The sequence below is a fragment of the Notothenia rossii genome, assembly GCF_949606895.1.
Source record: "Notothenia rossii genome assembly, chromosome: 4".
In the NCBI taxonomy this organism is placed as follows: Eukaryota; Metazoa; Chordata; class Actinopteri; order Perciformes; family Nototheniidae; genus Notothenia; species Notothenia rossii.
Window position 1 is genome coordinate 41,138,429 of NC_136902.1, and position 72,089 is coordinate 41,210,517.

Sequence of the window (72,089 nt, forward strand, 5' to 3'; positions counted from 1 at the left end):
CTGTCAGGCGGTGTAGAACTTTACTGCGTCGGTCCGGCTCTGCACGTCTACTCTTGTGCCGACTTTTAAGGGCGCTGATGCAGGTTGTAGGCCTACCTTGCGTTAAGCAACCATCTTTACCCATTTAAGGTTTTGATTGTTAAAGATACAATATTGTCTGTGGGACCGCAGTGTTTTCCCTAAAAAACTGTTTTTATGTCTCTGCTTTGATCCGCTCTGTGTTCATGTAAATACCGTAAATACACACAGATCAAAACAGAGACACAATATTGTGTGTGGGGGTGTGTCCCGGAAAGCGACACTTGATACTGGAAAGTGGAGGATATTAATGATTGTGTTACATTTTAGCAGCGGTGCACATGTATGAATATGGGGGCATGCCGGACAGATCTTAAAGTAAGGGTTACGATCCACCCGCTATGAAATGAACTTATCTTCCATATTTGCCGTACACTTGTGTTTACGGAAGTTGAGATGTTTCTCGGTTGTGATTGGTTGTTCCTCGTCACATGACAAGCGGTGCGCGCTGCTGCAGTGCACGTCTCCATTGAAACCAATGGAAATGAGCTCGCGAAGATGATGTGTATGGCTCCGTACAAAGTTGTACTCATTGCATTAGTATAGGCTACTGTAGCTTTTTACACTGGAGGCGCCCATCTCGGCCAAAGTCGGTTCATATTAACCTAAAGGTACATCATTAAATGGTAAATGTCGCCTTTAAGGAGCAGAACATTTTTGTTTTATTTGTGTGTGAATAACGAAATAATTTAAAATATGTTTTTCTGTGATAGGTAATTGGTGTGGAGAAGATTGACCTCAGCCTTGCTTTGAACATTGTTCCAAAGGCTCTGTAGTAAATGGTGAGTATTAAAATGTTTTGTGTGATTTACTTGACTAACTTAAACTTTATCTTTAACTAATTGAAAACTGTTATTAGTCTGACAATTTCTCAATATTTATTCATAACATTTACATACTGCAAAAATTGCAGGGATATACACATTTTCTGATTTATTAGGCAAAAGTGATTCAGAAAGTGAGAGGCAAAAGCCAAACATTCTGCGATAAAGCCTCCTTCACAAAAGTGATAATGTTTTGTTTGTTGAAATGTTTATAAGGGTGTTTCTTATATGTAGTCTTATATTACAGTAATACTTATTTTAAGTCGCTTTGGAAAAAAACGTAAATTAAATGTAATGTAGTCTAACCTGGTTGTTCGTACTTGATATAAAAAGTTATTCTCACTATGGAGCCAAAACAGGAGTAGTGTGGTCCCTTTTCCGTGCTCTGGTGAATACATTTTGAATCAGCTGAAGCAACTTAACTGAGTTTTTGGTACACCCTGATAATAAAGAGTTACAATAAGCTAGCCTTGAAGTAACAAATGCATGGAATAGTTTCTCTGCATCGTTTTGAAGCAAGCACACAACTACAATCATAACATCATTAGAAAATGAAATGATTTCATGATATTTATGACTGTGATATTTTGTTTTTGATATTTTTCTTAAGGAAATTATACATCGAGTCAATAGTGTACACATTTCATTGAGCAAAATAGATTCTTTATTTTCTTATTCCCCTTCACTTCGGTTGATGATGTCGATTTAGGCCGGGATTGTCTTCTCAAGGGGCTGTGTGTGTACCTCAATGAGAGAGTTTGTGGTCAGTAGAAGTAATATTTGACCTTTTGATTTTTTTTGTTGGGCTTTAAAATATGTATTTATTGAAACACCACATAATATATACCCTAAACCCTAAAGTATGTGAACATCCCTGTTTTTTGTTTAATAGCCAGACTACACTGAAAAGCTAGAGGGCTTTTAATTTAAATGGATACAGGAAATTAATTTTTTTTTATCAGGTCAGACAGGAGTATATTAGATAACAAGGAGGCTTAAAAGTACTGAAATCTGACCAAATGTACTTTTTAAAAACAGGGATTTAGTAATGGGTATATATATGTATTGATTCGTTAGATCTCACTCTGTTCCTTTTGAGACTGTGCACCCTGCAGGCAGAAGATGAAGACGTCATTTTGCGGTCCATTGAGGGGATTACAGTGGGACTTTAAGTCATGTTGGTTAAACATAGGGTAAATGAATATACTTAATATTAAAGTAAATATTCAAATGAACATAACAATTTCATGTTTCTTTGACATAACATAGTTGTGTGTCTTTAACATAATGGAATAGTTTTGAGTACACATGTTTTTAATATGTGCAACCGATGTCCATGTTAAAATCATGTGAATCCAACAGCCTTTTTTTTCAGTGTATGTGGGTGAAGGTATGATGTTAAGTACCATCTATCTAAAGCCAGTTGAGTAGCACTTGAAATGTTTGGCTCTATGAAACCTGATGTACGTATATGCAGTGATGCAAACACACGTATGGTAAAAAAAGAGAGAACTATTCGAAGCAGAAAAAAAACAGCGTAATATACCATCTGATAAAGGCCTGTGCTATAATCCTTCAATTAACTGAATGTTCTTTATAATATACTCAGATCAATAGGAGACAGAGATGTTAAGTTATAAATCAAGGGTTTTTATTATTATTTACAGCAGGGGTGGGGAACCTTTTTCCTTTCAATTTGTACAACATCCTCCGAGGGCCGTACAAATGATTGAACTCAACCTCTGCTTAAAAAAACTAAAATCACAGCCCATTAATTTGGCCTTTCTTTCATCCTGTGCAAAGAAAAAGCAACCTCTAAATCCAGATATCTTACCATGACTCATGTTTGACGCATGCATGCATTCACGTGCACGGTTGTGGCGTGACCACCAAAACAAAAAGATATGGACAAAAGATGTGTGCAAATGTATTTAGTATCCTATCCATGTGAACATGATTTAAAGACCCAGTGAAGTGTGCTCCTGTGCATGATCTGTTATGCTAATACGTATAGTAAAGACCAAAATTGTCCATTGGAACCCATATCAAAAGATGTGGGCATAGCAATGAATTTGACGAGTTTTGAATTTGCCGCCTGGAAATCCGCAGTTGACCTCCGCCTTCGTGGGCGTGGCTTGCGATCTACTGCGTGACGTCACGAGATGGTCGCCGCCGAAGTGTTTACATTCATCACAGTTTATTGTTTCTCTGTTTCAAAGTCGAATTTATCAAAGTTTTTGAGCGAGTATTTTACTGGAAAGTGGGTCGGAGTCGACTGGAAGTGATTGCCAATCGAGAAAACCTGACAATGGAGGCGACAGTGAAGAAAACGTAAGGAAAAACACACGGGAAGCGATGCATTGCCGCTGGCTGTAGTAATGTCAAGTCTGCCGAAGTGGCGATGTTTCTGTTCCCAAAAGATGAAGGTGAGCCTGGCTGGTGTCATTGTTTCGTAGATTCGTTGATTGTTCATGACAAATAAAGGCCACTGGTCGATTCGATTCGATTCGAGAGAGAGAGAGAGAGAGAAAGAGAGACTGAGAGAGTTACAGGGTTGTTGTTGTTGTTGTTGTTAGCATCTGGTGCTAGCTGGGAGCTAACGGAGATTAGCTGTTTCAACAATAAGGACAGGGAGAGTCCTCTCCTGTGGGACTGAGAGAGATAACATCAGCTCAGGGAGGTAAAGGACTCTGAGTGATTAGAATTGTAAACTGTAGCCTAAATTATCTCAGTGGGTTTGGTCATCTATGTAAACAAATATTTCCATCTATGTAATATTAGTTGTATAAAATAGGTTAAGAAATCCTTCCAATGTTTTTTGATTATTGAAATATATGTTTCATATGAGTGTTGAGAGCTGTATCCATAAATCTCTTAATGTTGCCCTCAAAGTGCATCAGATTGATGCATTCAACTTCAATTTAAAGACAAATATCTTCCCGGGGTGCATGCCCCCGGACCCCCCTAGAGGGTGTGAGGTCATCACAGATAAAACAGGTTCACATAGATAGGATACTAGATAAGTGTGCACACTCATTATGTACACTACACATTTTTCTTGGATTTGTTAACACTATAGTCCCCAATATATTTGTAGAAAGGCAGGAGATGGAATTAAATCGAGAACATTTTTCATTGCGGGGGACCCCCTGTTTTGTGTCCCCCCCACTTCTCAAACCAAAGTTACACCCTTGTCTAGATCTATGACAAAATATTGTCCTCAACTAAATTGACTTCCATGGCCATGTTAATGATGTCATAATAAGATTACCTATAGAATAGAGAGCTTATCTTTTCACTATTAATGGTTGGATTTATTTTATTTCTACAGATCTGTCAAAGGCATGGGCAAAGCAAGTACAGAGAACCAGGAAGGACTGGGAGCCTACCAAATACAGTGTTCCTGGCAGTGAACACTTCACAAGGGACTCCTTTGATGAAAGTGCTCTACTACGAGCGCAAATGGGCATTGCGACAAAGAGGACCTTGATCCTGAAGAAGGGAGCAATTCCAACTGTTTTCCCCAGAGTTGGGACTTCAGCTGTGGGACAACTTTCAACGTCAACATCAAGACCGGCTCGATCTGCATTTGCAATGAGAGAGAGAAAGTGGGTAAAGTTGTTAGGCCTAATTTGTTGATGTTAAATCAGGATTTAATTCCAGTGGCTAGTAGTCTCCTGAATTATTATTGTTGAAATGGTATGAGCAAGGTCTAGGCCTATACTGTTTTGAATACTTTTGTAATCCATTTCATATTGTGTACATTTGCAGAAAGTAGAAGAACTCCTGGCAGAATCAGAAGTGGAGAGTAGCAGTTTTGCTTCCACAGAGGAATGAATGGAGATGGCCACTGACACAGACATGGCACCGGAACAGGTTTTTGATTGCCCCCAGGTTTTGTTTTAGATGAGCACATTGGCTGGTTTTACCTTGCACGTTATCATGACTGGCACACACAGTGGACACATGAAAAAAAACCTTCTTGGTAATATGCACACCTTAGATCTTACACTTGTTATGTAAAACAAAAAGCTTAGCATTAGTCTTGTTCCAAACATCAAACATGCAACCGGCAAACCAGTCTGCTAAATATAATTATTGTAGAAAGTTGCTAGTCAGGCATGATATTGACTTACATATGCATTGGCTCTAGCTAAGCATTACTGTAGGGTACATGTTTATCATGATAATATTGTCTAGAACTTCTAACCCCTCGAAAATATTTTCAACATCACACTATGAAATTTATGTTTTCACCTGGCAGGAACGACAGAGTCAAGATCAGGCCTGCCAGACAGACTGGACTCCAATAGCTACTCTCAGCATCAAGACACAGACTGGGAAACAACTCACAACAACAAAGACACGGTCAAAGGGTAATGCCACTATTGATTGGTTAATAGTACTGCACTATTAAATCGAAGTTTAATCAGCTCCTAAAAATAAAAAAACACAACAGTTTGACAGGATGAGCGAGTGTGTCATATAATACTGTATTACAGTACAGGATATTCCTTCTAATGTTGAGTTTGTTAACTCTAAATAGTAAGCAACAGATCAACATAGATTTGTGGTTTTATATAAACACAATATAGTATTCCATTGATCATTTCATTTCCAGCATGCCAGGTGACGCCCGAGATGCTGACTGCAAGTCTACCAGTACCAGGGAAGCAGAGAAATCTGAAAGTCCATGGCACCAGAGACCCAGCTACACCTGACCAGCCACCACAGGCTGCCTCTAGCAGCAGAAGCAGCCAGGCGTCAAAGCTGGAGCAACACCAACTGGAAGACGCGTCGTCCAGCAGTCCAGCTGCACCACCATCAGTATCAGGCTCCTCAGACTGGGAACCCAGTAGCCCCATCTCAGCGACTGATTCTTCTGACAAGTCAGATCTGTCAGAAAGTCGGGAAGCATTTGGGGATGAGATCTGCCACAAGGAACCCAAATACATCGTCTTTGGCTCCAGCCTCGGGAAACTGCTACAGTGGTGCCACTGTCCATCTTGCGGCAGCGTCGACATCCGTCAAGTGTGGACAACCACTGGAACACTACTTAAGATCCACCAAACATGTGACTCCTGTCTGCAGGCAACTGAGTGGCAGAGTCAACCGAGCATTGGAAACTTCCCTGCAGGCAACATGCTGTTGTCTGCAGGCATACTGTTTGCCGGTGCGTCGCCAACAAATGTGCTGCGAGTCCTAAACCACATGGGTGTGATGACCTACGTGAAACGAACATTCTTCTCACACCAGCGAGACATCCTGCAGCCTGCAATACAGGGTGTATGGACGCAACAACAGGCAGCCCACATTGCAATGCTGCAGACTGAAGGGCGACCTCTGGTTCTGGGGGGTGACGGCAGGGCCGACAGCCCTGGACACTGCGCAAAATGTGGAACATACACTACAATGGAGCTGGAATCTAATGTGGTGCTAGACCTACAGCTGGTGCAGGTACAGTTTATATTGTTCAAGTTCAGGGTTTTGTGTGAGAAATTGAAAACTTCCTCTGTAAATATTGTAATAGTAACAGTGTTTCAAATCATATTCAGCTCATTGCAGAGCTCCTGTCTAGTTATCTGCCTAACTGGAATGTTCCCTGCTGTATTTTCAGAGCAACGAGTGTGGTGGGAGCTACCATATGGAACTGGAAGGCCTGAAGAGGATGGTGGCCTTCTTTGAGGACATCCTGGAGATTGGCACTCTCGTCACAGACCGACATCGCCAGATTGCCAAATGGGTTAGAGAGAATATGCCGTTCACAAAACATCTGTATGACATCTGGCATGTAGTCAAGTGTATGTGTCAATGTTGTTTCTTTTGAAGTTCAAGGAGTAGAGTCTTCTATTGAGTTATCGTAAAGTTGTTATCACCAGACAGACATTGCAGCATGCAGTGTAACAAATCTTATTTGCACACCTCACTCAAATAGATAGATCTCTTTATGATGTCAGTTTTATTTATTGTCTTTGCAGCTGTTGGGAAGAAGCTGAAAGCCATCTGCAAGCTCAAGGGCTTTGAGGACCTGAAAGCATGGCAACAGAGCATCATCAACCACTTGTACTGGGCAGTGGTTTCCTCCACGCAAGACGACACAGAACTGATTGTGGATAAATGGAAGTCGGTGGAGTGGCATGTCCTAAACCTCCACAGGGGCCATGGTGGAAAGTTCCCCACATATGCGCACAAGAGACTACAAGGCAGGGCTCACAAGAAGAAGTGGATCAAACCAATTGAGTTTAGAGTCAATACTCCTTTTTCTGATATGGCGGCAGACGTGACATTTAAAATTACGTCTGTTGCGTCAGCAACGGGTGACTTTAATTTTAACCGTCATCCAATGCCAAAAGGAGTATGGAATGTATACAATGTATGCATACTGAGTGATTAAAAACCCAGGACATACCCAGCAACAACAATGTACTGACTGTCTTATGGTTGGGTACATAATCCAAAAAGTTACGTCTGAGCAACAAACATTAGAATTGATAATCCATAATGTCAAGCACTGCCATTGAAATTTGTTGATGATTGATCTGTTGATTGCAGGTTCACTATCAGCTGTCAAACTGGAGAAACTGGTGACAGACAAGATGCTGTGCAAGGACATCGGCAAGCTCTCTGCCGTACACCAGAAGTCCAAGGTGGAGGGCTTTCACAGCCTCATCATTCAGTTTGCACCAAAGTCTTACGTGTACTCCTACACTGGCATGTTGTGCAGGTTGGTCTTTTCAGCATATCATTCGAAGGCTTGTACTGTACCAGCTAAAGACTTGTTTCAGTTACTTGGGAATGGGCGTCTTTGTACCGTGCTGAACCAGGTCCCCGTGCTGTATAAAAGCTTGCGACTTTACGTCACATCTCCCATAGTGTGTGAAAATGGAGGAAGGAACTGTGATGAAGTTGTCAACTCCAAGACATACATTGCCAGGACTAAAATAAAACACTAAATCACTTTCTGAATCAATATCAAGTTTAATAGAGCTGTTCATGTATAGACATGGAATAATTACAAAAGAGAGATATGTCTTTTCACATTTTTAAAACTGTTTCTTTGTTTATGTTAACAGAACCCTTCTTGCCGGACTGCATTACAACGAGAATGCCAGCAGACATACTGCAACTACGAAGGCGGGAGAACAGAGGTTCAAAATCCGCTACCCCAAGTACAAGGCTGGAGGTCATGTTGTGAAGAAGATCCTAGTAGAGGCAACATTCAGTGAGTTTGAAATGAACTTACTCAAAATAATATTGTCCAGATTGGTAATGTACCGGTACTAATGATTTAGTAACTAATTCAGTTCAAAACCCCAATTGAAAGAATGATCTCGGCTTGATGACAGACACCATTTATTATTAGAAAACATTATAAAGTGCAAGTTTTGTATTCTGTCTTTGAACACTGTTGCGGGCTATGTGGATGATCTCATGAGAGAGGTGGTCGACCTCTGCAAGAAACCCAGCGCAGACAGGTCTGTACAGCTGGAGGAGCCTCCCACTCTGTCCTCGGCAATGGAGAAGCCTGACAAAGCAGAGGCCATCAAGGCACATGCCAATCGTTTCAAGACCAAATAGTCTGTCACTGTGCATCTTCAACTGTGGAACTGTATTAAACATTCACTTCAGAACTGTATTGTCACTGTCCTTCTTCGTAACCGTGATAGTCCATGGATGGAAACTGTCGACGAATTTGGTTCACTGCACAAGAGGGCAGTGGCATTCTTATGTCGCATCCTAGGTAACCCCAGCAAAGTCTCACCAGCTGGCGGTAGGCTGTGTATCGGTGGCGTCTGCAAGATAAAACATTATAGCATTGATATGACGACAGCTACTGTCAAGAGACTACTACAAATGAAGGACAATTGATAATAATAGGTCAACTTCAAAGTTACATTTTCTTATACTCAGATCATAAAAGACTAATATTCAAACGTATAAAGTTGCAAAAGTTGTCATGACATCATATTAACTGATACATTTATATACTAGTAATAGACTTTATTGTAAATAGTGTTTGTAAGGCTTACTCATTGCCCTCTTGCTGGAGATCGCCATAATGTTGCCTGTATCCATAGTATGCTATACGCAGCACCCAGATGTCTAGACAGCCAGATCGGAAGCCGGGGTGGACGATTATGCAGCTGTGGACACCATCCTCCTCCATGGTCCTGGTGACAGCGGGGATTTGCCGACAGCACACACTCTCGGCTACAGTGTCCATGTTGTTACAGTTGTCGCACTGACACCTAAAACATATACAACAGATGTAACATTATGATTAGCAGGAATGCGAGGATGTTTCAGTGTTGTCAGGTTGCGACATTTTGCAAGGTAACTGGATTTTATAATTTTAACTGGGAACTGTATATTGTTGAATTTTATGTAGAAGATCCAATAAAGTTAGACAATGTGCGCATGAAAATAATTTCTTGTTCTCGCCCCCTGATTATCTGATAGGTGGAATTATTCTCATAAGCTGCAGATAAGAAGCAAAACAGGGCTGGTCACCCTGGCGTATGTTTTAATTCAATGACCAGAAAATTCTAGTTTAATAATACTCTAGCACATGACATGTACATAAGCTAATTATTTCCCAGAGGCTGAGCCCAAGCAGAGATTTTAAACAAGGCAAAGGGCCCTTCAGTCTTCACACCCCCCCCCCCCCCCCCCCCCCCCAAATCATCATCAATTGACAGTGACAGCACAGTCACTGCTAACCTGCTAACCATTCAGTGTTCTGTAGCCAGTCAATGTCTTCCCCATCGTCCATGTCGTCGCCATCATCCTCCCCACTTGACGTCCCTGACGGCTCAAATCTGTAGGGTTCAATGATGTCCTGCGCTTCCTCATCGTCACTTCCATCTTCTGTGCCACTTTCCTCATCTATCGTGTCCGAAAAGCTGTCAAAATCAATCATTTCTCTCGCACTTGTATCACTTTCCAAAGTCTCCGCCATGGTTTACAATCACAACTGGGCCCATCTTGTGACATCACAGCCGCTATCGTCTGCAACTTCCGGTAGGCTCAGACGGCCGTTATTATTAAAATTAATAATTGATAAATAAATAAATAAATTAATAATTAAACATTATTTTAGCAATGAACAGGCACAATGATATGTAAGGAATGAAACTGCCATTTCACTTTGGCGCAAAAACATGCACTTCACGGGCACTTTAAGTGGGTGGGACCTAACCTCCTCTAGGGGAAGATTTTTTTTAAATATTGAAGTTAAAAGCATCAATCTGGTGCACTTTGAGAGCAACATGAGGAGATCTATGGATACATCTCTCAACACCCATATGAAACAGAACTGTAAGCAGATTTTTCTTTTGGGATATTTTACAAATCACTCCCCTTTCAAACTCTATTCTTGTTATTTTTAACAACTTTTTTGTTACTGTCCTATAGTATTTTATACCTGTTAATAATGTAGTCTCTAATGTCTCATTAATAACTATAATGATCATATCAAGGTGTGCCTTAACCTCACTGAGCTGAGGTTATTTGAGCCTCTCAGGAGAGAGCTCTCTTCCACCTGGTTGTATAAAAGCTCTTTAAATTCGTTAGCATAGCTAGCTAACCAGATGCTAATAACAACAGATCGCCACTGTGCTTACAACTAAAGACATAGCCTCGCAAACACTGCGGCATGTGTACGGCTCCTTATGGGTACTGCAATATTTGAAGAGCTGGAGCGGCGTTCTGATGCTCTCCGTTACGGCCCGTCTACATTACAGGCATCGAAAAATGCTTTCAACGCTTCGCCCATTCACTTGAATGGGGTGATGTAGAAGATTTGTAATCTTCGCCGAACTGCATTGTGGGGAGCATGGCATGGCATGGCTTTGCAAGCATCACGAGCATCGATGCTTGGCATCAGCCAATCAAATCCCGTTTATGCAAATCCCGCCAGTGCAAGCGCTAGCCAATCAAACCGCATGCAAGCTGGGAGAGCCAGACCGCAGTTCATTTCCTCATATTCCAAACGAGATATTACGGTAGCAAATCACCCGGTTCTTTACGACCAGAACTATTTACCGGGATACAAACCGGAGGAACCAGGCATGGAGGGAGGTGGCAGAGACAGTGGGTGAAACTGGTAGGTTTTTCGCCTGTTTGGAGAGTTTATATCCAGTTTACTTCGTTTTAAAATTGCTATTGCTTTGTATGTTGGGGTTGTTGGTTGCGTTGCTCGCAAAAAATCACCAAGCTTCAGACACGCCCAGCTTCAAGATTTTTTGATGCCTGTTGTGTAGACGGGCCGTTACTCCTTTCAGACGAGACATAACCACGTGAAGACACGTTACGCTCGTGTTGTGTTCAATGAACCTCTCCTTGGCCAGGAAAAACAGGCACTCGCTTGTTTAATTATTTTGCGATCTAGATTTCTTCTTGTTTTTTGAAGTGAGAAGTTGTCCGTCAGTCGGACGGACGGACGGACCCCCCCCCCCACCAAACGAGAACTCTTCGTTTCTCCACGAATTACACTAGTCACCCAAATCAGCGTTAAAAAAGCGGGAGGCGCCGAAAAGCGACTAATTTGCATCACTGTATGATTCTGTTTTCTTCAAGGTTGTATCTTCCTGGTCGAGTGCACTTATTGTAAGTTGCTTTGGATAAAAGCGTCAGCTAAATGCAATGTAATGTAATGTAAAAGTACCACTGGTGTAAAAGATCATTTGTATCACACATTAATCATAGCTATAAGTCCCTGCTGCACATGTGCTGAATGAATTACACATGAAACTGAGTTTTTATTGTTTGACTTTTTTTTTTATTACATTATTTAGCTGACACTTTTATCCAAAGCGACTTACAATAAGTACATTCGACCAGGAAGATACAAACTTGAAGAAAACAGAATCATATAAGTACATCAGGTTTCATAGAGCCAAACATTTCAAGTGCTACTCCACTGGCTTTAGATAAGCCAGTCCATTTTATTTGTCCACTTGATCCAATTGGTGTTTAAATATTACAATTTTGGTTTCATTATCTCTTACCTCATATAAGCCCTCCCAAGACCCTCTACCTCTGTGTGTGTGTGTGTGTGTGTGTGTGTGTGTGTGTGTGTGTGTGTGTGTGTGTGTGTGTGTGTGTGTGTGTGTGTGTGTGTGTGTGTGTGTGTGTGTGTGTGTGTGTGTGTGTGTGTGTGTGTGTGTGTTACGGCTGCTGTTTCTGTCTGCTCGTTAATCTGTCTGGGATTGTTTGCAGCTGTGTGCATGTGGGTAATATGTAAATGAGCTGTGTGGTTGCCCCGACGTCATTGGCTGTCATCTCCTGGTCCCGCCCTCGCTGCATCCGAAGAGGTGATTGGATGAGACGTCATCCAATCGAAGTGCACAGCCAGCGCACACCTGCTGGGGAGGAGTACAAAGGCTGGGGACAACTGACACTCTGGAGGCTCTGTTGAGAGGACAGACGCCTCTCGCATTTTACTCTTCATGCTGTGGTTAAGCTTGTGTGTCTATCGCCGTGTGATATTGTGTATTAGTAGGGTTGAGAGTATAGTTAGGATTTGTGACTGTTGCCTTTAGTTTAGCTGTGTTTTGTGTAGACTCCCTCGGTTAGTTGTACCACTCTTGAAGTGAGGTTTTCGTTCTTTATTTAGTGTGATAGTGTTATTTCCCGTATGCGTTTAGACTCCTTTTTTAGAGTCCTCCTTTAGTTGGTTATTTGTCAACCTGTGCCCTTTTGGCTCTTTTGTTTGTTTCAGGCTGCTTGCCTGCCATGTTGTTCACCTGTTGTGCATTAAAACAGCTTATAACTTTGACCAATTACATACTGATGTGTGTTGCATTCCTCTTCCCCTAGTTGGGACATAACATACCTGGGGGCTCGTCCGGGATATTAACTACTTTCCTGGGGTTATAAGTGGTTTGTATAGCTGAAAACAAATTGGTAAGGTTGTGTGCAGTTTTAGCTGGGTATGGCAACTTTTGATTTGGAGTCGTTTTTGGTCTGTCCTTCTCATGAGCAGTTAGTTCAGTGTCGTAGAGACGACGTATATGAGATAGCGCAACATTTCGGTCTCCCAGTGGCAAAACAATTATTAAAAAAAAGAGTTAAAGGCTCTGGTGGTGGATGAGTTGGTGGAAAGGGGTTTTCTGGTGCTGCCTGCACAAGCTGAGCTCACTGTGCCAAATGGCCGTGCTAAAGGAGAGGGTAGTGACAGCGAGGGGAGCGAGCAGTGTAAAGCACCGTCTGCGCCGCCTCGCTATAGTCCACCGTCTCCTGGTAGTCCTGATTCCCGGGAAGGGAAGAAACTTAAAGTCCGCCTCGCCCGACTTCAGCTGGAAGCAAAAGACAGGCAACTTGAGTTAGAGGCAAAAGACAGGGAGCAAGACAGGCAGTTTCAGTTGGAAAAAAAAAAAAATCGAAGCAGATAAGAAAGTCCGGATGCGGCAGATGGAGCTAGACTCCGAACTGCGCGCATCCGGTGCTTTTGACTCTGCCGGAAGAAACTTGCCATCTCCACCTCCTCCACCTGCCTTTGACGTGAGTAACAACATTTCGCTAGTGCCAACATTCTGTGAGACTGAGGTGGATGCCTATTTTAGCGCATTTGAGAGCATTGCTACAGCATTGCGCTGGCCGGTTGAAGTTGGGCTCTGATGGTAACGTGCAAATTACATGGAAAAGCTCGGGAAGCAGTTGTGGCTCTCGTTAGAGGACAGCCTGCAGTATGACTCAGTAAAAGGTGCCATCCTCAGAGTGTACGAATTAGTTCCTGAAGCTTACCGGCAAAAGTTTAGACACTATAGGAAGAGTCCTGATCAAACGCACGTAGAGTTCGCTAGGAAAAAGGGAATGTGTTTTGCTAAGTGGATTGCTTCATGTAATGCTACCGATTATTCTTCTCTGAGAGAATTGATCATGTTGGAGGAGTTTAAGAAGTGTTTGCCTGATCGCATTGCGGAGTACGTGAACAAACAAAGGGTAAACTCTCTCTCTGCTGCCGCTGTGTTAGCTGATGAGTATGTGCTGATGCATAAAACTGTGTTTTCCCCTGTCTCTACGGATAGATCCCGCCGTGTGTCAGCCGCACACTCGAGACTTCTCGACACTCCCGGTAACCCGAGAGCGTCAGCTCGTGTATCGGATATTAGTGTTAGTGTTGGCTCTACAACATGTTAAGATTGATATTGGACCCAGCCTTTGGCCAATTGTGATGTGTACATGTTACGATCCATTCATATTCTGCCCCAGCGTGTCCAAGCACAACCAGCGTCTCCTGCAATGGGCTCTGATTGTGCGGGACTACAGCAGTAGACACCCGTCATTAAAGGGTTCAGAGAATTTGTTGGCCAATGCTTGTCCAGGTTGAGTTTGAGATGTTAGTGTGTCCAGGTTGAGTTTGAGATGTTAGTGTGTCCAGGTTGAGTTTGAGATGTTAGTGTGTCCAGGTTGGGTTTTGTGATAGGTAGCTTCGTTAGTGTGTTAGGTTGAATTGTGATGTTATTAGGAGTTCGTTAGTGTGTTTAGTTCACAAAACCTGTGGAGTTGTGTTTTAAGGGGGGGAGTGTTACGGCTGCTGTTTCTGTCTGCTCGTTAATCTGTCTGGGATTGTTTGCAGCTGTGTGCATGTGGGTAATATGTAAATGAGCTGTGTAGTTGCCCCGACGTCATTGGCTGTCATCTCCTGGTCCCGCCCTCGCTGCATCCGAAGAGGTGATTGGATGAGACGTCATCCAATCGAAGTGCACAGCCGGCGCACACCTGCTGGGGAGGAGTACAAAGGCTGGGGACAACTGACACTCTGGAGGCTCTGTTGAGAGGACAGATGCCTCTCGCATTTTACTCTTCATGCTGTGGTTAAGCTTGTGTGTCTATCGCCGTGTGATATTGTGTATTAGTAGGGTTTAGAGTATAGTTAGGATTTGTGACTGTTGCCTTTAGTTTAGCTGTGTTTTGTGTAGACTCCCTCGGTTAGTTGTACCACTCTTGAAGTGAGTTTTTCGTTCTTTATTTAGTGTGATAGTGTTATTTCCCGTATGCGTTTAAACTCCTTTTTTAGAGTCCTCCTTTAGTTGGTTATTTGTCAGCCTGTGCCCTTTTGGCTCTTTTGTTTGTTTCAGGCTGCTTGCCTGCCATTTTGTTCACCTGTTGTGCATTAAAACAGCTTATAACTTTTACCAATTACATACTGGTGTGTTGCATTCCTCTTCCCCTAGTTGGGACGTAACAGTGTGTGTGTGTGTGTTTACAGAAAACTCACACTGGCAAAAAGCCTTGTGTGTTTAAAATCATACCAGACATAATCATGAATGTACGTTTTCATTTTTCTATTGTGTGATGATGAAACCCCTTTATTATTTTTGTTATGTGTTTGGGAGTAAACAATAATTAATTCAAAGACAGTAGCCTATCACAGAGACAAAGGAGTAAAGATAATACAAATATTCTGCAGCATAGATCACCTTGACAACAGGACAATATAATTCATGTTCCAATCTGTTGTTTTTTTATACAAAATCGGCTCCTGATTTGTTTTAATGTAACTTTAGTCTCACAGTCTATCTGGTCTAACTATGTTGATATTGTAAGTAATAACATTTCAGAAAGATAAGGGGGACATGTTATAGTGGATTATAACCATATTAACATCATTAAACGTCATCAGGGTTATAGTGGATGGGAATGTGATGTCATCGCTTTTATAAATTCCTTCCAACATGGAAAGGTAGTGAAGAGGAAATTAGATTTAAAACATGAAATGTTGGCGTATACATGAATGTACTGGTAGTTTCATTGAGCATGTTAAGCCAACACTTTTGTAGCTTATTCAGATAGCATTATATTAGCTATCTTAACTCTCATCGGATGATTATATAGTTACCATTGGGCCAGTAGATCTGAAGATCCTGTAACTCCTGTAAAGTTGACATGGGCCTCCAAATATTTAATATTTGAAATTGCCGGATAGTGTAGGCACTCATTCCAAACAGAGAGAGGCATCGACATCAGTAGCAGTGATCGGTCTTTTCTTCTCTTAAAGGTGGGGTATGTAATTTATTTCAGAAACACTTTTTGTATATTCCATGGAATGCTCTTAACATCCTGGTAGCAATGAATATCTTAAGACAAAAAATTCATAAAAAAACTTTCATCTGTGGAAGCCGTAGTAATGTAAAAAGCACGACCAATCATTTTAGCCGGCCCGGCTAAAATAACTGGATGGCCTACCTGCCTGTCACCCTTCCATCTGTGCACAAACTTATCTCGTGCCCTCATTGGTCATTTGTGCGTTTGTGTGTGTTGGAGGAGGGGCTCTGTAAGGAAGTGGCAGATTTTTTCCAGCTGTGTATTTTCAAGTTTCTCCAATTACCTACCCCATCTTTAATTGATAATGTAACCGCGGCCGTGCACACGTCCTAAAGTTTAGCTGTTCTACTGATCAAAGTTGCCCTAACTCAACTTGATCAAACAGCAAAAACTCCACAGATTCAATTTAAAGAAACACGATACAGTTGGCAGTCAACAAAAAGGCTTAAGACAAGGATTTTTCTCCCAAGAGTATGACATCAATAGACACATTTACAAACAATACTTTAACCAGTAAAAACAACAACAATTTATTATGAATTCATCTACTGTGCTATTTAAAATGGTATTCAGCGTATAAAAAACGACTAAATGAGTGCAGACAGTTACTGTTGGGAGGGGGAAGCAAGCAGGTAAAATCTAAATATTACTCACCGCCACTTACACGTGCCCTGTACAGACACAGCAACTGAAAAGAAAGTGATAAATTAAGAAAGGTGCAAAATTAACTAAACACACACACACTTAAGGGGCAGTGAAATGCACGTGAGGGCCTAACACTGCTGAATCCCAACTCCCAAGGCTGCCGCTCACGTCAGGGGTGCTGGATCCAGTGTGCGAAATACCCGTCAATAATCGGGGGGTCCCCATCTCCCGTTTATTGCGAAATATACCGGTCGAATATTTCTCAATATGCAGTAGGCCTATACAATATTTCATAGATGCAATCCAAGACAATCAGTAGTAGCAGCGTTTCTCAACCGGGGCGCTGTCAAATAATTATATATTCTAACGTTCATATGAATTAATACTCGACCGTTAAACAACCATCTGTTTTCGATTCTATGCGAGGAAATGGGAGCAGAGCTGGTCTCAGACGTGCACACACACACACACACACACGCACACACACACACACACACACACACACACACACACACACACACACACACACACACACACACACACACACCAACTTGAACGCCAAGGCTAATTATGCTTTTCTTCTTAACCCCGGAATCCACACAGGACATACGCACACGCTCATCTTATGCACAGCAAAGATCGAAAAAATAGTCTTTTACCTTAAGTGAGAATAGACCAAAGATGCCTTGGCTCGACTTCTTCTCGTTGCCGTCCTGGTTTCCAAGAAGAAGAGAGACGATGTCCTGCTTTAATCCAGCTTTTCACGAATGGCACTGGGTCGAATTTGTCCAAAGGGGGTCCGTTTAGGTCCACAAACAGAAGCGAAGACAGGCTCTCCTCGCGCAACCTGTTGCGGCTCTGGTTGTCGGTGTTATTCACGGCGGAAAAGCCTCTCTCGCACTCAGCAAACGTGGGGAGGTAAGTGCAACTTGCTATGCATAGCCATTCCAGTGTTTTGCCCGGTGGAGTGCCCTGCAATTTCCAGTCTCTAAACTGCCCCACGGCGTCCCCGGCTGATTCTCCGAGCGATTTAGCCAGACGGTGTACTTCTTGTTCGCCATACAAAGTCAAGTCTTCCCGCTCTCCTGGCCAAAAGCGCTTATCAAGAGCTTTGTGCGTCTGGACCAAGCTTGACTCCGGTAAGCGCTTGGTTAGAGTAGCAACCACCGATTCATAAAAACGAGGCTTGTTTATTTTCCCCCTGCCTTCTGTCAGCTCTACGTCCTTAAAAAAGCCCGATGAGACGCCCTGTTCAGCCTTCTTCGTTGATTTCCCCCCGGTCGTCTTCATGGCGGTCAAAACATTGATGGTTTGTTTGATGTGGACACTTGAGTCCACAAGTGTCATTTCTCTTCTCTGCAGCTTGAGAGACAGGCCCCGGAGTTCACGCAGGATGTCTTTCATGACAGCCAAATCTTCCACGAATCCTGAGTTGGTTAGGTGCTTGAGAAGTCCCTTGTATTTTTGCCTCTCAAGATCATTACGTGATGCGTTCTCACTGGATGTTTTAAAATGGAGTGCTAGTGCGGGGAAATCTTTCCATACAGCTTTTACTGTTTTAAAGCTGCTGGCAACCCATCTGATGGTGAACATTTGACCTATTTTCAGTATTTCCATGTTGAGCTCAGCCGCTGCTTCTTTCAGCAATCTGGAATTCCTGGTTGACTGATTGTAGAGTGAGTATAAATGTGAAATAAATATCTCAAAGTGATTATTGCCACCCACATCTTTAAGAGCATCTTTGACTGACAGTTCTAGTCTGTGCGCCAGGCAGTGTACAGACTGCACGTTCGGAAAATTGTTTTTGAGTCTGACGACAAGCCCACTGGCTTTTCCCGTGAGCACTGCAGCCCCATCGGTGGCTATGCTTATTAGGTGCGTCTTCAAAAAGTCATCATCCATTCCAGCTTTATATAGACTCGCCATCATCGAGTTATAAATTGATTCAGCATCGACCCCATCTGTGAGTTCCACTATATCCAGGAAAACATTATCTACATCCCCCTTACCACTGACATCACATCTTACGTAAATGATTAGATAGGGACGACCGTGAACGGTACTTTCATCAATTGTGATTGATACCTTTGAATCCATTTCTTTCACATTAGAGACGAACTTGCGGCGCATTTCCTTTGCAATGTGACTTATTATTTCTGCGCATGCATGGTCAGATTTGTGGATATTCCCAACTTCGGCTCCATTCAGCTCCTGCATTGTCATGAGGGGGTTGAGCTTTTTATAAGATAGCCTTTCCTTTGCTACGGTGTAAGCTGTTCTAAACGAGACTGTTGTTTTCTTGAGTAAATCGGACTGTACATCAATGAAACAGTTTGGGAGGGTTTCTTTGTCTTTCATCTGTACTATTTCCACTGACCTTGCGTGGGCCTGGCTGTCCCTGTGTTTGTATATCTTCTTTCGTAGCTGTTTTGCATCAGGACTAGTAACATCACCATTGATCCATTCTTCCGAGAGGTGTAAACCCGGTCCCTTTTCTGAGAGTAGCAACGTTTTTGCTTTCCTACACGCTAAGCATCCTAACTTTCCAGCCTTACGGCCCGGCCCGTCTACACTACAAGCATGAAAAAATCTTGAAGCTGGGCGTGTCTGAAGCTTGGCGATTTTTTGCGAGCAACCAATCACATGAATCTCCCGCCCCCGACATACAAAGCAATAGCAATGTTAAAACGAAGTAAACTGGATATAAACTCTCCAAACAGGCGAAAAAACGATCAGTTTCACCCACTGTCTCTGCCACCTCCCTCCATGCCTGGTTCCTCCGGTTTGTATCCCGGTAAATAGTTCCGGTCGTAAAGAACCAGGTGATTTGCTACCGTAATATCTCGTTTGGAATATGAGGAAGTGAACTGTGGTCTGGCTCTCGCAGCTTGCACGCGGTTTGATTGGCTGAGCTTGCACTGGCGGGATTTGCATAAACGGAATTTGATTGGCTGATGCCAAGCATCGATGCCGATAGATGCTCGTGATGCTTGCAAAGCCATGCCATGCTCCCCACAATGCAGTTCGGCGAAGATTAAAAATCTTCTACGTCACCCCATTCAAGTGAATGGGCGAAGCGTTGAAAGCATTTTTTGATGCCGGTAGTGTAGACGTACCGTTAATGTCAAGCCAAGGGTTGCGGTCTTTCCATTCGCCCACCTGCTTCGTTGTCCAACCACCCGGCGGAAAGTCACTAGCAGCAGTAGCAGCTACCTCCGCAACTGCTGCGTCTTCTGAGCGCTCTGCCTCAACTTCACCTCCTTCTGGGGAGTGACTGGGCGGGACAGGAGCCCCCGACTCGCTAACGGTTCTGGTAGCGAGTGCTGTGCTAGCTGCTGCGTCATCAGCACATAGCCGTGGGAACATGTTTCAAATGGGGGGTGCTGTGGGGATGACACCAGGGCCGGTTTTGACCAATTTGCTGCCCTAGGCAAGATTTTAGGTGGCAATGAAAAACCTCTACAAAAGACTAATACACTACAAAAAGAGAAACGTATTGATATGGTGGACAGCTTATATAAAAAGGCTTCAAATGTATTTAGTATTGCATGAACATGTTGAATTGGGGGGTGGACTTCAGATCCTCTAAGGGGGTCCGGGGGTGTCCCCCCGGGAAGATGTTTTTAACATTTTAAAGTAAAATACTTCAATCTGGTGCACTTTGAGCGCCCAATTACTAGAGACTGATCTAGGGGATACAACTCTAAACACCCATGTGAAAAAGATCGGTTTGTATGTGAACTTAACCAATAACCTACCATAGCCAATAACAAATAAATGTAGGCTAACTTGTTTTATTTTTGTGGTTCATTTATATCTTATTTTACCAGTTAACATTTATTTATGCATATTTTTAAATCTCTCCAGTTTTAAACAATATTTTTGGTTTACTGTCCTATAGTATACATTGGAATGATTTCAAACCTGTTTTTATTTATCCTAATAATTATAAAGGTGTCCCTTTGAAGTTTTTGCTTACATAAATTGTGATCAAAACGTTTGAGACCCACTGAGATAACTTAGACTAAAGTGAACTATCTAAACCTTCAGAGTCCTTTACCTCACTGAGCCTCTCAGTCTGACAGGACAGAACTCTCTCTCCACATTATTGTAGAAACAGCTTCTTATATCCGTTAGCGCAGCAGAAGCTAACAACAATCCCCGCCGGTACATCTTGTGGAAGTGCAGATCCTCTGTCCTCCACCAGGGGGTGCTGCAGCACCCTCAGCACCCCTACTTCCCACGGCCCTGCATCAGCATCATCTCTGGGTATCTCTTGGTCATCTCGTGGTGTCACTTTTTTGGATGTGAACCCAAAGTGCGCGAGTGAAACACTTTGGTTTAGCTTTCTCTTAGACATTTGAGTCCTCTAATGTAACGTCTTTCTCTCCTCTTTGCCGCGCATGGCTAATTTGCATAATTTGTGTCCGCGTCACGCAGCGTACCCGTGTCACGCGGCTGGCTCTGCTTTTGACAGCCAAAATAGAAGTTATTTGTGAATAAATGTTTTGAATTATGAATACTGGACATAGTAGGCTTAAAAACATTTTAGTGACCATTGCAAGTGACAAATACATATTATAATTTCAGACCCCCCCTAAATGTTGCTGTTGAGGCTTTCAGGGGGGCTCAGGTGTTAAACGGGGGGGTCGAGCTCCCCCGGACCCCCCCGTATTTCGCACACTGGCTGGATCCCTCAACAAAAGACACAAAGCACAATAGTACATCAATTCATTGGGATAGTAAAAACACTAATACTCTTGGGAGATAAGGAATTGGAGCAACAATGTAAACAAAAGCATCAAAACGAACAACTAACAAACCAAAATAAGGTAAACAGAATAGTAAAACAAAACAGCAGTGGTGGACAATCTATAAAATAACAAAGCACATGTTACAAAAATGTTGCCATAAACTTAGTCTTTGTAAAAAAAAAACATGATCGTGCATACCTTATGTCCCTCGGACGGCGCAGCCCCTCACACACACAATACCGCCGGTCTTATCACAGTCATGGGCAAAGCTACAGTCTGCTGGAGTAATGTGTAAAAGTTAAACAACCAGAGCCAAAAGTGTTTTACCTCTATGGTCGGCTACAACAAGAACAAATGTAATTTATTAATGAACTTTGCATAGAGCTACCGATGTTAAAGGCAATTATATTTCCCAGGTACCTTATTTATTTCTGATGCGAAACAGCTCAAAGGTGACCGGTGACAGCTGAAAGTTATTGGTATTGATATGTGCACTGTTGCTATAATACCCCAGAATGCACCGTAGTTCCCATCCTCTAGTCCAGTGGTTCCCAACCTGGGGGGCACGCCCCCCTTGGGGGGTCGCCAAAGATCTCAGGGGGGGCGCCAGGCCTCAGATGATTTGAGGCCAAATATCATATTCAGACTTTTTTTTTTCTTCTTATAATTGTTACGCAATAAATGATTGTTACTAAAAGCCTTGTCTCTATGTTTCCCTATCTCCTCCACCTCTGACACAGACTGACCCTGGTCCAGCCGGCCTTGTGGAGGCTCAGATAACACAGAGACGTCCTCTCAGTGTTTTCAGTGTTTATCTGCTTCAGCGCAGGCTAAAGACAAAGGGATGCTTATCTCCACCTCAGTGTTAACCTGAAGGACTCTGCTAGCCGGACACAAACTGTACAGTGTTAAACGCAGCTGAATGGTCTGTATTTTTTCACAGCCACAACACAAGTTAACAATAGACATGGTTTTATTTTATTTTCCTAACAAAATCATTATGGGTCTTTATTTTTCTTGACCATGTGTGCATTTACAGTTATTTCAATCCAAATGTTCATATCAATAATGGGCCAAAAAGCCTTAAAGAATGTGAAAACTGTCATGCTATAACTCTTTAAACAACACTGCAGCTCCCCTCCAGAGCTTTTTATTCTGTTGTAGCTGATTGTTTTGGACTTGCTACCCACGTAATAACTATTTTGTTTATCTCTGCTCTCAACACTACTGTGCCCAAAGGACACAGTCAGGGACTAGAGGGTGAATTTAGTGGAGCATTTAGCAGCTGAAGAGAATACAAAATTCCCTCGAGAGTTGTTTGAGAACCTTCTATAAACAATTTCAATGCAGCTTTTCTCAGGGCATAACTGCTGGTTTCTTTATATGCAAAATGATGCATGCATACTGTGTCATCTTTATCTTCTGCAAGCAGTGAGATTGGATAAAATATGTTCTGCTTTTGTACAATAGTAACTTCAAATGTTGATCAGGATGGACCACGATGAGGCATGGTCAATTTCGTGAGAGATGTCACATTAGAGAATTTTTACTTAATTCGAGAGTTTGTTGGAGATCAACTGCCAACAGGGGGAGGGGGGGGGGGACACAAACACCACTCCAGTAATGTAATACATCTACTCTGTGTATGCTACACTCTAAGAATTGAAATATGGATGTTGTTTGCATTGCCTATGGTGAAATTATGAACTTAATCATGGCAAAGAAAACAAGTTGTGAGGTTCTTTCGTTTATACCATCAATGAATTACCACTGTAAATAATAGAGGACCACAAGACAGATTTTAAGTAATGTATTATGATAAATAATTTACAGTTAAAAAATATAAAATAAATCTATTGATAAAAAAACAGGTTATAACCAAAATTGGGCGTAACACGTTACAAAGTAACACTCTACCAAATATGGGCATTACGTGAAGTCCGCAAAAGCTGCACCGCATTTCGAGTCGATTGTGATTTATAAAGGGAAACCGGCGTAGAAAGTGCCGTACGCACTTTCCTCGCCATTACGCAATGTTCGGTGAATCGGAAAATGTCAGAACATTTATGGACCTATTTTTCGGATTTCTACTACGTAAGCAACCTTCCCACGTGAATCCTACGCACGGCGTTATACATGAGGCACCAGGACACAGTTTGCACCTCACCGTCACATTCTTGTGACGTGGTTGTGTTCCGATAATCCAAAAATCAGCTCCTAAATTCTAACCCTATCTCCTATTCCTTGACCTCTGAGTGAAACGTCACGGGGTTAAGGGATAGTGGATAGTGGATAGGAGAATTCAAAAGGACTTAGGAGAAGAGACTGCGGTACTTTAGAGAATCCGAATGCACTTTCACTATCCAACGTGTTTATGATGCGCCAGCGGACGTCCTGAATGTGCGTCTGCTGATGTGGGGAAACTATGGAAACTACAGTTTTCTATAGCGGACTACAACATGGATGTATAATAAGAAGTATAAAAACTCATCTAGAGACTCTGCACCGTGCTCTGATGCTGTTGCTTTATGCTTTATGAACGTGGACAACAGAGAAACATATTCTTCATGACCAAAGTTGGAATTGAAATAAAAAAGGAAAGTGAAACTTATGCTCGTCACCCTCTCCCTCCGGTCCACATTAATACAAATGATCCCAATACGTATGATTGTATGAACTATGAAAATATCTTAAAATCAATACAAATGTATTTATTATAAACTTTAGTCCTTAACATCTATCACTGTGTTACAAAGTAACACGCTACTGTAATAATATTACTTTTGTCAGTAACGTAGTGTAACACGCTACTTTTATAATTCAGTAATCACACTACAGTTACTAACATTGCCCTGACACAGGTTACTTCGCTACTTTTATAAAATCAGTCATAATCACACTGACAGACAAGAGGGGTTTTTATATGTACGTAATCTGCGCGACTTGCGCGTCAACATCTCCACATGCAGTGCTGCATAAACATGGCTGAGTCAGCGATAACTTTCGAGGGGTGGAGGTATGCCCATTATTTTGAGTTTGTCCGAAGAATAGACAGGAATGTGACGGTGAGGTGCAAACTGTGTCCTGGGGCCTCATGTATAACGCCGTGCGTAGGATTCACGTGGGAAGGTTGCTTACGTAGTAGAAATCCGAAAAATAGGTCCATAAATGTTCCGACATTTTCCGATTCACCGAACATTGGGTAACGGCAAGGAAAGTGCGTACGGCACTTCCTACGCCGGTTTCCCTTTATAAATCACAATCGACTCAAATGCGGTGCAGCTTTTGCGGGCTTCACGTAACACCCATATTTGCCAATAAATAGTCAAAGAAACGCCCATTCATTCATTCATTTTGACTGACTTCATGAAGAAGATCGCAGGAAATGACGACAGAACAGCTAAAAAAGACATCTCACACCGTGGTTGCATTCCGATAATCCAAAAATCAGCTCCTAAATTTAAACCCTATCTCCTATCCCTTGACCTCTGAGTGAAACGTCACGGGGTTAAGGGATATTGGATAGGAGAATTCAAAAGGACTTAGGAGAAGAGACTGCGGTACTTTAGAGAATCCGAATGCACTTTCACTATGCAACGTGTTTATGATGCGCCAGCGGACGTCCTGAATGTGCGTCTGCTGCTGTGGGGAAACTATGGAAACTACAGTTTTCTATAGCGGACTACAACATGAATGTTTAATAAGAACGAGGGACTACTGTAAACTCATCTAGAGACTCTGCACCGTGCTCTGATGCTGTTGTTTTATGCTTTATGAACGTGGACAACAGAGAAACATATTCTTCATGAACAAAGTTGGAATTGAAATAAAAAAGGAAAGTGAAACTTCTGCTCGTCACCCTCTCCCTCCGGTCCACATTAATACAAATGATCCCAATACGTACGATTGTATGAACTATGAAAATATCTTAAAATCAATACAAATGTATTTATTATAAATGTTAGTCCTTAACATCTATCACTGTGTATATCACCATTCAAACATCTTTTAAAAGTTGAACAAACTCCACACAGCTCAGTAAAGACTGTGAAATGTTGACTTTATTTGATCATTTCAGTAAAAACTAACGTTAAAATGTCTATTTTTTATTATAATACTGATGAACGTTCAGAACAAAGCACTTTGGCAACTTACCACATACGTTTTAAAATGCTTAATAAGCAGCGTAACGTTCATGATATAATTTCTCGGTCATAATCGTTTGTTTCCGTGAACGGCCGACTGTTGAGTGACGGCAAATGCTGCTGCTGCAATGCATTGTGGGGCAGCATTTTCTCCTCTCCTTTCGTCAAGGGAGGTCCAGTGGTTCCTAAGCTAAAGGAGGTTATAAAGGAAGTTTGAAAACCTCCTTTCCTTTAATTTAGAGAATTGGAACGGCACTTAACATGGCTGCCACTGACGTACTTCCGGGTCATTTCACTTGGTTAGGAAGGTTCCTAAGCTAAATTAACTATTGGAACGCAACCCGTGTCAGATTTTGGTTATTTTGGGGAGGTTGAGATAAATCTTATTGTTTGGTGGATGCAGTTTGAACAGAGTAGCAGCATGGAGGTCGGATCGTCACCAAAATAAATAAATAAGTGGTCCGAAAAAGTCTAATGAAAAAATAAATACACATAGCCTTCCTCAGGCAGTGTGTTTGTACCGGGGACAGGAGACACCCCCTTGATGAGAAACTAAGAAATGATCGGGGAATCCCTCCGGAGTGGAGTCATGACGACTGGATCTGAATTATTTGTTTGTATTTGGTAGTTTGTGTTCCAGCTGTCGATCAGCAACTATATATCCATAATCCACCAGTTAAAGGAAATACAACTAATGTGTTGTGTTATATTAGCTGTACAATTTACCACATATGGTGTTCTTAGTTTCCATACCTCCTGTGTTTTACGAGCGACTTGTCAAGTCTTGGCAAACGGCATAAAACACGATTAAACATGATAGTATATAAAACCATGCTCGTATCTACAACCTATAGAAATGCAAAACGGCGTCAGTTTAGACGTAATTCTATCCTCCTGCTTACCGCATCATTTATGAGAAAACATTTCATAACATTAACACAACATATTCAAGGTGGTTTTAATTAACATATCCGCATTTATTTATTTCTCCAAGTTATGTTTTTGTGTGCACTAAGGAGTCGCAAACAGGCGTTTGTTAAATCATTTTAAGGTTGGCTTTAATCAATGTTTGAAAAAGAATTCTTCATATAGGCTATGATAAATGAGAGGTAACATTTTATTTATGGTATTATTTCCACATATTTCTCTCCATTCTTCCTTCTGCCAACGGTGTCGCAGTTTCTCGTCTCTCCCGTTTTTTTGCTTAGTGCGTACGCACGGGCTAGAGCAGGGATCACCAACTACATTTGTCCAAGGGCCAAAATGTATCCAATAGACACGGGCCTATCGCGGGCCAGCGATTTCTATATAGCCCAGAATTTTGAAGTTGTTGGCCGGGGGGGGGGGGGACCGCATAAAGCTTAGCAGACTCTTCACGCTAACGAAGGATCACTTCTAGGCAGGGTTGGGAGGGTTACTTTGTAAATGTAATCAGTCACTGAATACTGAATACCTGCTATGAAAGTAATCACAATACAGTTACAGTTATCTGTCTTAAAAAACGTATTCAGATTACTTTTGAAATACTTTCTTTTTTTATAACAGATGGGTATGTTTTGGTGCACAGGAGACACTTATTTTACTGTTTTAATGGCTTATCAAGAGCACAAACACAACATCTTGGTGTCATTCTGGACAGCTCCCTCTCATCTGCACCCCACATAAAAAACATCACGCGGACTGCATTCTTTGTACTGTCTTAAAACCTTTCCTTGGAATATGTTATGAATTGTAAGGTGTCCTTGGGTGCTTTAAAAGGCACCCCTAAATAGAATGAATTATCATTATTATTATTATCTGAAAAACGATGTAATAACTTTTAAAACTTTTTCCTGTCACTAGCCCCATGCATTCAGCAGCAGCAGGCCATTCACTTTGATTTGATCCCGTTATAAATGTCATCATTTCGACAATAAAGAAAAGCTACATAAACGTTATCTTGCACATTTTATCCAGCGCCATATAGATAGAAGAGTTACGACATCTCCGTTCACTCCAATGGACCAGTTTTTTTACAGCAATGGCGGATCGTGGAGCTCCCAATAGTTACCCGGAAGTTAGCTTGCCGCTGACTTGCGGGGCTATCTGCGGCTAGCAGCGCAGTAGAGTTGCAAGCATAATAGACCATTCGTGTTGGACTTTTAAAGGTAAGAAGATGTTTAAAGATTTATATTGCGGATATTATCAGCACATCTGAGTCAAATTAACATGTGTATTAAAGGATGTTAGTGGATTCCCTGAAGATTATCCCTAAATCAGTATATAGATTTAGGGAACGTTTACAGATAACAGATTAGGCTAGGATTCCGGATAAAGTTAGCAACACACGTTAACCACGTACAGCCTATTTATCCGTTCTCCTAATGTTATTTCAACCTAACGTTGTGGAATTAGAGAAAAGGGGCATCTTAAAGTGCTTTTATCCGGGGTGGAGGGAGTTAAATATGAGTTAAATATAACATTGGGGTGTGCGTGATTGTAGTGGGTTGAGATGGTGAAATAAGGATATTGTTAAATATGTTCTTTATTCTCGCGTCCAGGAGAGAAGCTTTAAAATGAGACTAAATGGAGTCTCTGAAAAGATTCAAATGGGATACTTTAATTAAAAAAGGCGCGGTAGTGTTACAGACAGAATATTGTTCCGGCAGATAACAGCTGTGATCTGGCTCTCCTGAGCAAGAAGAGAAGCACGAATCCCCCGTTCGGTGCTTTATATATCCTCTGCTGGCTCCTCCCCGCCAGCCGGCTCGCCTCGCCTCTAATGTCCGTTGTTGCATTTAAACAGAGGATTGGTACTTTTCACCTTCAACATATGCTTAACACACCTTTTCTCCTCATATTCTCTTTCATCACTTTTCATGTAACACATTCTAAACGCTGTAATCAATACTCTAAAACATACAGAAAATACTTCACGGCTGGTTTGGTTTCCGGATGTTGTCACATGCTACTCTCGTCTGTAAACAATAATGTATTCAAATAAACTGTACTTTCATTTAATATTCAGCATGGTAGTATCTCGACATCTATAGTTGTAGTGTTAAATCAGTAGGTTTCGGTTTTCACCACACCACGTCATTTCGCTACTCAATTCACCTCTTTAGGAAATCGTATATTAGCCACATGCTAAATGCTAACCGTAGATGAAGGATTTTCAGAATAAAAGCTTAACTGCTTGTGCACAAGAATTTCTGGTTTTTCAGTATAAAAGAGCGTTTAAACTGACGGTATGTTTAAGCTACATTATATCATCAAAACATTGATTTTAATTTCTAACAATATCCATTTTAGAGTTCCAGCTAGTATAATATAGTTCACGTTACACAATAATAAGGAAGAGAGCTATTTGTGTGATACATCGCTATTGATATGGATTTAGACTGCATATTTGAGACTTCCGAACAGTAAACAAAAACGTAACTTATGGGTGAGTGTTTTTAGCAGAGCCATATGATGTCCTTGTGATTCTGTTAATTATGATCTGTCTGTATTGTGTTGCAGCTCAGCTGATTTTGAATTGATGGCAAAGGGAGAGGGACTTAAGTGAGAGTGAAAACACAAGGTAAGTTTCAAATGGGTCAGCAATTTTCCATCCTATAGGTTGCTAGATGTATCTAACCCTTTCTCCTGTCTCCCTCTCTCAGCACAAGAACCCCAGGGGGATTCAATGGAGCCTGAAGACCTGCAATGAGACCTTCACCCTGAGCCTGAGTCTCAACTCCCTGAGTTTTGTAAGCCTCTCCCTGTTCCTTATTTTGATTAAACAGACGTTAAGCTTCCCAATGGTGTGGTCTTTGTTTTGTGAAAAATATCATTACCTCACATATGTTGTTGCTGTTGTTGTCTTTTGTGATGGTTAAATTGCTGACTTGAGCCAGCCATTCTTTCCTCCTCTCTGTGTCAGTGGGGAAACTTTACATGTTTACTCCTTTCTCTGAGCACTTGGAGCATCACCAGGCAGCACAGCAAACCATGGTGGAGACTATATGCCAGGACAACAAAGAGGAAAAGGCACAGACAAACTGCATGATATGCTATTCAATGTTTATTGAATTCCATTTATTTACAATGGATGTTCCTAAAACAACACATTTAACATCAACATCATGCTGCTGCTGGTGCTTTGACTCAGTTGACAATCATTGATAGGCACCTGTGGGTCTCCAGTCCTTTCTGAAAGTCTTAAAGATTACATTAGTACTTTAGATTACTTCAATTACCAGGGGATTACTGAAACCACCATGAATTAAAGAAATGGTAAAAAATGAGGGGTGTAACGGTTCACAAACATTTCGGTTCGTTACGTACCTCGGTTTTTAGGTCACGGTTCGATTCGGTACGTTTTCGGTACAGCAGAAAAAATTATCACAAAACATAAAATATTTTTATTTTTTATTGTATTATTATTAAACTGTGAATAATGTATTCACTCAAATAAATACAAAATATAATAAAATAAACATTAAGGTGCAGCATTTAGATAAACTGAAATAATCTGTATTTTAACTTTACTGTACTAGTACTCACAAAACATAAACTATTAGTTTTGGGTTTTTAATTATTATTAAACTGTGAATAATGTATTCACTCAAATAAATACAAAATATAATAAAATAAACATTAAGGTGCAGCATTTCGATGAACTGAAACAATCTGTATTTGAACTGTACTGTACTAGTACCTAAGCAGCCAGTTTGACATTATGACTTGCTTGTCATTGTATTTTCATGTTTTTTTAAAGAAAAATTTAATTGTCCACATTGCTTGCCGAAAGGGCAGATCTGCTGGCACTAACAATGTCTCCTGCTGTGGAGAACACCCTCTCATTAGGGACAGAGGTAGCAGATACAGCCAGGTAGCGCTTTACTAACATTGCAACATAAGGATATTTGGCGTTTTTAATAGCTTTGGCACGATCTGAACTTTTTGCGAGTGGTGGAGGCTTAAATGCTAGTATCAGTATTTTTTCTTTTGGTACCGGTGATATTCACGTTCGGGTGATGCCTTTTCAAATGAGTGTGCAAGTTTGATGTATAGCCAGCCGCGTAACCAATTTTAGTTGAACAATGCCGACAAACAGCTTTGGTTCGGTCCACCTGTCTTTGTCCGTCATCCTTGTACGTAACTGCGAAACCAAAATGTTCCCAAACCGGAGACTTCAATGATGCTGTAGGATTTTCGAGCTCTACTTTATCTGCGTTCGCCATTTCAACAGTTCCTCAAATTACTGACTAAATTTGAACGCAGTCCTGTGACCAGCTCTCATAGTATGCCTCTCGTCCAATGAAATGACTTGCTCGCTCTATGACGCGTTGAACCCAATGTGAGCAAATTACTCTGAATGCTGCGACGCAGCACCTGAGATTACTTCCAAAAAGTAAGTAAGTGTGAACAGCTATCTAAGTAAGATAGCTGTTCACACTGTATATTTTCTACTTTTTATAATGCTATTTTATTTCTATTTAAGATCTTTACATTTTCGATTGTTTAATTATAGTCTTTTAACTGTCTAATGTACAATGCCTTGTCTTTTGCTGCTGCAGCGTAAACATTTCCCCAATTGGTATCAATAAAGTACTTCTTATTTTATCTTAATCCTCAAATATTAGCAAATGTTACTTTAAAAAAAACAAAATAATTGATGTAACTACATACACATATCAATGTTGTATAAATATTGCAAATCAAATCCTTTATTGACCACTAATTACCAAAAATTGCATTTCTATCCTGGTTTTAATGCATTCAAATCGTGATTCAAATGGCCCGCCACGAACCTCCGGGGAACTATTGAGTCTCCCTGAACCACGTGACGATCAAGCATTTTGGACCTCCGTTGTCGCAACTCTTCTCTCTATATGGCGCTGATTTTATCTAACCATCTCCGTTTCTAACTTTCAATATATTTTAAAAGAGATCTCTCATCTGCGTGCGGGGGCGGGGCCTCACAGACGCGCTGCATCTCTCTCTCGCTCACAGACATGCTGCAGCGCTGTGCAGTGTGCACACAATTCTGCCGGTAATGAATATGACATTTTGTGAGGAAACTTTTCCACCAATAATTCCAATAAGTATTCCAAAATGTATTCACTTCAGGTTTATGAAAGTAACTGTAATCAGATTACTTGTTTTTCAAATGTAACTCCAGCTGAATACAGTTAGCCTACTTGATTTTTGTATTCTGACTACGTAACGCCGTTACAGGTATTCCGTTACAACCATGGTTACAACCCAAGCCTGCTTCTAGGCTACTGTCCCGCAGCTCCTGCCTCTCTGTTGGACTCTGTCGCAGCGGGGCTACTGCTGTGGTGCGGAGTACACAAAGCAGACTCTTCACAACGAAGGATCACTTCTTCTTCAAGGCATGGAAGGTTTCGCAGTACGCAGTCGACTGTCCCGCAGCTGCTGCTTCTCTGTTGGACTCCGGTACTGCACCTTACTCACGAGACGTTGTAAAAAACAAAATGGGTGGGGGGCGAACGCAGTAACCACTCCGCCAACGCCACAGTCACCCCCGTCGTGCGGGCCGGATGAGAATGTCTGGCGGGCCGGATGTGGCCCGCGGGTCGCCAGTTGGTGGTCACTGGGCTAGAGTTTGCGTGGAGGACCGCACGTTTTCCCGTCAAGTTAGTATTTTATAAATCGCAAACAATGCGTAGAAACTGGCATACGCCATTTTTGAGCGTATATCCTTTTATAAATGAGGCCCCAGGCCAGAAGCTGTTATCCACTGCTGTAAACACCACGTCAGACCATAGCCGCGGGAAGTCATTTTGCTCAGGGGGTGCTGCCAAAAGTGGGGAGGGGGGCCGCTTAAAAAAAAAAGAAAAAAGGCTGTGCCTGTCAGTGATACGAGCAGCATAAATTGTTTGTTAAAGGCAGGCAAAAACATCGTTTTTCACGCACTGGTCAATTTTGAGATGTTGTGCTATTTTGATCCCATGACATGTTTTCTTTCAGGCTTTTGGAAGGAAAACGTACAAAATACACATTTAAATGTGTTTATTTTACAATAGTTTGTCTATTTGCTTCTGTATAATTCTCCTAAATTCACCAAAAGTTAGCATTCTAACGTAACACAAAGTACCGTGACCGCTGTTTGCACCATGTCATCAGAGATATCGTTGGAAAGCTCCGTCTCTCCTGCACAATCTCATCGGATCCAAATATGGTCATTTCCTTTGTATCAGCAACCAATCGTGAAGGTACAAAAGGGTCTAACCAAGAAACTAAATTTCACTGGCTGGTGTCAACTTCTGACAACGTGATTCGTTCAGATGCGTCACGTGGTGTACTTCCTGGTTAGCTTTCCGCTAGAAATTTAAATCTCAAAATGGCAAAAGAACAGCGAAAAAAACGTTCACAGAGAAGACAACAACAATTGCCACTTGCACGAAGCAAGGTTATACAAAAACAAATGACCCCGAACATGAAATACCTTCACGTAGTGTGTCGAGCCGCAAGCTGTCATCCAAAGAACAGGAGGATTTTGCTTGCGCCACACTGCAATCTTTAAAGGTCGTTTTCTCAAAATGAGTTTTTTCTTTGAGTCCGAAATGTCCACTTCAGTTGCACTGACATACACCAAACCTTCAAGTTATATTCCTATCAATATTATGAAGGCTATTACAAAAGGGTTTGTTCATAAGTCATTCATAGCCTGAATTATATAAGATTTTATACCTAAAAACATGGCGATCACGGAGTGATAAAAAGAGATATCCAAAATCCCTTCTGTAAAAGTCTTAGATGCTAATATGACTACAAAATGAAACAAGAATTTTGAACCTGGCTTTATCCAAAGTTCCGATTTCGGTTCCTGAAATATATTAAAATATTTAATGAGAACAATTTTATCATTTGCATATTCAGAAAACTTGTAATACAAGAAACAATTGCCTTATTGTAGGTAATTAACTGGAGAAATTTATAGCTGATATTTTTAAGTTAAAAAAAATTACCCAATTCAACTGGGGTGTCTCGCCTTAACTGTTAGGCTTAATAAACCATTATTACGGTCGCCCTGAAGTGCAAGACACCACAGCATTTCAGAAAACACCACAGCATTTCACAAAACACAACAGCGTTTCAGAAAACACCGCAGCATTTCACAAAACGCCACAGCATTTCCGAAAACGCCGCAGCATTTCACAAAACGCCACAGCATTTCAGAAAACACAACAGCATTTCACAAAATGCCGCAGAATTTCCGAAAACACTACAGCATTTCACAAAACACAAAAGCATTTCACAAAACGCTGCAGCATTTCCGAAAACACTACAGCATTTCACAAAACACAACAGCATTTCACAAAACACAACAGGATTTCACAAAACGCCGCAGCATTTCACAAAACGCCGCAGCATTTCAGAAAACACAACAGCATTTCAGGAAACACCACAGCATTTCACATTGGACGGAAAGGGTATTCCTTTAGGGCAGGGTGGGGAACCTCCGGCCTCCGGGCTGTATACGGCCCGCGAGACCATTTGGTACGGCCCTCGAGGTAATTTATAAACACACGCAAAAAAGAAAAAAATTCAAGAAATCTATTATCGCAATTATCGCTGCTTTATTTATGTCTGTATGACGTTGTTGTGAGTGTGTACGGAGCAGCTACAGGTTAGTTTAGCCTAATGGATCCGATTCCATTCAGAAAACAAGCATTTTAAAAGCTTTTCGCCTGCCGTCTTGTCTGCAGACTTGTCAAAGCGTTAATTCATGGTTTTTACTAACCGTTATCAGTATGTAGTTACTTCGGCATCGCTTTGAAACGTGTATTACAATTACATCACGGTCAAATATGTTCATTTGGTTGTAGTTGGTATCGCCCATAGGATTTACATGGAGATACGCCCCGCCCCCTCTCCAACGCATCTTGTTTGAATGACAGGAGCAAACACAGCTGACAGCCGCGGTGAAACTCGAGCGATTAGAGTGATGCGAATATTGGGTAGTCTACCATAGTATTTATATGGAGATAAGCCCCTTAAAAACCATGAATTAATAAAGCATTACAGTTTTTCTCGATTGCTAACACACTAAAATTATACATAAAGCACAATTATTTTAACTGACACTCAAAGAGCAAAACATCGGCTCAAATCTCCAAAACTCTAAACACGTTTTCAGCTTTTCACACAATTTGCAAATCAGCATTGCACTTTTTGCAAACCACTGCACACGTTTCTCCACGTAAGACACAGGAATCTGACATAAAGTCACGTGTTAGCTGGTTTAAAACACTGATATTCAAAATGCCTCACACATGGACCAATGATCAAGAAACACGTTCGACCTGACCAAACACCTGAGAGCATAATTGTTGGCTCATTAATCAGGATGTTAGCACTATAAAAAGACCACAGGTGAGTACTTTCCTACAGCAACAATGGAAGCCAACATGGAAGCAAGAGCAAGAGGAAGAGCTGGGCTGAGAGTGAGAGGGGGAGGAAGAGGTGGGTAAGAGTGAGAGGAAGAAGAATGAGAGGTAGAGCTGGAGGGAGAGGACGTGGACAAAGAAGAATACGCTCTAATTACGTAAATGTTATCAACCATGGTGTGACGATGAGCGAGGCTGGACAGAGGGTTCAGCCTAATCTAAACCGATGTACTGTTGCCTCTGTAATCTGGACACTTAGTAGACCCTCCAGAAAAACGCGGGCAAAAATCCTTGATTATGCGGGCTAAATTCCTTGATTATGCGGGCTAAAATCCTTGATTATGCGATTAAACATGCAGGGTTTTTATGTGATTTTATGCGGTGAAATTGCGGGAAGTTGCGAAATATGCGGAAAGTTGCGAAATGAGCGGGGGAAAAGAATAACAATTTTTTTAAATATTGGGCTGTCTTATTTATTCTCTCTCACACACAACCTGCCACTAACGTTAAACCCCTTTACTATTCAATTAAACACATTCAATGTTTATTGTAAAAGCAATTGGGCTATTTTAATCACACACACACACACACACACACACACACACACACACACACACACACACACACACACACAAACACACTTCTCCGCCTCATTCTGTTTTCATTTACTCTTTCGTTATCTGACCAGCTTCAATCTTGTAGGTTACTCACTTCGTTTCTTGTAGCCCTCGGAAGGGTTTTGGAGGTTGATGCCTCGGTGAACGTGAGTTGAATGGCTTTCTTGTCCGCAGCAGCAGAAAGCATTTTCTGATGTTTGAATGAATCAAAGTGGCTTGCCACCGTCGATTTTCTCTTATGCTCCAACACACAGTTGCACGGGGTGCAGAATAGTTTCCCCCCACTTTTTGCCTGGTCTCTAGTAGAAATGTTCGTTGGTAAATGAGCTATATACAGTGTTGTTTACATTCTGTGATGCGCGAGCTGATGACGTCACGTCAATACGAGTTAACTTTTTTTTCTTCTCAACATTGTGTGGAAAAATGCGGGGATTATGCGGCCTTTTGATAAATATGCGGCCTTTTAAAAATCTGCGCCATTTTGCTGATTATGCGGTAAATTCTGCGATCGCAGAATCGCGTTTTTCTGGAGGGTCTAACTTAGACTTGAAAACAGGTTAGTTACCAGTTTTCAGCTCTGCATAATTCATGATATATTTAAGCAATAGCTCACGACAGGCCGTGGTATATGCTCATTATATCACAGCTAAGGGGCGTGGTTCGGCCCGACGCGAAGTAGAACCCCCTTAGCAACAGCTGCACATGCCCAGAGGCTATGATATTATTTACAATATTAATAAAACTATGAATTCAATTTTAACTGATTGACAATTTTAACTGATTGACAATGCAAAACACTGCACAGCGGCAGTAGCATTAAAGGAAAATATTGTCTTACCTTGTGTTGGGGCTTCACAACACTCCAAATGTAGCCTTCCTCTCTGGGGTGGCACTAATGAAGACCCTCATTAGAGCAGATACATCCACATTGTCCAAAATGTTACTATGGACATGCATCAAAGTCACCTGCAAACCTTTCAGAGCTGTTGATTGCGTCCATCGACTTTTTGGACTGCGGACATCTGGACTTCCAGTATGCTTGTGACAATAAGAAAGAGGAAAGAAAGAAAGAAGGTGAAATAATAATAAAAAAATGCTTTATGCTGTAGTCTGTGCATGTGCTGCCAAACTATATTGCTGCAACCAGGAGCACAATTTTCATGTTGCATATATCAAGTATTACTCTAGTTGTAGAGGGTGTGGGCTGAGGAGTAGCTGGTGGTCCACTCTTTTTATTGGTTTGTTTGTTGGAGAAAAAAATCCCAAATCCTTTTTTGCGCCATTCTAGAAAGTTGTCACTCTGCACTGTGTGTGTCGCGTCAATTATGTCACTATCCCACGACCTACGACCTAGATGACTCGGATTTGATTTATTTGGAAAATAAATTCAAGCCACCTGACTGATACAAATATATACTATGACTATTATATGCTACTGTATACAGCTAATTTTATTTTAATTAAAATCATAACTATTTTATGTAGTTTAATCATTTTTATTTAGGTGGTCACTCAGTTTTTCAAATGTACACCACTCGCCAAAAGGGGGTGCTGCAGCACCCCTACTTCCCGCGGCTATGCGTCAAACACATAGACTGTATATATAAATGGACGTAGGGTCCGTGACGTCACCCATAGGATTCTGCAGAGTTGCCCGAGAAGCCCTTAGTAGGCGGAGTCGGCCACTAACGGCTCGACAGTGACGTCAGAGTTCAACTCCCGCCTACTCCAGCCTGCTCCAAATAAGGGCAAAGAGGCGGAGCCGAGGCGGGACCTGCTGCCACCGAGCTGAAAGTTCCAGAGCTAGCTGAAGCTACCAAGCTAAGCTAACATGCTCCCCATCTGCACACTGCCGTGGCATTTTAAGTTTCTAAGGTAATCGGACATGAAACTATTCAGCAAAACTATAAATAATAATCTAAGTTATTGAGTTTTTAGCATAATACTTCAGAATCTTAAAATCCCTTAACGTTTGTATGCAATTGTGCTAAATTCAACACTGGAATCAAGCAAATATTAATATGTTTGCATGACATTAGTTATTTATATTTTGATATCACTTAATTATACGTTTAATACATTTAAGTCAAGCTAAGGTAAATGTGATGGTAGCTAATTAGTGATCTTACCTGTGAGGCCTCCTCCAAACAGCATAATAACCAGACTATCATTAAAACTAAGTACCAGTTCTAGATCCTTGACTTTAGACAAACAATTCAAAAGACAACATGTATTTAAAGACCAATCTTTATTTGAATGTGCCTCTTAAACGGATATATTAGTTATACAGTAATAGTATTGACAATCTAAAAAATTGTGCAACTCAACAGTCAACTTTATGTTTCTTATTGTCTAAAGCATTTGTTATTTTCATTTTCCCCCTCTCATATTCAGTGTGGACGGATTGAGACAGCGTGGTGTCCGGAAAGCTGCAGAGACTTCAGGGAGAAACCTCCGTTTGATGGACGTCCTGTCTGTTGGTTTGGAGAGGACTGAGGGTCTTTCCTCTGCGAGGGGGACCAGGCCTGATGGAGGAGCCCATGCTGGGCAAAGCTGATACAAACTGCACAGGCCTAGTCTGTCACTTTATTTGACTAAATGTGTTCACTTATACATTTAATAGGTTTACACCTTCTGTCCATATGTGCGTTTAATTTAAAACATTTGATTAACTTTTGGTTCACATTTCAATAAATTGTATTTGTATTTGCACTCCTTTTGTCCATTATTCTTACTGAAAATGTTAAATTACACATTCACATCTGACTGAAGATTGGCCCTATTTATTTATGACATTGCAAACTCTGCGGTACAAGGCACAAGTGATGTGAAGCTCATAAAGCGAGGCAAATAGAAATAATCAGCTGATTGAGTGTAGATGTGGAAATAGGTGCATTCGATCAGCTGACTGTTTTTACAATAAAAGTAGTTTCTTAGTGTACTGGTCTTAAAATCTCATAGCATCAGCTTTTAATGTTCCTCTTGGATGTTCTTCTTGACCCTCAGAGAAGGAGAAAATGTTGTGTCTTTCAGGCATGTCCTTTCCTAACAAAAATTACAGGAAACATAAAACATATTATTGCAGAACAAGTGTGTTATTTATGAAAGCGGTGTGTTTGTGTGTTTAGGGGCTGTAGATATAATTATTTTGTAATTGTAATGTTTTTTTTTTATTTCAACAGTGAGCTACAAAGACAATCAGATTATGAATGAAAAGTATGAAGTTCATCAACATTGAAATATATTTTATAATCAAAATAATATTTAACTGTTATCAAAACATATTGCAACTGTAGAAGCTTGCTCTGTTGTCTCACTGAAAGAATCACTTTTACCACGTTTTTTACAGACAATATTGAGAGATAAATAGTAGCAGTTCTCACTATGTGTTAAATATCTTTGCCTTCAATACATTAAATTAGAAAGCTGACAAAATCACATTGCTTGTTAATATCTAAATGTAACTTTTTGCATGGAAAAAACCCTCAACTTCCCTGATGTGTAGGTGATCTAGTATTTAGTATTGTTTAATGGAATGTATATCAGTGTATTAAAGTCAATACTTCATTTATTTAAACCAATATCTTTCTTGATTATTTGTACAGTATAAAAAAAAGAGTATTTGTACCTGAGCTGAAGTTCACTGCTGTGAGGAGTCCAGTTATGTCTCTCACTCTCTGGTCCAGCCTGTCTGCATCACCTGTACACCTTAAACAAACAGATATATATGTAAAGTACCATGTGTACAAACAATATAACTGATTCTCTTCTGTTGAACATGTTGGATTGTGTATTGTCCGAGTCAGGGAACTTTTTATTCTACTGTAACTTTGGAAGTTGTGTTACCAATGCTTACTGTTTATTTGAGACCAATTTGGTAATGCAATTCATAAAAACAACAAGGTTTGGGTTTGTTCTTCAGATGAGTGTGATATTAACGTGTAAGCTCAATAATGAACTCCAGCTCAACTAACCATATTGTAATATCTAAGTAATCATCTTGAAATATGACATTAATAATTTTAATATACACACATCTTATTGTGAGGTTGATTTCACATACACTACTTCGACATTAGCTTGTGTACATACTTGAGCATAGCCAATTTAAATTAACCTTAGCGATGCATACAGTTCCTACCTACATAATAGTCATCTCTCTAAGTTACAAGGATGACCTTATTTTATCAAACTCAAACAGTAGCCGTTTGTTGTACAGTATTATCCCACTTAACGCTTAATACTTGTCTATTTCGTTTTAACCTTTATAAATAAAGGTGTGATTTTAACTTGGAGGCTACTATTAGTATCGTTAGCACCGATGTAGCTACCACTCGCTTACACGCTAACCCAAGCCTTAACATTAATTACGTAGCTGATTAATATCATTAACACATAAATAAGTACTCGAATTTCACTTACCGCAAAACCGCATTCATGCACCGTCTGTTCCAACCGCAGAGCGAGTCACAATAGTCCGATATATAAGCATGAAGAACAAACAAACAAGGCCAGGGGCAAGTTGTGTTCCCTGGATGAGCTGAACAGGCAGAGTGCCTGTAGCTTCACAGAGCAGCTAGCAGAGAGACAAGAAGCTAACAGCCGCAGTCACATCACAGAGCCGTCACTCAATGTGACCACGGCCTAATCTATGCAAAAACTTTAAGACCTAATTTAAATAAAAGGGTCGTGTTAGAAAACAATTCACTCACAGATCCATAATCATGAAGGTGGAATCTAACTATATTCATCATAATATTTATTGCATCCATGGGTAGAAACATGTTTTTTTCTGCTGTAAAGTTGGGCATTTTAACATGGGGGTCTATGGAAATTGCTCCTTTATGCAGTCAGTCCCTATCGGCCAATATATGAACTGCAGTGTGTGCCACTTCCGTATTGGCGTCCCGGCTCTTCCACAGAGTTTGCCGCTTGCTCAAACCTCAAAAAACACGTAAGGGATAATGTGCAGCGACGTGGTCATTATGGGGAAAAGAACACCGACAGGCTGATCAGGAGCCCGACGCGAAGCGGAGGGATCTAGATCGGCATGAATTATTACATTCAGGAGCTATCTGGATCAGTCTTATGGAAACTGAACTAAAGAGAACATTTTTTTTTTTTGATCAAATGTTTTTAATCACACACATTTAGTAAATTACAAAGTACAATCACAACACAAATTACAAAAAATACAGAAAAACAAACAATAACAACAATCTGACAAGAGGACAAAACTAAGAAAAAAATAAAAAAATAAAAAAATAAAATAAACCCTCCCACCCCAATCCCAGGACCTCTCAGGACCAATGACTGCAAACAAATACATCGGTTAAGACAGTTAGATCCGCTCCTTCAATCTTTCAGCTGTCGACACCCATAAACCGATATTGGACTCCTTAACTCCAATCACGCGTGCAGTAGACAGTTCCATGTAGACTACGTCAAGAAACATTAGTAACCAGCAGGTCACTGAGAGTTTGTTGTTTCCACCTCATAGCAACCAATTTCTTGGTAGCCGTAAGGCCAGCATTGAGAGGTCTTTTCTGGTACCCAGTAGCCGGCAGCTGAGATAAGTCATTTAAAAGAAAAACAGACACAGATACAGATCTTCTCTGGTCCCCTCCCCAATCTGATCAATGATGACATGTATAGCCGCATGTCATCATTTCAGCGCTGGTTGTCTTGGTGGTGCCCAGCAAACAATGTGGGCTTCGTGAATAATTGGACAGCCTTCTGGGGAAAACCTGGTCTGATTAAGAGAGACGGCATTCATCCTACTTTGGAAGGTGCAAATCTCATTTCGGCAAACATTTCAGGGCTCTGTGGACTTAATCCATGACAAACTGGAGTTGAGACCAGGAGGCAGAGTCGCAGTCTTACACGCTTCTCTGCGCTCTCTCCTAGGCAGTCATCCATAGGAATCCCGACCCCAATAAAATACCCAATATTAACGGTGTGTGTGTCTGCCCAAGGACAATTTAAGGTAAAACCTAATAGAGGTGTCATACATAATAACTTAATAAAAGTAAATGTAACAACTACTACAGTGCAACAAAACAGGAAGATTAAATGTGGTCTCTTAAACATAAGATCTCTAGCATCTAAAGCAATACTGGTAAATGATTTAATATCAGATTATAATATTGATATATGCTGTCTCACTGAAACTTGGTTGAGACATGAAGAATATGTCAGCATAAATGAGGCCACTCCACCCAGCCATATCAATACTCATATTGCCCGAGGCACGGGCCGAGGAGGTGGAGTTGCAGCAATCTTTGACTCAAGTTTACTTATCAATACTAAACAAAAATTAAATTATACCTCCTTTGAAAGCCTCATTTTCAGTCTTACGCATCCGACCTGGAAAACTTTGCAGCCAATCTTATTTGTTACAGTGTACCGTGCACCAGGTCCTTATTCAGAATTCTTATCAGAATTCTCTGAGTTTTTATCAGCTTTGGTACTTAAAACAGATAAAGTAATTATCGTAGGTGACTTTAATATTCATGTTGACGATGATAAAAATAGCCTTACTGTTGCATTTAACTCTATATTAGATTCTGTTGGTTTCTGTCAGAGTGTAAATAAACCAACCCACTGCTATAATCACACTCTTGACCTTGTTCTGACTTATGGTATTGAAATTGAGCAACTATTAGTCGAACCGCATAATCCTGCTTTATCCGACCATTTCTTAGTAACTTTTGAAGTACTGTTACTAGACTACAAAGCATTAGCCAAAAGCTCCTGCAGCAGAAACCTATCTGTTAGTGCTATAGCCAAATTTAAGGAAGAGATTCCACCAATACTTAACTCGATAGCATGTCTGCATGTAGGGGAGGAAACTTATACAAAATGTACACCACCCCAAATTGATCATGTTGTTGATAGTGCTACAGATGCGCTGCGAATAAAATTAGACTCTGTTGCTCCTTTGAAAAAGAAGAAAATAAAACAACATAGATTAGCTCCATGGCATAATGCCGAAACCCGCAAAATAAAGCAAAAGTCGAGACAACTTGAAAGGATATGGCGTTCCACTAAACTTGAAGAATCTCGTTTAATTTGGCATATTACTCTCAATGAATATAAGAAAGCACTGCGTAAAGCGAGAGCAGCATACTACTCTTCATTAATAGATGAGAATAAGAATAATGCAAGATTTCTTTTCAGCACTGTAGCCAGGCTGACAGAGAGCCACAGCTCGACTGAGCCTTCTATTCCCATAGCACTCAGTAGTAATGATTTTATGTGCTTTTTTAACGATAAAATTGTTACTCTTAGAAACAAAATCAATGACCTCTTGCCTTTGACCAGTATAGTGTTATCAACAGCTCCCGGAAACGTAAGTTCTAATAATATTACACTTGATAGTAAACTAGAATGCTTTTCAGCCATAAACCTTGAACAATTAAATTCAATGATTCTCTCTTCTAAACCATCAACGTGTATCTTAGACCCGATTCCAACTAAGCTGTTAAAATAAGTTTTTCCATTAATTAGCACTTCTTTATTAAATATTATGAATATGTCTTTATTATCAAGCTATGTTCCAAAATCATTCAAAGTAGCAGTGATAAAACCGCTTCTTAAAAAGCACAACCTCGATCCAGAGGTTTTAGCCAACTATAGACCTATTTCTAATCTTCCGTTCCTCTCAAAAATTCTTGAGAAAGCAGTCGCAAAACAGCTGTGTGATTACTTAAAAAACTATGATTTATTTGAAGATTTTCAGGCTGGCTTTAGAACACAACATAGCACAGAGACAGCTCTGGTTAAAGTCACAAATGACATTCTAATAGCCTCTGACAAGGGACTTGTCTCTATTCTTGTCTTGCTCGATCTTAGTGCTGCATTTGATACTATCGACCATGATATCCTATTGCAAAGACTAGAGCACTTAGTTGGCATACAGGGAACTGCTTTAGGCTGGTTTAGGTCTTATCTATCTGAACGCTCTCAGTTTGTACGTGTCAACGATGAATCTTCCATGCAAACCAAAGTTAGCCATGGAGTGCCACAGGGCTCAGTGCTTGGACCTATTTTGTTCACACTATATATGCTTCCGTTAGGCAATATTATAAGGAATCATTCTGTAAACTTTCATTGTTATGCGGATGATACTCAACTATATTTATCAATCAAGCCTGATGAAATTAATCATCTAAATACAATTCAAGACTGCCTCAAGGACTTAAAAACGTGGATGACCTTACATTTTTTGATGTTAAACACGACCAAAACTGAAGTTATTGTACTTGGCCCGAAGAATCTACGAAACAAATTATCTAAAGATATATTAACTATGGATGGCATTAATTTGGCCTCCAGTGAGACTGTAAGGAATCTTGGTGTTATATTTGATCAGGATTTATCCTTTAACACCCACATAAAATCCATTTCAAGGACCGCCTACTTCCATCTACGTAACATTGCAAAAATCAGGCATATCTTGCCTCAAAACGATGCAGAGAAACTAGTCCATGCATTTGTTACTTCAAGGCTGGATTATTGTAACTCCTTATTATCAGGGTGTACCAAGAAGTCAGTCAAGTCACTTCAGCTGATTCAAAATGCTGCAGCTCGTGTACTAACCAGAGTTAGGAAAAGGGACCACATTACTCCTGTTCTGGCTGCCTTACACTGGCTCCCTATAGAACACAGGGTAGAATTTAAAATTCTTCTTCTCGCCTACAAAGCCCTTAATGGGCAGGCGCCATCTTACCTTAAAGAACTCATTATACCCTATTGTCCTACTAGGGCATTGCGTTCCAAGAATGCAGGGTTGTTGGTTGTTCCTAGAGTCTCTAAAAGTACAATGGGAGCCAGAGCCTTTTCTTATCAAGCTCCACTTTTGTGGAATCAGCTTCCAGTTTGTGTTCGGACGGCAGACACCCTATCCGTTTTTAAGAGTGCGCTTAAGACCTTCCTTTTTGATAAAGCTTATAGTTAGGGCTGATTAGATTCAGCCCCTAGTTTTGCTGATATAGGCTTAGTTTGTCGGGGGACATCTTACTTCTTCCTTCTCTCTGTCTATACCTGTGTACTCTCATGTTCCGATTAACCCAGCTTCTCCAAATTTCTTTCTTTTTGGTGTCTATATACGCCGGGATCCGGAGTCATGGATGATCCTGCGGTCCTGTGTCATGGATTGCGAGTCCTGGATCTTGAGTCGTGGCTGCGGTCCTGGATCATAAGTCCTGGATGGATATCCTCGTGGATTCATCTTCTTATTATACACACATGCATTTCAAAACATTTGGACTACCTATGTTGCAAATGTATTATCTTTTCAATTTACACACGGCATCTATTGCACGTCTGTCCGTCCTGGGAGAGGGATCCCTCCTCTGTTGCTCTCCCTGAGGTTTCTCCCATTTTTCCCTTTAAACTGTGGGGTTTTCTCTGGAAGTTTTTCCTTGTACGATGTGAGGGTCTAAGGACAGAGGGTGTCGTATTGTCATACTGATATTCTGTACAAACTGTGAAGTCCACTGAGACAAATGTAACATTTGTGATATTGGGCTATATAAATAAACATTGATTGATTGATACAGGTACAGTCAAAGAAAATATGTCGGACTACTTAGAGGAGACCCCGTTCCAAAAGCGAGCAACAGGCGGACATTCCCAGAACATATGGAGAAATTTACCAGGAGCCCCCATGGAGCACAGGGTACACCGAGCATCTGCCAGAAGACCCATCATATGCAGCCGTCTGGGTGTCAGGTAAGTTCTATGCGCATAGTTCAGGTGGATTTGTTGGTGGTCGGGATTGCGAGATGCCTGACGAATGTTAGCCCAGACTGAATCCCAGTTAAAATCAGGTCTCAATTCTGGGACATCCTTCCTCCACAGTCTATCTAAGGGAAGGTCACCATAAGAGGACTCAAGTAGGTGAGTATAAAACATAGAGACAAAGCCCCTGGATGTTCTTCTATCAGTGATGAGTATGTGGAATGGATGCCGTGCTAGTTGTTGATCCCACGGGACCCCATAAGCCTTAAAGTCCATGAAATGTCCAAAATAAACGTTATTCTGTGTTAATAAATCGCTTCATCACTTTCCACTGTTTCATTTGACATATCAACATCAATGATTCTTTCCATAAATACCCCCCAAATAACATGAAATGTGTGCCACTTTCCCGTGTTATTCCGCTCCGGTAGCGAAAAGTTTGCCAGCCATTAACCCAGCTGTGTGACGTCACACGTGGCAAACACCAGCCTCGTCTGGATTGTTTGTTTTGTATCCTTCTGCTATTTTCGCTCAACATATGTGTAACCGGACCTCGCTAAACTTTTTTTATCTAACAATTCATGATGGGGAAGCGATGTGTAGTTATGAGCTGTGAATGTTTCCTGATTGCTATAAACATTGATCATGGGTGCTGGAATATTGTGCACAAAACTCGGGTCAGAATTAAGTTACTACAGGTGTTATGCCAGCTTGAGCTAAATGTCACCAGAGTACAGTGAACTTGCCTAGTGACTGAAATATATAAAAGTTTAAGTGAAATAAGTAAGGCCAAAAATGAATTACGTCTGAATATCTTTATTATTTTTACCACTTTTAATTATTTGTGGGCTCGCACATATACCAAAATAGACTAATGTACACTGCAATAAAGATCAAATGTTACAAGTGAAAAATTAACAAAAGAACCCTTTTTTATTTATCAAACAGTAAATTAATACAATCTTACAAACTTGTGATTTGCAGGGTTCTTACACCTTTTCCAAAGTCAAATTCAAGCACTTTTCAAGAATTTTCAAGGTGCATTCTCAAGCTTTTCAAGCATCTTACAGCTGTTGTAAATTACATATTTATATACACATACTCAAATGATTATTTCCCTACCTCACATTAAATCAGATTATCTTTATGCTATAAACAACCAAATGTGTGTTTCGTGATAGCATTCTATATGAGGATGAAAAATTAAAGAAAAGAAAACTAAGTTTAATATTTCAAAATGAGTGACCCATCTGTACGTAGACTGGGCCTCCAATATAACCTGGCTGAGCCAATATAAAACAATCAGCCAAATAACTTTTCAATACATTATTGATTACTATTTTTTAGGTACTTTTAGGTTGGCAGTAAACACAAGTCAGAGGTAAATGGTGTACTTTTCCTCCTCTACATGTATTTAATACCTTCAGTTACTTCACAGATGTGGATGAATGATGTGAAATATAATCAAGTGTTAAATCAGACTTTAGTTCCACCTGGAGTAAATCCACAAGCTACCCTGCAGTATACAAAGTCATTCAAACTAGCTGCACCTTTACCAGCTTTGAGAACACTTTCATGATCAATCATTATAAAACAATGACTACTTTTACTGTCGCTACTTTCACTATATTTTGATGAGAATACTTTTCTACTTTCACTTGAGGAACATTTTGAATGCAGGGCTTTTACTGTAACAGAGTATTCCTACACTCTGGTACTTCTACTTTTACTCAAGTACAACATCTGAGTACTTCTACTTTTTCTACTACCAGATCTGAGTACTTCTACTTTCACTACAAGATCTGAGTACTTGTACTTTTACTCAAGTACAATATATGAGTACTTATTCCACCTCTGGTAGCATATTAGCCTGAATTGTAGCCACAAAATCAAGCAGAGCTGCATAAAAATAGACTTACAATGGTAACAAGTGGAAAATAATATTTACAAATGTGTACAATGTGTAGGTAATTTTGACTACTCAAGACACCTGACTTATACATATTCAAAGGAAGACTGTGTTCATTCTACAATTACATGGGATTAACACTAGCACCGCCATCGGGTCAATTTTACAGCTGTTTTTTTTATTGTATGTAACTTTTTTTCAATAAAATATTTAAGTCTCCCAGTCCGCGACTTTTCCTGAAAGTGTGTTATGTAGCACCCTCTGTTGTTAAACATGTTCAATATGAAGTCAGATTGAAGAAATCGCCCAAAAAATTGCCATTTATACCTATTTCCGCCAGCGGGTCATATTGACCCCACCCCTTTTCACGCTATTGATTTCGCGTGTAAACCATAGGTGTAAACCTACGGTGTAAACATAAACATGACGTGTTGCTATAGCAACACCCTTTGTCTCCTGCGGTTCCTTATAGATTGAGAGATAGATTGAGAGAGAGGGAGAGAGAGAGAGATATAAAGATAGATATAGATAGATAGATAGATAGATAGATAGATATTGATAGTGACAGTCTGTAGTGAAGGAGCGCGCTGCGCAGCAAACAGCTGTTTGCTTTTCACCCAACAACGACAACCGCCTCACGAAACGCTATGTTGTAGTGTTAATAAACGAAAAAATTTAACAAAATTGCTTGTCAAAATACCAGTACCACAGGACCATTTTTTTTTTTAAGCAATATTTTTTTAGTGGCCCGAGCGGGCAAATTGAAATTACGTTATGCTGGCCGGGGTGTCTAAATAGTGCTTCCGGGACAGCGGGCCATTTATAATGTCGAGCCTTGTATATCATATGAAAAGTTGAGTGTCCACAGATTCTATTGGTATATGTTTCATCCCTGTGCGATCAAAAGAATATTAAACTTGTTTCGGTAAATTCAGATGATAAATACAGCTTTGAAGCTTGTAAAGGCATAATTACAAGCGGAGAACGGAGTAATTTAACGTCACAGCAAGCGTAACAACAGCCGGTGTTTCTTGTGAGTGTTTCCCCGGTACACAAACACAATACACACAAACGCAAAAATACACAAACACACACACACTCGCGAGCTTCCCCCAGACCAGTAATACAAACTAAAATGTGTCTTCGGGTCAATGTGACTGATTTCGATAGAGCAAGTCACATTTGGTTTAGGCACGAAACATACTACCTGTAGAAATACATTGCTTTTAAAATCGTTCTGTGTCGAATCAATAGATTATATTTTGTGACTATAACACAAAATGCCGTGAGACTGGGTTGAATTACAAGTGAGTGCTTCATCCTCTGAACACCACAGAATGGCGACTGTAACGCACATAACATAGGTACGCTCCTCTGAAATGATTGTCCCCTGCAATTATTATCCCTCATTCAGCTTGCTAACGTTAGATTAAACAAACGTAACATGCAACGTTAGTCTAATCTAAAATGCTCTACTACGGCGTACCTTTCATGTGGCTCGTCAGCGCCGACTCTCCCATCGTTATTTTTTGCAAACTTTGCAGGAGGCTACTCGTGGGCTTGACCCTCGTCTTATCCATGGCTTGTATTTGTCTTCTGCTAGCCAACGCTCGTTGAAACTGCAACCTCCTGGCATACTGTCATCTATCTATCACTTATCAGAATGCCCAGGTCACACACCTAACAAAAACACTTGCAGGTCGCGCGCATAGCGCGGGAAGGCCGGAGCGGAGCTGTTTTATGTAAAAGCGAAGCAATTAAGCTGGCTCCGACTTCTTTATTTTCTTTTAATCTAAAAAGCGAAGTAAAGCATTTACATTTTCAAGCACTTTATCCCAAATTCAAGCACCATTCCCAAAATTCAAGCACTTTCCCAACCTTGAAAACACCACGTCAAATTTCAAGCATTTTCAAGGATTTCAAGCACCCGTACGAACCCTGGATTTGGAAAATGTTGTTATATTTACATGTTTCTTTGGAAAAATAATATTGTAAATGATGTACTTTGTAAATTATTTACATCATGCGAAACCATTTTAACCAGTTCAGCTGCATGATTTATGTCAAATTACAGATTTGGCCATTGAAATCCCTGATAGCGGCCTCCCGGTTCAGGGTAAGTCTTCCGTATCTCGGTTACAGCACATGCAGGCAGCGGGACTCTGATTTTTGGGCCGAGTACACCCCAGCACCAACGTACAAACTGTCGATAAGCTGTATATTGATACTTCCTAATGAAAAAAAAGTATACAGATTATAAATATATTTGGAGAAAAATAAAATGTTATGTAGTACTATTATGTAGCAATGGTTACAAATTGGCTTATAACATGATATTTGTATTTTACTTGTACAAAATAAATATGAGGTTGTACATGACTGCTTGACAGAATCATAGACCTCTTATATATTTCCTCACATGTGTAGTTGTTTCTTTTCCCAAGCATACATTCAACTTGCATACACAGAAAAAATAAAAGCCAAGCTGTTTTTGACTGCTTGAAAGAGTTTAATGGTATCTTTAAAAGTGTACCATATCTGTAGCGACTAAAAGTATTATATGAAAGCAAAGCTGCAATAGGCAGTTGGGTCAATCAATATTTACTTACTGGTGTAGTGGGCCATCAACTGCTCTGTGTTGTTGTTTATATTGAAGATACGCTATTTTCAGTGTCCAAACACTGAGACAGCCTTCTCTAAAGCCTGGGTGGCTAATAATGCACCTTCGTTTCTCGTCGGTGTCTTCTATCTGGTCAGTAGGTTGCAAACTGTCTATTTGTTCCATCACCTGCCAGATCTCTCTGCAGCATACATACACATTCATCTGCAGTGGGCATGCTTTCACAGCATTGACATGTACACCTGAATATTGTACATAACATAAAAAAAAAACAATATCTGCCAGACGTGTGAGGAACAGATGACAAATTTAAGATCGACATTTAGTGCAGGTCAAATTAAATAAAACAGAATTTACCATTCAGTATTGCCGACTCGAGTCTCGCCGGCTGCGGAATCCGCTTCTCTTTCATAAGTTTCTGCCTCGTTGTTCGATTGCCGGGCAGGAGGCTCGTACTGATAAGGCAAGATGCCTTGAAGTGAAAGGCTAGCTGGTCCACTCTCTACTTCTGTAACTGAATCCAGATAACCCACCGAATCTGAGCTTGAATGATCGCTGTCGCTGTCGCTGTCTGAAGTTGTCTCGTTGCTTGCCATTTGGACTGATTTGATCAAATGGCAATATTTGCCACGTGTGACGTCACCGCTCGTTTGGGAGTGATCGGGGGCGTACTCGGCAAACTTCGGAACCAACATCGGTTTTTAACGTATATGTCATTTAATTATGACCAAACTTTAAACATTTTTATTTATTTTTATTCTGGTGATATCTAAACTACATGTTAAAAAACACCTGTGTTAGATGCATTACATGGCCTCTAAGGGCTGTCCTAAGCTGTAGATAAAAAAAGAAAGAGGTGCCTGGAAGTTCATAACAGCCTTTAAGATCCTGAAAAGAGCGGAGACCACTGTCACTGTAAATATCTCCCAAGGTGTGAAGACCCTTCCTCCCCCATTGGGAATAATTAATAGGCCTCCGCCCTATGAGTAATTGGTTGTTATTAAATATTGGCGAATTGAGATGCCAGGGGCATTGAATAGCGCATAATTTCTCCAAGTCTGAATTACATGAGTAATCAGAGGGCCGAACCTAAGCTGATATTGTTTGATGGATATGTTTGTGTAAATTATGTCCTGAAGTCTCCATGGGGAGACTAACTTCTCTTCTAAAGCCCGCCATGAAACCACAGCTTGGGGGTCAAACCAATTAGGTCTTAATGAAAAGGACCAGAAATACAATTTAAAATGTGGTACTGCCAATCCCCCATCAAGCCTCCTTCGTTGAGTAGTGGACATTTTGAGTCTAGGCCGCTTGTGGTTCCAAATACATTTTGAAATTGCCGACTGTAGTTTCTGCCAATGACCATTGGGGGGCGATAAAGGAAGCATTGAACTGATAAAATTAACTCTAGGCAGTATATTCATTTTAATTATTGAAGCTCTGGCTTGTAGTGAGTTGGGCTGGCTTGACCACCTATTGAGGTCCTGGAGAACCTTGTTGTACATGTCTGTATAATTATTCTTTATAGTCTTGTTAAGGTTTGGGAATATTTCAATACCAAGATAATTGAAATGTTCTACCACAGGAATGTTTGCAGGGAGAATAGCTGATTTGGCAGCGTCGTTGAGAGGCAAAAAGGCAGACTTGGGACAATTAATCTTAAAACCTGATAGGTTGCCAAATTCCTCTATTACACTAAGCAGACGAGTTGTAGACGTTGAGGGGTTCCGCATAAAAATCAGTACATCATCCGCATACAGGGCAATGTGATGAAGCGAGCCTTGGATAGAAATGGGGATAATATCCTGTGATTGTCTAATAAATTGGGCCAGTGGCTCGAGCGAGAGGGCGAAGAGCCCTGGACTCAAGGGGCAGCCCTTTCTTGATGACCATGCTACAGAAAAAAGCGACGAGATAGTTTTGCCTGTTAAAATCATTGCTGAAGGGGCAGAATAAAGTAGTTTGATCATATGGATGAACCCCTTACCTAATCCCATAGACTCTAGAACAGCCCATAGGTATGACCATTCTAGCCTATCAAAAGCCTTCATAGCATCCAGAGATAATACAGCCGCTGGTGTTTTATCATCTTGGCTAGCGTCAATGATGTGCAGCAATCGTCTGAGATTGTCCGAGGCTAGGCGACCTTTTATGAAACCGGTTTGGTCACACTAAACTAGAGATGTCATAAAGTTCTGTAGGCGACGAGCCAGGACCTTCGCGTACATTTTAAGATCGGCACCAAGTAGGCTTAAGGGCCTGTAGCTGCTACAATCAGATGCATCTTTATCCTTTTTTAGAAGTAAAGATAAGACCTGTATTAACATCTCTGGCAAAACTACCCCGTTCTATTGAAAATTCAATCATGGAAAGCAACAGCGGGCCCAAAAGGTCCCAGAAGGTCAAATAGAGTTCTGGGGGGATGCCGTCCCACCCAGGCGCCTTACCCTTTTGCATGTCGAGGACCGCTGCTTTAAGTTCCTCCAAGGTAATAGCCTCAACCAATTGTTTAGTTTTATCAAAAGTGATTTCAGATCTATATAATTCAGAATAAAAGGATTGGAATGCATCATTAATCCGCTTAGGTGGTTATCTCCCCTTGCTGGGTTTTGATAGAAGGGATGTCAGCGAATACGGGAGGTAAAAATAACTAGAATAATTGTAAAAATAACTAGAATAATTGTGATTCATTTATTGTGGCTTTTATATTTTTAGGTATAAAATGTTATGTAATTCAGGCTTATAGTTCACCCTTCTCTAAAAGCCTTCAACAATGACAATATTCATAGTAATTTAATAAATCCTTCCAGCACACATTGTAAAGAATAGCCTACTGTAAGTTAAGAAATCATTCCAATATGTACATCTTCTGATGTAACAACAATAACATTATAAATAGTAACATAGCTGAACATGGTATTGCACATTTAGCTTTGAGTGTTACTGACCTGAGATGTTTTTATTACATGGATTAAGGTGACTGAGGCTTTTTAACATACAGGGATGCAAACTCATCAGGTATGAAAAAGGTGACAAGGATCCGAGCCCCGGGCTCCCCCAACCCACGGAATAACAGAGGATTTTAGCAGTCAGAACAACTACAGCAGCAGTGTTAATAATAACAGAAACGCCAAAGAGTCACATCTAATAGAAATATATAAAAGAGATCGATGATCTCAAGGGACCAATCTGTTTAAATAAAGGTTTGAAATGAAATGAAATGAAAAGCATTTATTTTAAATTGTGTAGCAGTCAGTTTATAATTTTGGCAGCACTGTTGAGCATTTTGAAAATGTATTTTCATGCCTCTGTGCAAGGCTTAAGTCTTTCTATCTTTATAGCCACATGTTGTAAAGTAACTAAGTTCATAAACTCAACAAGTACTATACTTGGGCACAATTTTGAGATACTTGTACTTTATTTAAGTATTTCAATGTTTTGCTACTTTGTTCTTCTACTCCACTAAAGTTCAGAGGTACATGCTGTACTTTTCCTCCACTCCATGTATGTAATACCTTTAGTTACTTTACAGATGTGGATGAATGATGTGAAATATAATCAAGTGTTAATTCCGACTTTAGTTCCACCTGGAGTAAATCCACAAGCTACCCTGCAGTATACAAAGTCATTCAAACTAGCTGCACCTTTACCAGCTTTGAGAACACTTTCATGATCAATCATTATAAAACCTATCATATCTATTATTCTGAAATGGACCAATCTGCACAATGACTACTTTTACTGTCGCTACTTTCACTATATTTTGATGATAATACTTTTCTACTTTTACTTGAGGAACATTTTGAATGCAGGACTTTTACTGTAACAGAGTATTCCTACACTATGGGACTATTACTTTTACTCAAGTACAAGATCTGAGTACTTCTACTTTTACTCAAGTACAAGACCTGAGTACTTCTACTTTTACTCTAGTACAAGATCTGTGTGCTTCTACTTTTACTCAAGTACAAGAGCTGAGTGCTTCTACTTTTACTCAAGTACCAGATTTGAGTCATTCTACTTTTACTCTAGTACAAGATCTGTGTGCTTCTACTTTTACTCAAGTACAAGATTTGAGTACTTCTACTTTTACTCTAGTACAAGATCTGTGTGCTTCTACTTTTACTCAAGTACAAGATCTGAGTACTTCTACTTTTACTCAAGTACAATACCTGAGTACTTCTACTTTTACTCAAGTACAATATCTGAGTACTTCTACTTTTACTCAAGTACAATATATACTTATACCACCTCTGTTTATAGCCTATGAATAAAACTATTAGAAATAGAAGGCTAAAGCTAACGTTAGCAGATAGTGACAATGTATGCTAGCTAGCTAGCTCAACGATTCCTTAAATAATATTGCCACAGAAAAACTTTTCAGTTCACATCACGCTCTGCCGCTCCGACAGGGAGCTCTGCTCTGAACACCTGAAAGGCCCGTTCTAACAGCTGTTCACCAGCGGTCCAGTCTGTGCCACAGTGACTCCGGACGCACAGTTAATATTAACGAACGCACCCGTAGGTAATGTAGCTGCTAAAGCTAGACCATCATCTCGGAGCAGCAGAGCCTTATTATACATCCATGAGCAGAGCCGACAGGCAGGAAGACTCGAGCACACAGCTCGTACTTCATTATAATATATAAAAAAAGAACACCATGCGTGTCATGATGGCACATAACAGCTCACGGACGCAGATTACTCCGGGTCGAGGCCCCCCCATACCCCAAAAATATTTTTATTGCAGATCTACATGAATCAAACAAATCAATTATTTTGGATTCAAAACGGCGAATTTCGCCGAAAGGTGACAAGTTTGCATCACTGAACATAGACAGAGCACAACTGAAACATAACATCTGAGATGTAACAACATAATACACTTTTTGGGGATGCTTGGGATGTGAGTGAGGGACACGGCTTAGAACGGGCGTGTCGCCTGGCAGGACAGGAGAGTGTGTGCACCAGTCTGCCTTGATCTATGAATTCATGTCCGTGACACTCACTGCTGCCCACAGCTGTTTTATAGAAGGAAATTCCATCACTTCATGAAAGTGTTTTAACCACACACACCTCTACACACACATGACGGGTGTTATTTTCCCCATAAGGAACAAGTCGCTGCAAATTATTCCGCTTATTACACGGCCACATTCTCAACAAAGTAACGACATGACTCCCAATATTAATTTAAATGCTTTTATGGATTTAGAAAATGTTTTTATTGATTTAAAAAATAGTTGTATGTATTTATTTAAAAAATAGTTGTATGTATTGATTTAAATTGAAATGCATCCGCTAAGAAAAATAGTTTGTTGTTACCATTTTTTAAACAGTCTGAATGAAACGGCAGCTCTCAGCTGTGTATTTACACAACTAATGGCCCATCAACCACAGCTCTCTCCCCCCCTCCCCCCTTGATCTTTCTTCTCCAGCAGCTAAATTAATTGTAGGTTACTCTGAGTGACAAGCTTACAATTAGACACAACACTGTCATTGCAAGTGACCTTCAGTTTGTTGACTTTTATGTTCAACTGCTAAATTCGTTACTGATAAAAAAAAAGGGCTTCTACTGTACCTAATTACCTTAACACTAGAACCGCCAGAGGTTTTTGTATAGGCCTACCTAAACCCGTCAAATCCCGCTATTAGAATGCAATTTTTAACAACATAGGGTGCTACGTAACACACTTTCAGGAAAAGTCACGGATTGGGAGACTTTAATATTTTATTGAAAAAAAGTTACATTGCACACACACAACACACATCACACAAATTGACCCGATTGGCGGTTCTAGTGTTAAATAAGCTCACTAATTAATTAAACCAGTTCAATACGCATTATTATATTCTTATCATTCTTTATGAGCGCAGAAATAGTCTTAAAATCAGATCTGTTTTTTAAATGAAATCTGACAGCAGGCAGTTAGCTCTGATCACCTATGATAAATGCGCCGCACCTAATCGCTGGCCATTCAGCCACAGACACTGTTCGAAATGGGGGGGAGCTAGGAGGAGCTTGGCTCCCCCGAAGAGGGAGGGAGCTCCCCTGAAGGCTGACTTTGAGATAAATAGGGGGAGCCCAAAACAATCGTGCATATTTGTGTCACACAGATTAGAAATGTTGAGTTTCTGTAAATAACAGTTCTTGAAATAAATAATAGTTATTGTTCATTACAGTCTCTGAATATTTACTTTATATTTGTGAATATGTCTGGGTGTTGCCATCTGTACGTGGCGGCGCTGCATTCTTACTTACGTTGCTATGGTTATGGCGGTGATGCCAGCGCGGTATTTGAAATGTTCATATTGATATTTTTTTAACTCTGGCTTTGTAATAAATAATATGGCAAAACGAAAACAGCAAAGCGTCACAGCTTTTGGATTCACAAGCAAAGAAGCGAAAGAGTCTAAAAGTGACAACGTGAACGGAAAACAACTTTTAGTTGGCCGGCTGTAAGCGGCGTTAGGGTCGAGCTTGACAGCTCCACACCGAGGGAGAGTCCTGCCGATGCGGAGCCTGAAGAGGCTTCAACAACGGCCACATCCGCCGGCATAGTGACACCGTCTGTATTAGTAGAAGAGTGTTTTTATAGCAATTGATCGCATCCGTGCTGCTGCGCCAGTCAACAGAGCGTGCGTGTGACATATTTAGTAGCAGGATGTGCTCTGAAAAATAGGGCTCCCCGAAAGCAAATGGGTAATTCGAAAACTGACAGAGCTCCCTCTATACAAATCAAACTGTAGACGGTGTGAAAGCACCTATTGTTTTAAATAATGGTCGGAATGTGACCTGTGAGTCTTCTGAATTACCGTGGGACAGCACATTCTAAACTAAAATGTTCAATCAATAAAGTAACATCTTATCTTATCTTAATAATATCTTCATATTAATAATAATAATAAATCATACAGTATGTGTCCGAAAGGGAGCAGGAGGAAGCAAACACAAAAATATACAAAAAATATACTGCATATTAAAGCAAACGATTGTAAAGGTAAAAGTATGAGCATAACAAATAAAGAAGTGTAATGTAAACATTTACATTATAATTATGATTATTTAATATATAAAGACTATATATTATTGAATTACAAGATTAGATATACTTTAGTTGATCTAAAATATTGATGTGTTCAAATGCTCTTCAAAACACAACTGAAAGTCCATGAAACTTGTCTTTCTGTATTTGTGAATGAAGCGCCATCTCCTGGTTAAAACCTGAAATTGAAAATCTGGCAACGCCCTCTTGGAAAATAGTTTGAGGGCTTAACATTCCTCTATACTGGTCTTTGGCTGGTCGTAGGCAGGAAGCTGTAAGCTGGAGTCTGAAATTCAGTGCTCCATCTGTATAATCGCTGAAGTCAGCAGCGAAGCGGAGAGCTCTGTTGCCGATTGAAGGGTGGTGTTTCCTCGCCTCACGGAGGATAGCCAGCAGAAGATAAAAGCCCGGGGCCGTTCTCCCTCCGTAGGGGGACCGCCGCGGAAGATTCTGTGGGCACGCTCTATTTCAGGTTTAAGTTGCTTCAGAGCGGGGAACCAAGTGGGTATCATGCGCTCCAGAAACTTCACCGGGGCGTCACCCTCCGCGTCCCCGCGTAGACCATAAACCTGAATGTTTCACCTCCTATTACGGTCCTCAAGATCCGCTATATTCTGTTCGAAACCCAGCATCTTTTCTTGAACGGTGGAAAGGACGGTAGAATCTTTCTTGGAGATATGTTTCAAAGCATCCAGCTCTCTTTCAGCTGAAGTAATCATTGTCGTTACAGTTGCTAGCTCTGAGTGCATAGCATCAATCTTGTTAGCTACTCGATCAAGGCTAGCATCTAGCTCCTCACATAGCAAGGTCCTCACCACTTCGGCAATGGATTTAATATCTTCATCTTTCAACGTTTTAGTCGATTTTCCCTTTGCCTCCGGCATTCTTATAGCTTTCCGACAGATAATTCGGCGTGAAATGACTTAATGTGTAATAATAGTGGGATGTTGTCCTAAAGAGAACATTTTATACTTTAGCAGTCTGCGTGATCTGCCTGTAGGGAGGGGCGGGCCGGCCCTGGGAGTAAAGTAGCGAGTAAAGTAACAAGTTTTATCTACTTTATGTAGAGAGTAACGAAGTAGTGTATTATATTACTTTTTTTTTAAAGTAATATGTAATATATTACTTTTTTTTTGTAACGACCCCATCTCTGGTTATAACAAAGTAACAATAAAATGTAATAAAAGACTATTTAAAATGACTAAAGTACTTATTCAAGGTAAAAGCACTCGGGATTAAGACAAAGCAGAATACTGTGGTGGAACATTACGGGACATCATTCACTGTGGTATTTAGTGTGTTGCACCACGGACCAGTTAGTGGGTGGTACCTGGTTGTTGTTAGCATTCCAGCTTGACAGTAGCAGATAGCAAGTTATTATTTTCTCTGTAACCTATTGGAAAATAAAGTGTGGAGTTCCATACTGAACACACCGCCTCCGCCTCCCATTCATCGGCTCTACACTGGTGACCCCAACGTTTTCGAGATAGATTCCGAAGACTTACTGAACATGGCTGATCGCGAGTTTATATAAAACTGCCAGAGTTTTGGGAGCATGCCGCTACGGCGTGGTTCGCACACCTGGAGGCACACCTTGCCTGAAGTATTTTCACGTGGTGACGGCACTGGGGAGCTCCTCGTCGTCCAGGTTGGTCGGATTAATCGTAGATCCCCTACGCCAGGGCAAATATGAGGCGATTAAAGCCCTTCTCCTTAAGACATTTAGCTTATCTGCTAAGGAGAGGGCTTGCCAGATTTTTGAGATTCAGGGTCTGGGGGATAGCAAGCCGTCCCAGCTCATGGAGAAGATGCTGGATCTGCTGGGGGAGGAAGATCCCCAGATTTTGTTCGTGGAGACGTTCCTGCGCCACTTGCCGCCCCGGGTTCAGACGGCGCTGGCCAACACGACCATTACTGAACTCCGCGCCCTGGCTGAGGAGGCTGACCGTTTCTTCCTGGCGACCCAGCAGCCCGGTGCAGATGTGTTGCCTCCAACGCTCAGTGCCACCTCACCGGTTAGGAGGGCTTGGGGGGAGCAGACCGCTGCGGCTCCAGGCCGGCGTGGGGACACAGGGAGTGTTTTTACCAGGCGCGGTTCGGGGCCAAGGCAAAGAAGTGCATCGCTCCCTGCAGCTACAAGCCTCCGGGGAACGAGAGGGCAGGCGCTCGGTAGTGGCCTTGAGCGTTGGCGGCACGAGCAGGCTTCTCTTCGTTAGAGACCTGGTTTCTCTGTGTCACGGGCGCTCAACGGAGCGTGGTTCCTGCATTGAGGGAGGAGGTTGCTTGGGGGGGACACGAACCGCAGTTGACGACAGCTAATGGCAGCCCTATCCGCACTTATGGCGTGAGGCCTATGTGTTTATGTGTTGGGGGGCAGCGGTTTAACTGGGAATTCGTCACAGCAGACATTTCTTTTTTGTGTGCTCACAGGCTCCTGGTGGACGTTAGAAACAAACGCTTGGTTGATGCCTTGACGTTTTTCTCCCTTGTGTGTACACTGTCGGTTGCGGACAAGTACCTTGTGGTGTTGGCCGAGTTCCCGGACCTGACGCTGCCCACCTTCTCTGCGCCCACCACCAAGCATGGGGTGGAGAACCACATCACCACTGAAGGACCCCAGTCTACGCCAGGGCCCGGCGGTTGAACCCTTCCAAACTCGCAGTAGCGAAGGCGGAGTTCTCAACCATGGAACGCCTGGGTATCATCCGCCGGTCTGACAGTCCTTGGGCGTCTCCTCTACACATCGTCCCCAAGCTGGTGGTTGGCGCCCGTGTAGGGACTACCGCCACCTCAACGATGCCACGACATCCGGCCGCTACCCGAAGCCGCATATTCAGGACTTTTCTGCGCACCTGGCGGGTAAGCTTGTGTTTGCTAAGGTGGACCTGGTGCGCGGATACCACCAGGTGCCCTTGCATCCCCTGGACATTCCCAAAACGGCGGTGATAATGCCATTTGTGTTGTTTGAGTTCCTTCGGATGCCTTTCGGGCTCTAGAACGCCGCTCAAACATTCCAGCGCCTGATGGATTCGGTGCTGCGTGACTTGCCGTTAGTGTTCATCTACCTGGACGACATACTCTTCACCAGCGCTTCGGAAGATGAATACCTGTCCCCATAGGTGTCATCAATTTGATGACTTGAGACTCGACTTGACAAAATCACAAAACACTTGCGACTCGACTTGGACTTGAACACCAATGACTTGGGACTTGACTTGGACTTGAGCCTTCTGACTTGAGGTGACTTGATAATTTAATTCAGGGGTCTCCAACAAGCCGATCACGAGCTGCAGTTAGAAGAGCAGACTCCCGTCGGGGAGAGCAGAATCTCCAGCCGCTTCTACTCTTGCTGAGAATCCTTGCAGGCAGGGGCGGGACTTTATTTAGGGCCACCATGCGGCCAATCATATGCGAGGACACACTAGGATCATACCATTATGTGAAAGAAGGGTGGGGGGCACAGCAGGTGTAGTGGTACAGGCCAGCTGCACAGAGCGACGGGAGCCGGATTTAAATGCAAGCGCGTCAGAAAAAGTCAGGAAATTAGCGAAAACCGAAAAAATAAGCAGCGTCTGGCTGCATTTCAATGATATTGGAGAAAGCAAAGCTGAGTGCAGGATTTGTAAAATGAAAATAACTTTCAGAGCAGGTTTTTTTTTTGGCACTTAGGATTTATTGTCAGAGGTGGGAGAAGTTCAGATTGAGTAAAAGTACCAGAGTGTAGGAATACTCAGTTACAATAAAAAGACCTGCATTCAAAATGTTACAAGTAAAAGTACAAAAGTATTAGCATCAAAATATACTAAAAGTACCAACTGCAGAGGGATCTAGATTCAGGTGTTCTTTTCCCCATAATGACTGACCGCCTCGCTGCACATTATCCCTTGCATAAAGATAGATTGTGGGTCCCTTATGACATGTTGTACACAGCGGAAATAAACATTCTGGTTATCTCAACATCAGGGATCTTGCACATTAAACTCCTTCTGAATCAAACCGTCACGGTAGCCTTACCTTACTGATCCCTCTTAAATTTGAAAAAAACACATTACTTTACCAGCAGAGAGAAAATGGTTTATTAAATTATTAATGTGACTAATAAAGAGCAGTTGGATTATTAGGGCCCGAGCACGATGTGCTAGGACCCAATGGCGTCCTAGCACGAAGTGCGAGGAAACCTATTGTTATTGGTGGAATTATTATTATTAGGGCCCGAGCACGATGTGCTAGGACCCAACGGCGTCCTAGCACGAAGTGCGAGGAAACCTATTGTTATTGGTGGAATGATTATTATTAGGGCCCGAGCACGATGTGCTAGGACCCAACGGCGTCCTAGCACGAAGTGCGAGGAAACCTATTGTTATTGGTGGAATTATTATTATTAGGGCCCGAGCACGATGTGCTAGGACCCAACGGCGTCCTAGCACGAAGCAGCGCCCCTGCCGGCGAAGGTTGAGGCTGTTGCGGCGTTTCCTTGCCCGCAAACGGTCCGGTCGCTCTGTGAGTTCCTTGGGATGGTGACCTTTTATCACGAGGCATTGAAGGGTAAGGCCCCCATCCAGGAGATCAGCTGGATGGCGGAGGCTGAGGTTGCCTTTAAGGAGGTCAAGACTGCGCTGGCTCAGGTGACCCTGTTGGTACATCCCTCACCCACAGCCCCCATTTCCATCACCACCGACGCATCGGACTACGCCATTGGGGTGGTGCATGAGCAGTGGGTAGAGGGCGCCTGGCAACCACCTGCCTTTTTCAGCTGCCAGCTGACGCCAAAGGAACGCAACCTCCGAGTCCCATTCATCGGCTCTACAATATGGTCAATTTGTCCGGTCACTTCTATCAGTGCGTCGTGGAGCCTCCTGATGGACAGCGTTCCCCTGTCCGCTGTCTTCCCCTCTGCTCTGCTTCCTGCTCTGACCTTTCTCTGTTCCTCAGTTTCTCCTTTTCCTTGATCTTTTCCTGCTTACCTGTCCCTGATCGTTTAAAATCAAAACACTGTTCGCTATCCGCCTATCATATGCTCTGGGGGTGTGGTCTAGTTAGACCCAGCCATTCGCTATTTTGACAATCCCAGGTAAAAACAAGGTACACAGATAAAACCATGCAAAAACAATGCCATTAAAACCACACAACACAATTAAAAACCATCCAATAATAATCATCAAATCACATATAAAAGTCAATAAAAGTAACTATGCAACCTGCAACATTATTAAGATACAAACAACTATGAATTATTATTTGTATTATCACCCAGAAATATAATATGTATTTCCAATGAAGGTTAATATCTAGCTTTTATTTATTCCATTATTTGCACAAAAAAAGGCTACTTAAAATGTCGCCTTGCCTTTTTGCCAGTTAGAAAGCCTGTGAAGGCTGCAAGTGTCACACATGAATTTCCCCCGTGGAGTATCAAGAAAAAGTCACCCAGCTGGAGGAAATCCTGAGATTGAGAGATGTAGACACAAAGAAGTTACATGAGACGTATTTGAATCTTTATGTTGTATGTTGAACTAGACATGGAGAAGCAGGGTTCAGTTATTATGCTCCAAATATCTGGAACACACTCCCAGAATCCTGCAGGTCTGCTGCAACTCTTACTACTTTTAAATCCAGGCTGAAGACTTTTCTTTTTGCCGCTGCTTTTAATGGAACTATTCATATCTCACACTGCACTTTAACTTTCATTCATGTTATTGAAACCAGTAGTAGTCTACATTGCTTGTTTTAGGTTTATTTTTATTGTCTTGCCTGTTTTTAGATGCCATTTTGTAATGTGTTTCTACCGCACTATTTCTTAATGCTCTTAATGTCTTTAATTTGTGTAAAGCACTTTTAATTGCCTTGTGTTGAAAGGTGCTATATAAATAAACTTGCCTTGCCATGTGTTTCCATACTAAGTAAAGGGCCTCTTTTTCATGTGATTAAAAAGAACATAGCTTTTGTGACTTCGTATCACTGAAATTCTTTGTATTCTCACCTTTTTTGTATAACAAAAAACTACTGTAACCATTTGAACAAAGAGCAAATAATGCAGTTGTTTCTCAGAGGACCTTGATCTTTCCACAACAATTGGTGATGGCGTTCTTCACGTTACTGTCAGCCTGCTCGGCTCTCATCTCCTTCCCATGCTCCTTTGCCTGTTTACTGCCTCACTGACCTTTTTTACAGGTGAGTCCCTTTTCCTCTCTATCAGTGCTGCTCCGCCACACACTCAATAATCTCTCTCTCTTTACTAGCCCTCGTGAAGGTGGCCCTCTTTGAAAAGACTTGCTACTACCCCGCCCCTCACGCCGTGGTGGTGGGCTGGCTGTCATCTACAACCAGAACATCCGGACTACAGAACTCACCCTCCCCTCAGTACCATCCTTCGAATTTCTCGCCTTCAAAACCCCTCCCTCACTGACAGTTATCCTCATTTACCGCCCCCCTAAACCACACCCCTCCTTCCTCTCTGATCTCACTGAACTCCTAACCATTGCTTCATCCCTCTCCCCACGTCTGTTACTCCTCGGCGACCTTAACATCCACATGGACTCCACCACCTGCAAACACGCTTCTGAATTTTCCTCCCTTCTGGACAATTTCTCATTTACACAACATGTCACCTTCCCCACCCACGATAAAGGACACATCCTTGACCTTGTCTGCTCCACCAACCTCACAGTACTCGACCTCCACCCCTGCCCCTTTCCCCTCTCTGACCACAAACTCATACAGTTCACCACCGCCTCCCCCGTCCGCCGCCCCCCCCATCCAGGAACATCACTTTCCGTAATTTACGCTCTGTTGATCCCAAGCACCTCTCCGACCTGCTATCCTCTACTCTCCCCCTGGACTCGAACCTCAGCTCACCCGATGATCAACTCAACCACCTTAATTCAACCCTACTCGCCTCCCTCAATAGCTTGGCCCCCCTCAAAAGGAAAAATGTCACTTTTAAAACCTCCTCACCCTGGTTCACCCCTGCACTCCGTAAACTGAAGCAAACCGGCCGCCAGCTTGAACGCCTAACCATGAAATCATCCCTCACAGTTCACCATGATTCCTACAAACTCCATCTCACTACCTACAGAGACGCCCTCAATGCCGCAAAATCTGCTTACCTCTCCAAAATCTTCATCGACCCCTCCCGTAACCCCAGGACCCTCTTCTCCACCGTCAACAAGCTCCTCAAACCCCGTGCTGACACCCTCTCTTCCTCCACTTCCACATGCAGTTCATTCCTCCAGTTTTTCTCTGACAAAATCACTGCCATTAATCACTCCCTATCCGCTGCATCTGACACACAAACATTTCCCCCAACATCCACCGCCACAATTCCTCCCTCGATCTCCCTTGACCTCCCGAGCGCTCCTCCCCACGGCATTCTCTCCCAGTTCACTCTGGTTACCCCCCCTGAAATACTCCAACTGATCAGCTCCTCCAAACCCACAACCTGCTCGCTTGACCCTCTACCCACCCCTCTTCTGAAGTCCTGCCTCCCCTTCCTTTGCCCCTACATTGTCAACCTTTTCAACTCCTCCCTGTCCCAAGGAACCGTTCCCTCTGCCTTCAAAACTGCTGCTGTCACTCCCATCCTCAAGAAACCCGGTCTGGATCCCTCCTCCCTCAGTAATTACCGCCCCATCTCCAACCTCCCCTTTCTCTCTAATACAATAGAACGCATCATCTCCAAACAACTCCACCGCCATCTCCAAAAAAATGACCTTTTTGAACCCCTTCAGTCTGGTTTTCGTCCTCACCACAGCACAGAAACGGCACTCATCAAAGTCCTCAATTCCCTCCTCACCTCTGCTGACACCGGTTCCCTCAACATCCTCATCCTCCTTGACCTGAGTGCAGCCTTCGATACCGTGAGCCACACCATCCTGCTTACCCGACTACGGGATATCGGTATCGAAGGTACTGCACTCAGGTGGCTCCAGTCCTATTTCTCCGACAGATCCCACTTCATCTCCCTCAACAATCACTCCTCTACAACAGCTTCAGTCACCCAAGGTGTTCCCCAAGGTTCAGTACTCGGCCCCCTCCTCTTCATCATCTACATCCTCCCCCTTGGTCAGATTCTCCGCCATCACAACCTGGACTTTCACTGCTATGCTGACGACACACAGATCTACCTCAGCACCAAATCCCCCCACAACCCCCCTCTCACACACATCGAATCCTGTCTGACTGCAATAAAATCCTGGATGCAACACAACTTCCTCAAACTCAACAGCAATAAAACTGAACTCCTCCTCATCGGCTCCAAATCCACCCTCAGCAAAACCCCCAACCTGACACTCACCATCGATGGCACCCCTGTTTCCCCCTCCACCCAGGCACGCAACCTTGGCGTGATATTCGACCCCACCCTCTCCCTCGACCCCCACATCCGCCAAGTTGTAAAAACCTCATTTTTCCACCTCCGCAATATCGCCAAACTCCGTCCCTCTCTCACCCGCCCCGCAGCTGAGCGACTCATTCACGCCTTCATCTCCTCCCGCCTTGACTATTGCAACTCACTCCTCTTCGGCATCAGCACAACATCCCTCAACAGACTCCAGCGTGTCCAGAACGCAGCCGCCAGACTCCTCACCCACACCAAATCATGGCATCACATCACCCCGGTCCTCAAAGAACTCCACTGGCTTCCCGTCTCACACCACATTCACGACAAACTCCTGGTCCTCACCTATAAAGCCCTTCACCATCTGGCCCCCCCCTACCTCACTGACCTCCTCATCCTCTACCAACCACCCCAGTCCCTCAGATCCACCTCAGCCGGTTTGCTCTCAATCCCCAAGGCCAAACTCCGGAGCTCCGGGGACAGAGCCTTCTCTGTGGCAGCCCCGAAGCTCTGGAACTCCCTCCCCCAAGACCTCCGTGAGTCTGATTCCCTCACCCTGTTCCAGTCCCGTCTCAAAACCCACCTCTTCAACTCTGCTTATCCTTAAACCCGCCCCTCCCCCCTCTGAACCAACATCCTCCTGACTGCTTTTCTGTTTTTGTTTTGTTTTTTGTTTTTGTTTTTGTTTGTGTTTTTGTTCTTGTTTTGTTTGTCGACCTGACTCATAATGTAAAGCGTCTTTGGGTCTAGAAAAGCGCTATATAAATCCTATTTATTATTATTATTATTATTATTATTATTATTATTATTAACACATCTATTCCATCTACATGCAGCCTACAAGCACCACAGTGGCCTCTGTTTGAGACAGATGGGGGGGCCAGCTCCTATAAATCAGCATAGCTGAGATATTTGTGGCCAACTTGGGGGGAGATTTATGCCGACTGCCTCTCAGAGAGCGTCTATCAGGTTCTCACAGAAGGGCTGGGGGCGGGGAGGCAGACAGGAGGAGGGTCATGGATGGAAGAAGAATCTTTTTCATCAAAGAAAGAAAAGGATTCTAAAGGAAGGAATACATACAATAAAAGAGAGAGGAATACTTATAAAATGTAGTATCTGATTTCTGATAGAGCAGTCAGCTGAGATGTGAAGCGCCAGGGAGGAGAGATGGATGGGGGGAAGATGCAGAAGTGTTAAAAGGCGATGCCAGGTTGTTACAGAAACCTGAATTTACTAAGGCTGTCATATACAGATAACCTGAGAACGACCCCACACACATTATATTAGCTCATCCCAGAGATCTACAAGACATCACCAAACCTGGCTGTGCAGAAAAGAAGTGCTTGCAGGTGGTGTCAAGACCGTAAACAAAGGGGAGGGAAGACAATACAGCTAAGGGCTAGGCTAAAGCTAACTCCTAAAAGACAATCACTACACAGCATTTGTATCACCTTGACTCTTACCCCGACCCCGAAGTTAGCATTAAAATGGGATGTTTCCATTTGGTTTCAGTACAATGCAAAAAGAAATCTGTGCGGCCAACACAAGTTTTTTGATACTTCACGTTTTGTTCAGCAGGATAATCTCCACATATTCACACCACTGTGATTTTTGAAGGGTAAATGCAATCGTTTTTATGACAGAAGCTTTGGAGATTCACGAGTGGGGTAATAACAAGGGGTTATGTATGGTAACCCTTGCTATATAAGCACAGGCGGAGCCCTCTACTGGACTCTATGGGTACAGTGGGCGGAGCCTCGATGTATCCACGCACTGTCGTCTAACAACACCATTCCACCTCACTGTCCCTGACCGGTTTTAGCAGCTGCTGCGCCTCACTCACCTCTCCCTCAGTTGTAACCGTGGAACAGTCCGGGCTGCGGCTGACATGAGCACACCCTGACGCGCGTACCTCGCGAAAAGTTCGCTCGGAAAACAGTGCTGAGGGCTCCACCCCGTCTGGCCATAGGCAGGAGGAGAGAGTCCCCAGTCCTGTATGGGTTCACTATGCACCACCTCTCCCGAGTTCCTAAGGGGCACGGGGAGAGCGCAAGTGCCCCATGTCCCCCACACTCAGACACTACATGATCGAAATAAGCAATGGTCCTTAGCTAGAAAGTCTAACACTAGTGATGACTGGCCTATTTTTCGTGTCCTCAGAAATAAATGTTCAGCCATTATAAAAAAAAGCTAAAGCTTATTACTATCTGAGCTAAACCACTGATTTAATGACCATTCTAAATTCTGGAAAACAATTAAATCACTTAAGAAGAAGAAGGTTTCTAGTTTCCCACAAAAACTGAAGGTCAGTGATTCTTTTATTTCAGATTCAGATGGTATGTCCAATGCTTTTAATGCTCAATTCAAAAAGGCTGGACACATTTTTGATGAGCAAAGTTGTGACTCTCTAAATGGTCGTACTCACAGCCCTAGTCAAGAGATGAACTCCCCTGTTTTTGATTTCGCTTATTTCTCTGTCTCTGAAGTCTTACAGGGTTTGCACTCAATTGATCCTAAAAAGTCTGCCGGGCCTCACGGCCTAGATCCTTTCTTTTTAAAAATTGCTGCTCAGATTATACCACAACCAGTAACTGATATTTTTTATCTCTCTCTTTCCACTCACACACTGCCAGCTGTGTGGAAGCAAGCTCTGGTATCGCCCCTCTTGAAAGCTGGTGATCCCACCGAGTTGAATAACTATCGTCCTATCTCAAATCTTTCTGTGTTATCAAAGATTCTTGAGTCCCTAGTTTCTACTCAGCTAAAACTTTTTTTAAATTCACACAACATCCTTAACCCCATGCAATCTGGATTCAGATCAAAGCACAGTACTGTGACTGCCAGTCTGAAAGTCTTAGACGATATTAAGGCTGCTTTGGATACAAAATCTGTTTGTGTTGCATTGTTTATTGACCTAGCCAAAGCATTTGACACTGTAGATCACCACATTATATCTAATGTTATGTTGGTATCTCGTTTAGGTCATAACGCCATTTTCTGGTTTCAAAGTTATCTAACCGAGCGTACTCAATGCGTCAGGTTGGGTAGTACTGTCTCTGACCCTGTCCCCTTGGAGAATGGAGTTCCACAGGGCTCTATTTTGGGGCACTTGCTCTTTTTATTATATGTAAACAATATTTGTAATCAGATGCAATTGTCTACCTATCATATGTATGCTGATGACACTATTGTATATTCATGTGGAAATCAGATTTTATCACGCTGCAGCATGCGCTTATTGATTTGAAACTGCAATTGAACAGTAAGAAAACCAAAGCAATGCTTTTTGCTCCCAACTCAGCGTCCTCTTGCTTCTCAATTGACACCCTTGATGCACCCCTCTGTTGAGTTTGTTGATACCTACACATATCTGGGCTTTTGGTTGGACAGTAATCTGAAATTCACACCACATTGAAGTTCTAACAAAGAAATTGAAATTCACTCTTGGCTTCCTTTACAGACTTAAATGTTTTTCAGCTTCATCCCGTAAAAGGTTGGTCTCTGGCTTACTCCTGTCCCAGCTGGACTACAGTGATACCATTTATAAATTTGCCTGTCCCACTGTTTTGGCCAAACTTGACCCACTCTACCATGCTGCACTGCGTTATATATCAAATGCACCCTATCGGACTCATCATTGCAAACTGCGTAGCCTAACTGGATGTTCCTCAATTACTACGCATAGGATGCATACATTATTAATGTATAAAGCCATTTTAGGTAAGCTTCCACTGTTCATATGTGACAGATTTGCTCCAGTTTGTGATTCTTACAACCTCAGATCCAGTGCATGGATACGGTTCCAGGTTCCTGCTGTACGGACTGAGGCTTTTTTGATGATTTTACCGAACTGCTGTCTATAGTGTGTATTGACTTTGACCGTCTAGTCATTGTTGGTGATTTTAACATCCATGTTGACAACCCCCAGGACAGAGGGGCAAAATAACTGTTGTGTGTTCTTGATAGCTATGGACTAACTCAGCATGTGACGGAGCCCACGCACAATAAGGGGCACACTCTGGACTTAATTATCTCAAAGGGTCTGAATATCTCTAAGGTTGTGGTGACTGATGTTGCACTCTCTGACCATTCCTGTGCTTTCTTTGAGAGCTCTATTTCTGTTCACAAAAATGTTCAAAAAGAGGTAACCACAAAGTGATATTTAACTGAAAATACTAGGGAAATGTTTACTCAGAACTTTTCTTCCACACTTGCCCCTGCTAACATCTCAGTAAATGAGCTAGTAGATCATTTTAATTAAAAAATTAAAAATGTTATAGATGCCATTGCTCCAACTAAGGTAAAGGAAGTGTCTGGCAAGAAAGTATCTCCATGGAGAAAGGCCATGACCGTGAAAACAGAAAAAAAAGAATGTTGAAAAGCTGAACGCAGGTGGCGAAAGACAAATCTACAGGTTCACTTTGAAATCTATAAAGAGAGACTTGGCCTTTATAATTTGGAATTGAAAAACGCACAACAGTCTTTCTTCTCCGACATCATTACCAAAAACAAAAACAACGCACGTGCCTTGTTTGCTACCGTCGACAGACTAACTAACCCCCCAGTGTCAGTAGCCTCTGAATTTCCATGATTTTGCCTCCTTCTTCACTGACAACATTCAGAAAACCAGACAAGCAGTCAGTGCCTCTGTATCAGGTACAGAAAATGTGTTGTCCCTATCTCCACCTAATATCAACTCAGACATCATGACACAATTCCATCAGATTAATGATAAAAACCTGGAGGACATTATTCAACTTCTGAAATACTCCAACAGGATTTTTCAAAGATGTTTTTCATTGCATGGCCTCAGATCTACTTCACATAGTAAACAAATCTCTTCACTCAGGTATTTTTCCACAGGCCCTGAAAACTGCAGTCATTAAACCGCTCTTAAAAAAGAATAATCTAGATGCTTCAGTAATGAACAATTACAGGCCCATATCAAGCCTCCCATTTCAAGGTAAAATCATTGAAAAAGTAGTTTTTCAACAGTTGAGTAACTTCTTGCATTTAAATAACTGTTTCGATGTGTTCCAGTCAGGCTTTCGTCCAAACCACAGCACTGAGACTGCTCTTGTAAAGTTCTTCAATGACATCCACTTAAACACAGACAGTGGCAGAACTTCAGTGTTAGTATTATTAGATCTCAGTGCTGCGTTTGACACTGTTGACCACAACATATTACTAGACCGACTGGAAAACTAGGTGGGACTTTCGGAAACAGTTCTAAATTGGTTTGAATCCTACTTAAAGGACAGAAACAACTTTGTTTCTATAGGTAAATACAAATCTGAGTTGACAAATATGACATGTGGGGTACCTCAAGGCTCCATCTTGGGGCCTCTTCTCTTTAACGTCTACATGCTACGACTGGCTCAGATAATGAAGAACAACTAAATAAGTTACCATAGCTATGCAGATGACACACACATTTACGTAACAATTTCACCAGGAGACTATGCTCCAATTCAAACACTGAGTAAGTGCATTGAACAAATCAATTACTGGATGTGTCAGAACTTTCACCAATTAAACAAAGATAAAAGTGAGGTAATGGTTTTTGGAGCCAAGGCAGAATGTTTAAAAGTTAGCGCTGAGCTTTAGTCTGCAATGTTCAAAACAACAGATAAAGCCAGAAATCTAGGGGTAGTCATGGACTCTGACCTGAGTTTCAACAGTCACATTAAAACAGTTACTAAATCAGCTTACTATCACCTAAAGAACATATCTAGGATTAAAAGACTGATGGCACAGCAGGATTTGGAAAAATTTGTCCATGCTTTTATCTTCAGTAGACTCGACTACTGCAATGGTGTCTTCACAGGTCTCACTAAAAAGATCTATTAGAAAGCTGCAGCTGATTCAGAACGCCGCTGCTCGAGTCCTCACTAACACTAAGAAAGTGGATCACATCACTCCTGTTCTGAAGTCTTTACACTGGCTTCCTGTGTGTCAAAGAATATATTTCAAAAATACTGCTGCTGGTTTATAAAGCTTTGAATGGTTTTAGGCCCAAAATACATTTCTGACCTCCTGCTAAATTATGAACCATCCAGATCTCTCAGGTCTTCAGGAACTGGTCAGCTTTCTGTCCCCAGAATCAGAACTAAACATGGTAAAGCAGCGTTCAGTTATTATGCTCCAAATATCTGGAACAAACTCCCAGAAACCTGCAGGTCCGCTTTCTTTTTGTCGCTGCTTTTAATTGAACTATTCATATCTTAGACTGCACTGTAACTTTTATCCATGTATTTTTTCTTTTAATGTTTCTTTTATTAGCTTTTCTTTTTAATGACTGATTTTAAATGCCATTTTCTTAATGTCTTTCATTTTTTGTAAAGCACTTTGAATTGCCTTGTGTTGAAAGTGCGATATAAATAAACTTGCTTTGCTTTGCCTTGCTGGAAAGAGTCTTTTTTATTATGGTCCTTGGTCTTGGAATTACCTTCAATCAAGCCTCAAATTGAGGGCACTTGTCTCAATAGCATGTTTTAAATTGAAGTTGTCTGAAGTCCTTACCACCAGCTGCTCTTTCAGTAATAAGTAGTGTACCTTTCTTACTGTCCTAATGTGCACAATGTAGTGACTGCTTTTTCGTCTTTTGTTTTCTTAGTTATGTATGTTCTCCGTATTTTATTTGTTTGTGTTATGTGTAACGTTGCTGCCTTCTTGGCCAGGTCAGCATTGTAAATGAGATGTTATCTCAATGCTTTTTTATCTGGTTAAATAAAGGTTCAATAAAAAAACAAAAAAGAAACTGACCCTGTGCAGAGTGTGTGTGGACTATAGTGTGGAGGGCTCTCCCCTCCTGCCCCCAGGCAGGCGAGGATAGCCCTCCAGCCCTGTACGGTGCGCACTGCGTAAGCACATTACGCCCGGGGAGGGGGTCAGATGCCCACTGACCCACAGCCCCCCCCCCCCTCCTCACCAGTCCTG

General features: G+C 41.7%; 2 protein-coding genes and 3 long non-coding RNA genes across 11 annotated transcripts; 3 read left to right on the forward strand and 2 right to left on the reverse strand.

Moving 5' to 3' along the window:
• Positions 1 to 3,065: 3,065 nt before the first annotated feature.
• LOC307034723 (uncharacterized protein) lies at positions 3,066 to 22,844 on the forward strand. 7 transcript variants are annotated; one of them, XM_079673605.1, is made up of 10 exons: positions 3,066 to 3,328; positions 4,234 to 4,514; positions 4,674 to 4,778; positions 5,167 to 5,278; positions 5,524 to 6,359; positions 6,520 to 6,703; positions 6,881 to 7,105; positions 7,455 to 7,626; positions 7,976 to 8,124; positions 8,339 to 8,689. In XM_079673605.1, the coding sequence occupies exons 3-10, from the start codon at positions 4,740 to 4,742 to the stop codon at positions 8,641 to 8,643; spliced, it is 2,022 nt and encodes a 673-aa protein (XP_079529731.1). In that variant the 5' UTR covers positions 3,066 to 3,328; positions 4,234 to 4,514; positions 4,674 to 4,739; the 3' UTR covers positions 8,644 to 8,689. The 7 variants fall into 7 exon arrangements, with proteins under 7 accessions (XP_079529731.1, XP_079529730.1, XP_079529733.1 ...); XM_079673604.1 differs by having other exon boundaries at positions 4,234 to 4,510; XM_079673607.1 differs by lacking the exon at positions 8,339 to 8,689 and adding an exon at positions 22,093 to 22,844 and having other exon boundaries at positions 4,234 to 4,510; positions 4,674 to 5,278.
• LOC307034725 (uncharacterized protein) lies at positions 8,704 to 15,038 on the reverse strand. Its single transcript, XM_079673609.1, has 2 exons — positions 9,632 to 15,038; positions 8,704 to 9,151 (listed from the first exon to the last, which is right to left on the reverse strand). Exons 1-2 carry the CDS (start codon positions 9,859 to 9,861, stop codon positions 8,929 to 8,931), a joined length of 453 nt encoding a protein of 150 aa, XP_079529735.1. The 5' UTR covers positions 9,862 to 15,038; the 3' UTR covers positions 8,704 to 8,928.
• A 4,064-nt stretch (positions 22,845 to 26,908) lies between the features above and the next one.
• LOC307037017 lies at positions 26,909 to 29,273 on the forward strand. The gene is made up of 3 exons (XR_013807559.1): positions 26,909 to 27,644; positions 28,999 to 29,059; positions 29,142 to 29,273. It is a non-coding gene; the product is annotated as an uncharacterized lncRNA (long non-coding RNA).
• Positions 29,274 to 32,484: 3,211 nt separating this feature from the next.
• Positions 32,485 to 38,209, forward strand: LOC307037018. The gene is made up of 2 exons (XR_013807560.1): positions 32,485 to 37,372; positions 37,892 to 38,209. It is a non-coding gene; the product is annotated as an uncharacterized lncRNA (long non-coding RNA).
• LOC307037019 lies at positions 36,484 to 39,206 on the reverse strand. The gene is made up of 2 exons (XR_013807561.1): positions 39,126 to 39,206; positions 36,484 to 38,542 (listed from the first exon to the last, which is right to left on the reverse strand). It is a non-coding gene; the product is annotated as an uncharacterized lncRNA (long non-coding RNA).
• Positions 39,207 to 72,089: the final 32,883 nt, after the last annotated feature.

Bases quoted from the DNA above. Each gene is read 5' to 3' on its own strand.
- LOC307034723 (XM_079673602.1), top strand. From the start codon at position 5,077: ATGTTTATCATGATAATATTGTCTAGAACTTCTAACCCCTCGAAAATA. The intron at 6,360-6,519 runs GTACAGTTTATA...CTGTATTTTCAG, and splicing joins TAGACCTACAGCTGGTGCAG to AGCAACGAGTGTGGTGGGAG. The intron at 8,125-8,338 runs GTGAGTTTGAAA...TGATCTCATGAG, and splicing joins CCTAGTAGAGGCAACATTCA to AGAGGTGGTCGACCTCTGCA.
- LOC307034725 (XM_079673609.1), bottom strand. From the start codon at position 9,861: ATGGCGGAGACTTTGGAAAGTGATACAAGTGCGAGAGAAATGATTGAT. The intron at 9,152-9,631 runs GTTAGCAGGTTA...TATATGTTTTAG, and splicing joins TGGCTACAGAACACTGAATG to GTGTCAGTGCGACAACTGTA.